Source organism: Poromitra crassiceps, assembly GCF_964638095.1.
Source record: "Poromitra crassiceps genome assembly, chromosome: 5".
In the NCBI taxonomy this organism is placed as follows: domain Eukaryota; kingdom Metazoa; phylum Chordata; class Actinopteri; order Beryciformes; family Melamphaidae; genus Poromitra; species Poromitra crassiceps.
Window position 1 is genome coordinate 62,240,540 of NC_139642.1, and position 72,089 is coordinate 62,312,628.

General features: G+C 44.7%; 1 protein-coding gene and 1 pseudogene across 2 annotated transcripts in view; both read right to left on the bottom strand.

Moving 5' to 3' along the window:
* Positions 1–2,239: 2,239 nt before the first annotated feature.
* Positions 2,240–47,200, bottom strand: LOC310776680 (signal-induced proliferation-associated 1-like protein 2; the record flags this gene model as incomplete). Its single annotated transcript, XM_083636840.1, has 17 exons — positions 2,240–2,524; positions 3,795–3,885; positions 4,787–4,954; positions 6,271–6,629; positions 8,202–8,284; positions 9,130–9,209; positions 13,720–13,866; positions 19,211–19,435; positions 20,183–20,457; positions 20,975–21,302; positions 22,455–22,694; positions 23,609–23,766; positions 27,312–27,415; positions 28,600–28,774; positions 36,484–36,672; positions 38,636–38,763; positions 46,036–47,200. 17 exons carry the CDS (start codon positions 47,198–47,200, stop codon positions 2,240–2,242), a joined length of 4,200 nt encoding a protein of 1,399 aa, XP_083492966.1.
* Positions 47,201–71,857: 24,657 nt separating this feature from the next.
* LOC310776681 (eukaryotic translation initiation factor 4E-1A pseudogene) overlaps positions 71,858–72,089 on the bottom strand; it is a 648-nt pseudogene continuing 416 nt past the window's right edge. The window contains exon 1 of the transcript in view: positions 71,858–72,089. This exon is cut by the window's right edge and continues 416 nt beyond it. The product of the transcript in view is annotated as a eukaryotic translation initiation factor 4E-1A pseudogene (transcript).

Below are 72,089 nucleotides of genomic sequence, written 5' to 3' on the forward strand. Positions count from 1 at the left end.
GATTTCAGTCTCCTGGATTAGAATGTGTTGTTGCTGTCGGGAAGCCACACCGCTGTTTGGAAACGCTTGCTTTCCATGTCAATTAGAGGAGGCGATGCACATATGACTTGATGTGAAGATCAGCCTCCACGCTCACGTCTGGTATACCTTCACTGAACATTGATCATCATAGGTTAGTGAGCGAAGCTGCTGAGAGCCCGCCGGTGCTTGGTGATGGTCGCCATGGAGACGGACAGAAAACTATGCTGCAACAAGCTTCACGGTGCTTTGGTGAACTTTGACTGTAAACTCTAAATACAGAGGAGCAAACAGAGACTGTTTTACCTGGAACGCTGTTACATCCAGCAGCCATTCAGCACTTGGTAAGTTCATCCACACAACGCCTTTGAAAACGGGTGTGATTTCCTGTGCAGCGATACTCGAGTATCACTGTGAGCGATCTTACATTTGCGAGAAAACCACTGGGGAGAGTTTTCCATGCAGCAGCTTAGCTGGCTAGCAAACCAGCTGCTTTGTCTCTGCTAACCTTTTCTTTGGGCCGTGAACATATCACAACACGCGCTCGCTCTACAGCGTTTTCTCGGGCCATGGAAATAATTGCACATTTCTACTACATACGTGACCTAGTTTTTTACTAAACCATCATTATCCACAGTGGCAAAATTATTCTTTAAGGTTAGAGAAATAGTTTGGTCATGGTTAAATAAGAAAAATGTTTGGTAATTTTTTTTTTTTTAATGTGGCTTATGGTTGAAATATACCGTACTTTGAAAACGCTGGGAATGGAACTCCAGTCATTGGCATCAAAGGCAAACAACGTATACGCCCATCCGCCATCCCGAACACGGCCTTATTGGCCACTAGGGGTGTCAAAAATAATCGATTATAAGATGCATCGCGATGCGGACGTGCACGATTCTGCATCGATTCAAAAATGTCAAAAATCGATTATTAAAATATATATATATATATATATATATATATATATATATATATATATATATATATATATATATATAATCAAATAAAATATAATGGAAGTACATGCAGTTGTTTATTTTAATTATGGATCATAATACAATGCAATTCTAAATGCACTTTTATTTTAAAAGTAGCCACACAGTGAGAAAAAAGAAAGTGAGAAAAAAAATCATGTATTCGGGAAAAAAAGTGATGCATCGATTTAAGATGCATCGAGATGCATCGATAATCGTTATCGAATCGAATCGTAGCCCTCTGAATCGTAATCGAATCGAATCGTGAGGCCAGTGAAGATTCACAGCCCTATTGGCCACCATTTTATTTCATTGTCACACTCCTGTGGCGTTGATTTCAGACATTGTGGCAGGTCTATTAGAAGTCTATTGGACTACCCTGCACATTGTGGGAGGTCTATAGAAGTCTATTGGACTACCCTGCACGTTGTGGGAGTTCTATAGAAGTCTATTGGACTAACCTGCACATTGTGGGAGTTCTATAGAATCTATTGGACTACCCTGCATGTTGTGGGAGTTCTATAGAAGTATATTGGACTACCCTGCACATTGTGGGAGTTCTATATAAGTCTATTGGACTACCCTGCACGTTGTGGGAGTTTTATAGAAGTCTATTGGACTACCGTGCACGTTGTGGGAGTTCTATAGACGTCTATTGGACTACCCTGCACATTGTGGGAGTTCTATAGAAGTCTATTGGACTACCCTGCACATTGTGGGAGTTCTATAGAAGTCTATTGGACTACCCTGCACGTTGTGGGAGTTCTATAGAAGTCTATTGGACTACCCTGCACGTTGTGGGAGTTCTATAGAAGTCTATTGGACTACCCTGCACGTTGTGGGAGTTCTATAGAAGTCTATTGGACTACCCTGCACATTGTGGGAGTTCTATAGAAGTCTATTGGACTACCCTGCACGTTGTGGGAGTTCTATAGAAGTCTATTGGACTACCCTGCATGTTGTGGGAGTTCTAGAGAAGTCTATTGGACGACCCTGCACATTGACTCCTCCCCCGTACCTTGGAGTGCCAGCGCCGTGGAGTCCAGCAGGCGGGACCAGTCCAGGTGGGACGAGGCACTGGGGAGCGACAGCAGCCCAGCGTCAGCCATCTTGGATCTCTCTGTCAGACAGCTGTCGGAGAGACTGAGCTTGTCTGTGGAGACAGAGGAAGTGGTCATATTATTATTATTTGTATTTTATTTGCAAATGTGTTGCTGCTGAGCTTTATTCATTTGGAGTCACAGTCAGTCACACTCACTCTTCTGCAGAGGAAGGCAGTGGCGGCTGATGCGCGGCGGCAGGGTGTTGTGGTACGGCAAGGTGTTGTGGTACGGCGCTGTGTCGCAGAGCGGGGAGTCGCCCGCCAGTGCCCACTCCAGCAGCGAGGTACGGGAGCTGACGAGGGACACGCTCCTTCTGCGGCTGCACAGGCTGCTGTCCGACAGTGTCCGGTACACAGGTCGCATCGGGGACAACGGGAAAATGCCAGGACCGACACTAAGACCGCTGCCAGGGATGCCACCTAGAGTCTGGACGGAAAGACGGAGAAGACATTGCTCTGTTAGGACTCAAGACAAAAGAATGGTGCAGGGATGATGTATGCCAAACAAGAAGTTAGCATCGCCCTGGGTTCCCTTGACCAAAAGAAAATAAGCTCTGTGGTAAAAACAAAAGTTTATGTTACTTAGAAATTTGTGTTCAGTAAAATAATCTTCACAAATCACTTTTATGTTTTTTTTTAAGTGCAAATGCAATAACCAGAAAACGCTTCAAAAACCATAAAAGTGGTGTTCAATTGTGAAGATGATCTTACTGGTCACAAAGATCAGAAATGTTTGTTCACCACAGACCTTTCAGGCATCGAACCGAAAAACCCATTCTAAAAGCCCATTGACTTCCAGATGAGGGAACCCATGCTAATGCATTTACTCTGTTTTCACACACAACGATAAAAACACACAAATTAAATATAAAAGTATGTGCGAGGGAGTGGTAGAAACCTAAATATAATTTAAAGGATTAACTGTTGTATATATTTTTGCAAGAAATAATTGAACCGACAAGCTATATGAAAAATATTAGTGAAAGTAGAACTTCCGTGTGTAAGGTTAAAGGAAATTGTTTATTTCTTTGAAGTAGCTGATTGTAAATTTTCCATGTAGCCTTGATCTTGCTCCATAAACTATCTATATTGTAAACTGGTCTTGATCTTTGCTCCGTAAACTATCTATATTGTAAACTGGTCACTGAAGAACCTTTTCTCCGCTGCTCTAAGCACACATGGGCAAAATGTGGCCCCAGGGCCTGACCCGGCCCCTGAACCATCTCAATCCACAAAATCTATAAAAGGCAGAATTATGTTAGTACATCTCATCTGCTAAAGCCATTGGCTTTGTATCACTATTATATTGGGAGTGTTGGCATGTATGATGTCTAATGTGGGTCCCTTCGCTTACTTTGTGTAAGTCAATATGGCCCTCTGGGAAAAACATGTTGCCCACCCCTTAGCAGCTAAGGTGATGAATGTATTTGTTTTTGTACACTTTGTAAGTACCGGTAGCTACATTTAAGGGTGTTAGCGATGAAATGTCTTTTCTATGGAGTTCTATCACTCAATCGTGCATAAAGGCAGAGAATAAGGAAAGCCGGGCGTGGATCAGGGACCGCCAGGGGTCGTTGAAGGTGATCCAGCAGTCCTTCTAGGGTTTTACAACAAAATTTGTTTTAATTTGTTTTAATTTGTTTTAATTTGTTTTAATTTAATTTAATTTAATTTAATTTAATTTAATTTAGACTCACCTTCCCTCCTTCTGCTTCAGCCAGCATCAATCTGAGGAGGGATTCTCTGACCGGACCGGATCGAAGATCTGACATCAGCAAGGACTGGAGTCTGTGGAGGGAGGGAGAGAGAGAGAGGGAGGGAGAGAGAGAGAGGGAGAGAGAGGGAGAGTGTGTGAGAGAGAGAGATGTGGTTTTAACAGGACAGTTTGAACGGGACACAGCAGTAAAGTTGGACCTGAAGGACAGAACAGAACATGTGTGAGGAAGAACTGTCGAGAAGAGTCGGCTGGTTGTAAAGCAGCCGATGTGTGCCTGCCGTGCACGATGACTCCGTCCCAGAACTGGCCTCTGGCGCCCTTCGATACACCACTGGCCCTCGATACTAATAATAGTAATATTTGCAGTGTAAATGATCAGTTTGGTCATTTCTAATTTAGATGTGGAGTTCATTCCCAAATGACTCTGGAGAATCGAGCATTTTAGCCCAAAACTTGGGTCAACCTCTCACAAATTGCAACAAAGCTCAATGGATGTTGTGTCCTCAATATGTTCTGAATGAGAGAGAGAAAAAAACAATCCTAAGCAATTGTATGATGGGAAAGTTTTGAAAATCACCCAATGATCCTACCAAAAATGCCTTTTTAGCCCGCCAGTCTACAGTGCGTGATGTCTGTGACAGTTCACAAAACGTTAACAAATCCATTGAGTTTGTTTTTTTGTTGCAATTTGTGGAAGGTCAAGTTACATTATGACGGGACCAAAAGGTTTCAGATTTATTGAACCAACGATTGAAGTTCCTTCATCATTTGGTTTCATGTTACAGCAGTTATTGTTTCTGTTATCTGACCTTAACCCGCTCACTGGACTTCTGGAAATATTCAGTCTCTCCTTTAGCGTCTGACCGGAACGCGATGATCAATAACATGCAGTGAAAACCCATCTGCTGCTCTGAGACATGGAAATAAATATGAACGTCTTAAGTTTGACTGACAGGTGAGCTGCTGTCTCACCTGATAGATTCCTCCAATAGGGAACAGTCCTCTGCTTTCTTCCAGCCAATCTGGTCCTCCGGTCCCAGCAGAGGGCGTGTCTCCTGGCGCCCTGCATTTTTGGAGGATTCGGCAGAGGTACAGCTCTTCAGTACACGCTCTGACGGGCTTTCTGACCGCCGAGAGCCACTGTGAAACAGGAAGTAGAGGAAATGTATAGAGTTTATTTGCTGACTGATTGTGTATACAGCATACAGTATAGAAATATGGACGGAGAATGGAAATAGAAAAGTTAGATACAATTTACACAATATCACAACATCACAATGCCACAAAGTATGAGATAAATATCATTTGTTCAATATATAATCAACCCCTTTACACTTGACAATCAAATGCATTTTGGGTGATCGGATAGTGTTTGACCACATTAAAGTACAGGTGTAAATGCACCCCAGACACATTGAGGACAGATTGTGATCTGATCTCTGCAGGTGGTCATTGTGACCGCATTGAACACTCACGTAAATGAAAATGCATCCTCAATAACATACAACAAGGGTCATCATCACGTGACTTTTTTCCCGCAGGACAACATAATATGTATGCTGCAATGATGTCACATAAATGTATCAATTGTTATAAAGACAAAAGAAAAAACAAAGCGGAAATTTAATCTCACAGAAATGCATTTAAATCACACAGAGAACAATAATAACGTAATTTGCACACATCAACAATTATTTACATTTTTCCACAAAGAAGTCCTTTAATTCTTTTCACCCACCGGAAGAGTTGTGCCAACCAGGTTTAGAGAATAAGAGTTCTTCCTCATGCTATAAGCCTCAAGACAGACAGCACCACTCATAATGTTCATGTCAAAGTTTAAGTCCACCCAAGTTCTACCTTGGTGAAGAAAAGGCAGACCGTGAATGTTACGTTATACATGACACACTGCGTGCCTCGTGGGCGATGGGGCCATGGGGGCTGGGGCCCGTCAGACCAGTAGTGACAGTATGGGGGACTGAGCGCCACTCAGACATGGCTGTGGACTAGATATGGGCACTGTGCAATTTTGACAACTAGTATTTTAGTATTTTAGTAACCGTGCAATTGTATCTTCTTAATCTTTTAACCAGAAACCTGCCTGTCATGTTACCGTCTTGTACTGTCTGCATTGTCCTGTATTGTCATGTTTGTTGGTTTGTGCTATGTCCTGTCTCATTTTGTCTTTGGCCTGGGAGCTGCTACACTGGATACCTGAATTTCCTCACGGATTAATAAAGTACTTACCTACCTACCTACGTTGTACGCACTGCTCGGCTTAACAACATCATTCGAGCACTATATTCAGCTAAAATCAAAATTTTAATTATGCACAAACCCTACCTACAGTGTGCCGTGGATAGTTTTTGCATTTTATTGCATTGCATTTTAATGTTTTTATTGAGACCATGCAAATGATGCAATGAGTCTTTCACAAGATGGTAAAATAGTCTGTTTACCTGGACAGAGACGAGATCTCACTCAGATCGCCCAGACTCCCGTCAGTCACGTTTCCGGCTGAGGTTGACGGGTCGATTCCCCGGGTCAGGCCCGCCTCCCTGCGCTGCGCCTGGCCGCCGGCCTCGGGCCGAGGGGAGAGCAGGGGCGGCACGCAGGGCGCCGTGTCGATGCCGCTGTCGGTCGACGCCCCGCTGATGTAGGTGAGGCCCAGTGCCTCAGTGTCCAGGGGCTCGGGGTCCGGGGGCTCAGGGGGGTCCGGGGTGTCGGAGGCCTGGAAGCGTTTGTCGTCGCTGCTGCTGCCGCTGCTGGACAGTGTGTTGCTGCTGCACGGGCTGGAGCAGCTCTTCTCTCCACACTGCTGCAAAACACAATTCTGTTCAGACCATGACTTTATGAAACAGAGGTGCTTTCTTTCCTATGATGGGCCAAAAATAAATGTTGATGTTATAAGAAATTACATTACATTAAAATGTATATTTTATAGACAATTTACATTCTCAATCTAAAATACATTTTCAAAAATAATAAAAATGTTATTAGAACTTAAACACTTTTATTAGATTTAGAGTTGATTAAAAAAAGCTTAAACACTTTCAAAGGGAAATACACCTTCCTGACAGAAAGTGCATGCAACTCAAGGTTCAAAACCCTAACCCTACCCATTCTCATTCAGATATCTTGAGGTGAAGGGACCCCTTTGAAAATGCCCACGCCAATTTTTCCCTCGCCAAAGTTTAGCCTAGATTTGGAGCGTTATTTAGCCCCCTTGCCGACATGCTAGTTTGACATGGTTGATACCACTCGATTCCTTAGGTCTTCTAGTATCATATGGTATGAGAAGCATCACGCGAAGACAAATCCATGGTGGGACAAAACAAACCGAGGTCAGGCCAAAGTTGGCCCGCGGGCCCCAGATTTGTCAGCCATGGTATACAAGATGGTGGCAGTGGTAGGAAGTGGAGATGCATCATCTCCACTTCCATGCAAAAGTGAAGCCAAAATATCTTGTTTCCGCGAGCTGCCATCTTGCTTGTGTGACGTCATTTGGAGGCAAAGTCTGTGCACTAGAGACGACTGGCGGGATGATGGTCCACGGGAAACGCCCCCTCAGCCGTTCCGCCGTCTGACGGAGGCTTGAGAGTGGCGGTCACAGCTGTCAATCATGATGTCATACCCCCTTTTTATATCATCAAATAGTGAATTAAAAACAAACATATCAAAATGTATTTGATGTGTACTTGTACGTGATTTTTGTTTAGTTTGGCTCATGTCCCATCAGCTAACATGGAGGGGGCGGGACTTATGACCTAATATGGAACCAGCCACCAGGGGGGCAATCGAGATGTTTTGGCTTCACTTTTGAGGAGCTGTAATGACGTCCATCTTGTAGCTTATACAGTCAATGGTTCAAACACAATGTCCACATTCTGATTCCTCCCCCACATGTGACTCACATCTGATGTTTGCTAATCAGCTAAACATGTATGGAGCTTCATTGTCTCAGTTCCCATCTGGACTATGTGGATGCATCGGATCTCACTTATCTGAACCTCCCAGAATCCTACAAGGATAGATATGAATAAGTAGATGGACTAAATTTAGTCAGTCTATAACCATTTTGCTCAACTAGAGACTGAGGACAATCTTCCAGCTTCCGTTGTTAAAGTTGGGTGGAAACAATCCGAGAGTAAAAAAAAACTTAATTGCAGAGCCAATCCAACATGTTTAGGGCAGCAGCCCTAATCCAACATGTTTAGGGCAGCAGCCCTAATGCACTATCTTGCATTTAGAAATCCCCAGACGATTGGTAGGCGGGGAGATCTCAGACTGTCTGACGCCGAGAGACTAGATCACCAGTCAGTCAGTCCAGACAGTCACCATAGAAACCTGAAGGTCCCTCAAAGTTCTTTTACTTCTTAGAGATACTCACTCGGAGTTGGCGGCTGGACTGCTTCTGCTGGCTCCTCTCCCTCATGTTTGAGATCTTGGTGGATGGGTGATGCCACTTCGCCTCTGCAGGAGAAGAGGAAGTCATTTTGGGTCTTGTTTGTTTTGGTTCAGATATCATATTCTCATTTTCTACATTCCTGTGGTTGAAGTGGATCACAAGGTCCAGCCCATCTGCAGCCGCTTCCAGTTCCACAGGAGAGCCCTGCATTCTGGCCCGAGCCCGAGGGGCCAGAGGCCAGGCCCACTTTCACATCACTAGCTAGCGCCCGGGTCGGGCCCGGGTTTGACCCCCCACCCCCCTTTTTTTTAAATAGCTCAGGACATACATGGTCTATAAGAATATCATAGCAATCAAATAAACTACCGGTACTAATTTGAGGAATTAACAGTAAAACGAAATAAAGATATAGAGCTGAACAGTCACGTGACATCTCTTGTCCCAGAAGAGTTCTCCATTCATTTTCTCCATAGACATTTAGAAAAAAAAATTAAATAAAACTTAGGACATCAACAGGGAATCTGCAGCTTTCAGAAAGCCAAATTAAGACCTTTAAAGACATTATAATGTCACCTGGAATTAAATTTGAGACCAATTTAAGAACCAACTGAAGACACAAAGCTGCTCTGACTGAACATCTGCAGAAAGTGAAGCTAGAAACAGTCAAGAGTAAAGAAGAGGACAGCAGGAAATGATCATTAAGAGACAGGAAGTCCTGCTGTGTTTGGTTTAGCAGACTCTGCCGTGTGTGTGTGTGTGTGCGTGTGTGTGTGTGTGTGTGTGTGTGTGTGTGTGTGTGTGTGTGTGTGTGCGCGTGTGTGCGTGTGTGTGCGTGTGTGTGCGTGCGTGCGTGCATGCGTGCGTGCATGTGTGTGTGTGTGTGTGCGCGTGTGTGCGTGCGTGTGTGTACCTGCAGAGTGGGTCCTCGCCAGTCTGGACTCTCTCCCTCCTTTAGTGCTGCTGGATGGATCTATGAGGCCAGGCTGACATCTGGACAGAGAAGACATAATAACAATGATGTCAACAACTTTTCACCACAAATACATTCTGTCACTAATTCAACACAAACAAGACATGGTGGAAACCTCGTATATGTGTGTGCTGGTCTGGGAGAAGCCTTCCTTCACATGTCGCTGATACTTATTGTTGGCAATGAGCCAAACTAGATTGAGTTTTGCAGGTATTTTGAGATCTTGAGTGAGTTGGTTACTGTAATCTCCGTAGTACATCATGGTGAATAATTATGTTCATAAAACAAAAGGGAAACGTACCGGTATTTATTTTTATGGTTTTGGTGCAATGCCACTGCAGAAAATGTAATCAAAATGTTTAAAGCCATTTTTCTCATGTTTTACTTTTAGACAAATAAGTAACTGATTAAAATACTCTGAGGGAGCTATCTCAATAATTTAAAAAGTTATATATAGTCAGAGTTTCTAATTTATGGAAATATCAAGATCATCCTTTTTAATGGCTAGCGATAGCTAGCAGTGCTTCATCACCCTATACGTCCGTTAAATAGAGGAGAGAGGAGACCGTGGTGTGTGCAGCCGGCTGCTACCTTTATGTTTCTTCCGTGACACTGTCCAACTAGCAGCACTAACAGTGTCGCGCATGCGCCAACTGACGCAAACGGAACACTGTGGTGGAGCCACGTGCCACAGCCAACCAATGGTGTAACTTCATCACTCACTCACTCACATTCACGTTAGGGGTCCAGCCAAAAAGAAGTTACAAATCCCTTACCAACTTATTATACAAGATATTCATCAGAATTAAACAGTGAAGTGCAGACAAACTTGATCCATGTGAGAAAATAAGTTATGCAAATTTGCACATTTGTTACAAAATGTTCTCATTAACAGTTAAACTAACAAGGCGTTTTCATTAACAGTTAAACTAACAAGATGTTTTCATTAACAGTTAAACTAACAAGGCGTTTTCATTAACAGAAAACTCTTGTCTGCTTTTAACTAAACGTCCCACAATGCTTTGCTGCTGGCAGGGTTAGAGGAATGTACAGAAGCTATTTCAGTCTCTGCATGGAGACTTTATCCACACTGCTGCCAGGCTGAGAAACCTGACACTGTGTGTGTGTGTGTGTGTGTGTGTGTGTGTGTGTGTGTGTGTGTGTCTGTTGTTTTCTGTGTGTGTGTGTGTGTGTGTGTTGTTTGTGTGTGTGTGTTGTTTGTGTGTGTGTGTATTGTTTGTGTGTTTGTGCATGTGTGTGTGTTTTGTGTTTGTGTGTGTGTGTGTGTGTGTGTGTGTGTGTGTGTGTGTGAAACAGTAGTAGTAGTAGAGAAGGTATCAGCACTTCCTCCTGAATAATCATTTACTAGAGATTCAAATATAATGCTAATAACAATGATACTATTCTTATAGTAATAATGGCAATAATAGATCATATCTTGTATTGATCAAATGTACACAGTCACCTCTATTGTACGTGCAAGAATGAAGGAAAAACATTGATGATTTGCAGAAGGCGTTTGATTGGATTGACTTCTTCAATATGTAAGGGTTAATGTACGACGAGGTGTCCATTATCACTTTTTAAGGGACGACGTGGAGGCGTGAACCGTCCGAGGCGAAGCCGAGGATGGTTTGCCTCCGCGAAGTCCCTTAAAAAGTGATAATGGACACCTCGAAGTGCATTAACCCGCTTTTATACCATGGTCTGAGTGAATACTCGATTCTGATTGGCTGCAAGGTGTCCATTAAAAAGTGATATTGTACAGTGATAATGGACACCTAGCTAAATGGTCTGTTCACCGTTCATATCAATGCGCCATAGTTTCATCAGTGTTATCAGGAGAGCAGTTTGAGCTCTATACCCCTGTTAAGGGTTAATATGACAATTTTGGATGTTGAGAAAAAAATTGACTCGGTCAAAGTAAGTATTTAAATCACCCCTGTGTGCTCAGTTTATCAAAAATAACTCTTATTTACTATTTTGATTTTCGTTTCGGAGATTTTTAACCTCGCGTCACCAGGCTCTTCTCGGCGACAAAGAGGATATTTCCCTCGCTCGTGCACGAGCCCGGCCTTTGACACAGAGAGAGAGAGAGAGAGAGAGAGAGAGAGAGAGAGAGAGAGAGAGAGAGAGAGAGAGAGAGAGAGAGAGAGAGAGAGAGAGAATTTTCGTTTCGGAGATTCCCTCTCCTGAGAGAAGCCGGCTCTGTTCTGGTCAGCTGACAGAAACCGGGCTCTCAGCTGTCAACTGTCAAACCTCCTGTTTACAACTTGCAGCAACCAGCAGCCAGGCGCTCTGGGAGAGCGCGCGCTGCCTCTTATCACTGATACAAATCAAGGGGTCCACCCGCTATGCACAAATCAAGTCAAAGAGGAAAAAGACGAGATCAACAAAAAGAAAACAACGCAATGGGCAGTTAACAGCAACACACTGAGAGACGTCCTTGTACAAAACATACCTGGACTCCAACATACTGAAAGCAGATAGTTTTCACTCTACTCCTGCCTCGCGCCATTTACGTCTTATAAGACCCGCAGACGTTAACGCAGAGAGTTCTCTCTGCATGTCACCACATACAGCCCCCGCTGCTCTGTGTTACTTCCTGAAACTCGATCGCTCTTAAATGTTAATATACTTGGCCAATACGTATCTATCATACAAAATAAAGCAAGCTGCCAAACGGTAATGTCTTCATTTAATGTAGAACGCAAAACATCGTTAAACCTGCATTCCTGTGATAAAGTTAACGTTTGAGTCGGCTTTAAAACGGAGCGGGTGGTGGAGGTGGGAGGGACTATTTTATTTCGTGGAAGACTGATTTACAGTATGAATAACAGACATTTAGCCATTTAGATTGCTTTATTTATTACACATGGAAATATAAATGACTGGTCTTATTGTTTTGTTGGCAAGTGACCATGGTATAAGTTGTTAAACTCTGGGGTCAATGGAAATTCTATTATGTCTCCTTATCAAGCACCTGTTGCTCGTGTCCAGGTTAATGAATATTCTACTGGATGGTTCCTCCAACAATTCAGCGTGAAACAAGGAGATGTTTTGCCCCAACTTTATTTTCCATTTTTGTTAATGATTTAGCTTTTCAAATTAAGGCACTCAACATGGGAGTTAAAGTTGATGACCAGACTGTGGGCATATTATTGTACACAGATGACAGTCTTACTTGCTGAGCGCGAAAATTACCTGCAGATCATGTTGAACATTGTTGTGGAATGGTGCTGGAAATGGAGACTTATGGTAAATCGAGACAAAACACAAATAGTACATTTTAGACAGAAATCAAAGGAGAAAAGTTATTTTGTATTTAATTTTGGTCCAGTAGTACTATCATATACGGATCAGTATAAATATCTTGGCTTGACGCTGGACGAGCATGACTTTTAAGGAGGGAGTCAGTGTTCTAGCTCAGTCAGCGGGCCGGGCAGAGCACTGGTCGTTGTTGTTCTGTATTCAGAGTTGGCAAAGTCCACATAATATTGTGTCAGAAAGCAAGTCAGGTTCAGCAAAGCACTGTGAAGTTTGTTCCAGCGTCTCCCTGACAATCATCACAGGGTAGTCTCTGTTGTGTGATTCAACAGCACGATGCCTCGCATGAAACTAGTTTTCTTCCAAATATACTACAAATCTTTTAAACCTGCCGCCAGCGTAGTGACAGGAGTGTGAACACGCAACGTCAAACGTATTCGCCTGGTTCCGCTTCGTCTTCATCATTAGGGTGGGAACGGTAAAAACAAAACAAAGACAAAAAAATATCTATATATACCGATTGCAGCACCGAACGTCAAGGAAACGTATCGATACAGGTACCAATTAATCACTATAAATAATAATAATAATAATAGTAAATAAAACCTGATTCTAACTACAATAATTAAACAGTAAATAACGGTTACAATATTGTTAGTGAAAGGGTGTGGTGGTTTCGGAGCACCTAAGACAGGCATGTCCAAAGTCCGGCCCTGGGGCCAATTGTGGCCCGTGGACAGATTTTAAATGGCCCTCGGCTTGTCTCTCAAAATATACTATGTGTGGCCCTCCACACGGTATTGGTTAATCAAGCAAGTTCAATTTGCATTTTCTCCCTTCACCTAACAATGACAGCACTATCATACAGTTTGTACAAGCACCAAGTAGGAACAGCACAGGCAGAACTAATGTTTTCAGATGGTAAACAAAATACTTACACTTGTATGTGATTTTTTATTTTATTTTTTCTATAACCCATATGATGGGAGAAGCACCTGGCCCCCCGGCATTTTCACATGATCTAATCTGGCCCCCATTCAAAAAAGTTTGGACACCCCTGACCTAGGGCAGATATTTCAATCAGTAGCTCAGGCATGGCAGCTAAATGAGGTACCAAAATCGGTGTTGCAATTCGGTACCGGTAGTACCAGTTGTAGTGGTACCGGGTTTCTTTCACCCAAACCGAGTCTGAACTGGTCTGGATCGGTCTGAAGTTCTCTGGACTGGTCTGAACTGGTCTGGACCAGTTCTGAAGTGGCTCACCCTGTGCCGTAGGTGTGGCTCTGCCAGGTGCCGTTGGGTCCCGGGTCACTGGAGGTGGACTGGTTGCTGGGCGAGTTGCAGAACAGCTGACTGAGATCGCCACGACAACGTAGGCCCGAGGGAGACACGTCGTAGTCCTGATGCATTCTGGAGAGGAAAACAGACTATTGGTTTGTGGACTTTTTGAAGCCTTGAGTTTGGCACCATCTTGGTTATCTGGAGCCAGAAGCAGCTAGCGTGAGACCAGGGCTTTCCCACAGAGCCGCTATTCGTCCGTGATCGGTGAGCTGCGAGATCACTGGAGAGGCAACCTGTCAATCACGCCCCAAAGCATAGTCTGCTTTATCATCTATTTGACTCTAAATGGGGCCATAGCTGTGTGCTAACCAATTTTTTTTCCTTGCCGCATGTTTTAAGGAAGAAGCAATTGTGGCGACCAATCAAAGGAGTTCAGGGGCGGGGTTTCCCCAGCCCATACTAGGAAGAAATGTTGGTCCAGGAACAACTGTTGGTGAAATCAGATCGTGTGCTGCTGCCTTGCTCTTCCCACTGAGCCACACAGGGAAGTGAACTCCCAACCTCCACAGTGAACTGCTCAGGACCCTATAAGCCACACAGCAATATCAATGTGGGAATCCATAAGTCAAAACAAAGCACACACAAAAACTCTGGGGGGGGGGGGCTCGTTTCAATACCTGAATATCCAGAACTCAATGCTGAGGCTCTCGGCCACGCCCCTTCATGCTAATTTTGCCAACCGCCAATATCTGGTTCTTCCTGTATATACAGTCTGAGCAGCATCAATCAGCACTACAAAAGCAATGTGGAGCTAACAGATGAGCTATTTGACAGCGTTCTTACGCAAGTTGCTAGAAGCGCTATTATCCAGGTTTTCTTCAACCATGCCGACAGATTTTCATGCAAATAGAAAATCTGTCTTGAGAGATTACAGTAGTATTAACAACCGCTTATCATTTTCTACCTGATTCTGTTAATTATTTGTACAAACAGAAACATTATTTGTAGAAACAGAAACAAGAGAAAACTGTGCAGGTGAGATTAAAAAATAAATAAATACTCAGTTTGTGCAGGCCGGGTACTGACTTTTTCCTAGTGTATCGCCAGCCAGCCTTTGTGCACAAACACACGGCCATGAGGTTCTGAAAGATGAACCAAGAGGCTTTGAAGCACATTTCTAACAATCACATCGCATGTAGCAGTGATCTGATGTGCATGTAGCAGTGATCTGATGTGCATGTAGCAGTGATCTGATGTGCATGTAGCAGTGATCTGATGTGCATGTAGCAGTGATCTGATGTGCATGTAGCAGTGATCTGATGTGTATGTAGCAGTGATCTGATGTGCATGTAGCAGTGATCTGATGTGCATGTAGCAGTGATCTGATGTGCATGTAGCAGTGATCTGATGTGCATGTAGCAGTGATCTGATGTGCATGTAGCAGTGATCTGATGTGTATGTAGCAGTGATCTGATGTGTATGTAGCAGTGATCTGATGTGCATGTAGCAGTGATCTGATGTGTATGTAGCAGTGATCTGATGTGCATGTAGCAGTGATCTGATGTGTATGTAGCAGTGATCTGATGTGTATGTAGCAGTGATCTGATGTGCATGTAGCAGTGATCTGATGTGTATGTAGCAGTGATCTGATGTGTATGTAGCAGTGATCTGATGTGCATGTAGCAGTGATCTGATGTGTATGTAGCAGTGATCTGATGTGTATGTAGCAGTGATCTGATGTGCATGTAGCAGTGATCTGATGTGTATGTAGCAGTGATCTGATGTGTATGTAGCAGTGTATGTAGCAGTGATCTGATGTGCATGTAGCAGTGTATGTAGCAGTGATCTGATGTGCATGTAGCAGTGATCTGATGTGTATGTAGTAGGGGTGTCACAATATATCGTCCCACGAAATTTCGCGATAGTAAAACGTCACGATATGTATCGTTGAGATGAAATCTCATATCGTGAATTTTTTTTTTTTTTTTTTTTTTTTTTTTTTTTCAAAAGTAGACAAAGAAACGTCTTTGTTTGTTGAAGTTCAATGTGTGGAAAGTAGTTCAGTTGAACAAGTCTCTGAAGAGACACATGAGAAGTTATACAGGAGAGAAACCATTCAATTGAGTTTCTGGCAAAACTGTTTACTTGACAGGAAAAACTGAAGATGCATAAAAAATAGACTAAGAAAAGTCTTGTTGTTTGAGTTTGAAGAAAAACTGAAGATGCATAATGAGAATTTATACTGCTGAGAAACCTTTTAGTTCAAAGTAAATCTAAGTGACGGTGTAACTCATTCTATTTCAAGATAAGCCTTATCTCCAATCTCATGTTTTTTCTAGTTGTTATTGTAATAACAATTTCCCACAACAGCATGTTTTGTATTTGTGCATTTCAAATAAAATACTACTTTTCCAGTCATATATTGTCATTATTCAAGTTTAAAAAAATATTGTTAAAATCGTATCGTATCGTATCGTTATCGTGAACCCAGTATCGTGATACGTATCGTATCGTGAACTGAGTGTATCGTGACACCCCTAGTATGTAGCAGTGATCTGATGTGCATGTAGCAGTGATCTGATGTGTATGTAGCAGTGATCTGATGTGCATGTAGCAGTGATCTGATGTGCATGTAGCAGTGATCTGATGTGCATGTAGCAGTGATCTGATGTGCATGTAGCAGTGATCTGATGTGCATGTAGCAGTGATCTGATGTGCATGTAGCAGTGATCTGATGTGCATGTAGCAGTGATCTGATGTGCATGTAGCAGTGATCTGATGTGCATGTAGCAGTGATCTGATGTGCATGTAGCAGTGATCTGATGTGCATGTAGCAGTGATCTGATGTGCATGTAGCAGTGATCTGATGTGTATGTAGCAGTGATCTGATGTGCATGTAGCAGTGATCTGATGTGCATGTAGCAGTGATCTGATGTGTATGTAGCAGTGATCTGACTGCAGGTTGGCACTGAGGTAAGATAAGCAAGAGAACCTATTCTGTGGCTTAGATTGGTTTAAAGTAGATTTAGGAAAAAGAGAGAATTTAATATAACACAATAAGAAAATTCATTCACATAGCGTATCATTTAAGATCTAAGTATGCATATGAATTTACTCACAAAGTAAAAAAATATATGCTAAAAATTTTGCACTTGGACCTTTTGTATCTTATATTTGACTATAACACTCTCCTATTTTCTTTTTATGCATTGTATTTAAGCACTTTAAATTGCCTCTGTGTATGAAATGTGCTATACTGCCTAAACCTGCACAGGCTTAAAAAACATCCCACTTAAGAGAAACAAAGGCACCATCTGAATGCAGCTCAGTGAAGATGAGTGTAAAGGTTGTTACAGATGTGTGATCCAGTCACACCTTTAATTGGAGCTGCAGCGGTGTGAAAACAACGGCAGAACAGCTGGAATGTCAAATGTGAGACTGAGGTTTGAAGTCTGGGAATTATTTTCACCTATCTTGAAGCCTGTGTATTTTTAAGCAGTGCAGCTGCTTCTATAAGTGACTTTGTGTGTTTGTGGGGGAGATGTGTGCGTGGAGATGTGTGTGTGGAGATGTGTGTGTGTGGAGATGTGTGTGTGTGGAGATGTGTGTGTGTGGAGATGTGTGTGTGTGGAGATGTGTGTGTGTGGAGATGTATGTGTGTGGAGATGTGTGTGTGTGTGGAGATGTGTGTGCGTGGAGATGTGTGTGTGTGGAGAGTGTGTAGATGTGTGGTGAGCGTTCTGGCGCAAACTGGCTGCCGTGCATCACCCAGGTGGGTGCTACACATCACCCAGGTGGGTGCTACACATCACCCAGGTGGGTGCTACACATCACCCAGGTGGGTGCTACACATCACCCAGGTGGGTGCTGCACATCACCCAGGTGGGTGCTACACATCACCCAGGTGGGTGCTACACATCACCCAGGTGGGTGCTACACATCACCCAGGTGGGTGCTGCACATCACCCAGGTGGGTGCTACACATCACCCAGGTGGGTGCTGCACATCACCCAGGTGGGTGCTACACATCACCCAGGTGGGTGCTACACATCACCCAGGTGGGTGCTACACATCACCCAGGTGGGTGCTACACATCACCCAGGTGGGTGCTGCACATCACCCAGGTGGGTGCTACACATCACCCAGGTGGGTGCTACACATCACCCAGGTGGGTGCTACACATCGGTGGTGGATGAGTTGAGTTCCCTCCCCCTCTCTCCCCTGATATGTGAAGTGCTTTGAGTGTCTAGAAAGGCGCTATATAAATCCAATCAATTATTATTATTATTCTTATTACATGTACACCTGCTTTACTTCCTGCTTTACCGCATTAACTCATTGAGTGCCAGCCACTTTTGGAGAACGGACGCTCCCAGTGCCAGTTTCAGAGCATTTTCAGTGATTTCTCGAGGCCCACAGAATATTGTGTGATATTACTATGTAAACACCGAACACGCACAAAGAACAAGGAGACTCTCTTCTATCATCAGCAAAAAAAAGTTTATTGATATCATTTTCCGTTCTTTAGTTATCAGCCGGAGAAGATAGGTGGATTTCAGCAAAAACACACATTTCAATTTAGAAGCTGAGATATTCAGCCTTTTGTGAAATGAAGCATTTCAAGCACATCACTGACTCTGAAACGAATATTTTCTGATGTAATGACACCTCAAAAATAATTTCCTTCAATAAAACAGTGAAAACAAAGGAATTTTGTTTGGCCAAATAATATTTTTTAGCTGCAACCAGCAGCGCTGGCCCCTGCGTGCGCAGACCCTACACCTTCTTGCTGGTCTTGATTTACTGCTGGTGGGCATCAGATATTCTAGCTTGTTTGCCTGTCTCTGTCCATCGAGCCTGCTGTCTGGGTCTGTGTTTACTGTCAATGGTTGTATGCTGCCCTGCGTGCCCCACCCCACCCCCTCCTCCTCCGTGGGAGTGTCTCTGGTGGCTCTGCTGCGTTTGCTCAGCGTTTGCTCTGCACTGAAAAGTGCGCTGCACCCCGCTTTTTCACAGCGTGTCGCCGGCTCCCAGCTGAGAATAATGTAACTTTTCAGAAAGATGCTGGTGTCGGCAACTAAATCATATGGAGGGGCTATCGCAGCAGAGACGGAGGGGCTCAATTGTGGCAGCAGATTGACTGCTGTTCACAGGCACAGCTAACGTTATGCTTCATGCATATCGATGCATACCGATGCCGTTTCCGTTTCCATAACGACTTCTGTTTTTTACTCAACTTTCTCTAATCTGGAGAGCACTGTTGCCACCTAATGGGTCCGTAAAATAGGTTATACACATTCAACATGCCCCAAAATTTTACAGGAGATGGATCTGGCTTTGATCCACGTCCCACCATCAAAAAACGCAATTGACAACTTTAGTCGTCATTGGCACTCTACGTTACTATCCGAATTGACGACTATATTCGTCATTGGCACTCAATGAGTTAAAAGGGTTGCTGTGAGGAGAGTACCTGGTTCCTTCCGTCCTGTCGAAGGAGGCGCTCTGTGAGATCGAAGCCATAGTGTAATGGAACATGTGCTGCCCGGGGCTGAGGCCCTGATTGGGCGAGGCTCTGGAGAGGGGCGGGGCTATGGGCACGGCGGCGACTTGATGGCAAGCGGGGGGCGGTGGCCTGAAAGGCCCAGAGGCCACGCCCCCCTCCAACATCGGCACCCAGTGCAACTCCGACCAGCTCCTGCACACATGACAAGACAGTGCTTCTTCATATAAAATACTATAACCACATATTGTATAGTATATATAACTATATAACATACTATACTGTGTACATACAAGTATACACACACACATATATGTGTATGTATATATATATATACACACACACACACACACACACATATATGTACATATATATACATATATATACACATATATATATATATATACATACCTACATATACACACACACATATATATACACACACATATATATACGGTGTATATATATATACAGTATATATATATATATATATATATATATATATATATATATATATATGTGTGTGTGTATATGTATGTATGTACATACACACACATACACACATATCTATATCTATATCTATCTATATCTATATATATCTATATAAACATACATATATATATATATATATACAGTATATACATACAATCAATTGTAACAAATGATAAATAATCATGCATTAAGCAGTTAGGCATCTCAGGGCTTGTGGAGACTTGGATGCCAGTAAACAAGTAGTATGGAAGCTTTTTTTGGTTACATTTGAAAGTTGGTCACATTCACTGAAGTAATGAAGTTATGGTGAATGTATCTGGTCGCCTGGAAAACTCCACAAATGTTTTGTGGACTAAAAAACGTCACCTGACCTTCCTCCGGCACGGGGACGAGTAAATGAGTGAATTTTCATGTTTGGGTGAACGTATCTGTATAAGAGAGGCTGCTGACCTCCGTGGCGTTCCGTCCTCGTGCGGGTGGACCACGACCACGCTGACCACGGCCGACATGCGCAGGAGGTCCACCATCTGTTGGTGTGACAGCGTCGCCACGGCGACCTGGCAGATCTCCAGCAGCCTGGAGCCGGGGCGCAGGCCGGCCTGCCAGGCCGCGCCGCAGGGCTCCACCTCCCCCACCACGCCCTGCATGTTGACGTGGAAGCCCAGCTGGCCCTGCCCACCCCTCCGCAGTGTGCACTCCACTGCTGCACCACCAGCACCTACAGCCTGCACCGCACACACACAGACGTGCACACACACACACACACACACACACACACGCATACACACACACACACACATGCACGCGCACACACACACACACACCACACACACACACGTGCACACACACACATGCACGTGCACACACACACACGCGCGCGCACACACACACACAAAACTTTATCACTCAATAGTAATAGCCTTACAGCCTTAGACTGATGACATCATAATTGGCACTTGTGCGCATACTGACAGACATGCAGACATACTGACTGACACATTCTAGATAGATGATGTTTGTGGATGAAATGATGGACCTCATTACAAAGCAGAAAATCAAGCTCTCTGTTTGGTCTGACCTCTGAACTTTGATGACCAATCAAAATGTTACCTGAAGTCTGACCTCTGAACTTTGATGACCAATCAAAATGTTACCTGAAGTCTGACCTCTGAACTTTGATGACCAATCACAATGTTACCTGAAGTCTGACCTCTGAACTTTGATGACCAATCAAAATGTTACCTGAAGCCTCCTAGTGATTTCCCGCACGTCGTCCCAGCATCCCTCCCGGGCAGAGAAGGTGACGCACTCGCCGCGCTCGTAGAACAGCTTGATGGCGCCGGGCGTGGCGCTGCAGCCGATGACATCACTACAGGAGCAGTTGAACAGCACCTGTTTGGAAGCCTCCTCTATCAGCAGCACTACCTGCCTGGAGACAGCCAGCAGGCAGGCGGTGCCACGGGCGAGCAGCACGGACCAGGCCAGCGCCCCGGCGCTCTGCAGGTGAGCGTCTCTCCGCGGCGTGCTGCGCTCCTTCTTCTTGCCTCCCAGCATGATGAAGCTGAACCTGCTGCACAGATGGGAGGGAAAGGTGCTTTACTTCAAGGGACTTGAAGTAGTGATTCAACTTATTTACTGCACCGCGGTTTATGCCTCCGCCATTAGTTAATTCTTGAGTCCAATTGGAAGAAGTTCCGTCAAGGCGCTCCTGAGATGTTGCGTTACAGAGCTTGGAAATTGGGTGTGTGAGGTCACAGTGACCTTGAACTTTGAACTTTGCCCTTTAACCATCAAAGTCCCTTGTTTATCCTTGAGTGCAAGTTAATGTTTGAGACAAATTTGATGAAATTCTGTCAAGGCATTCCTGAGATATCGCGTTAACAAGCTTGAAAATGGCGTTTGAGAGGTCACAGTGACCTTGGACTTTGACCTTTGACCATCAAAATCTAATCAGATCATGCTTGAGTCCAAGTCGATGTTTGAGGCAAATTTGATTAAATTCCGTCATGCCATTCCTGAGATATCACGTTAACAAGCTTGAAAATGGCGTTCAAGAGGTCACAGTGACCTTGACCTTCGACCACCAAAATCTAATCAAATCATCCTTGAGTCTAAATCGATGTTTGAGGCAAATTTGATGAAATTCCGTCAAGGCATTCCTCAGATATCGCGTTAACGAACATCGGACGGACGTACGGACGGACAACCCGGATCCATAATGCCGCCGGCCTGGCTATCGCCGGCGGAGGCATAAAAAGTACAGGCTCTGAAATGTAATCACATATTTAAGTAAAAAGTATTTCTACCAGCTGTTTCTGTGCAAAGCTAACTGAAACTCACATCATATTTATAATTGATAATTGAAATTTTAATTTGAAAACTATTAAACTTGAAAGACCCCTGCAAACATGAACAAAGACTATATTTTGATTGCTAATCATTTCTGTGATATGGTTTCCCCACAACAAAGGTGCAAATAATATGTGAAAGCTGGAAGAGTGTGAGAGGAGAGAGACAGATGAACCACGTTACATCGTTTTTGTCTGTCGGACATTACAACTAAAGTAACTAGCCTGTTTTGAAAATGTAAGGAGGAGTAGAAAGTAGAGATGTTTGTGTTAAAATGTAGGGAGTAAAAGTAAAGTTGTCAGAAAAATAGAGTACAGATACCTGAAAAACCTGTTTAAGCACAGTAACAATGTAATTTGTAGCCATCTCTGACCTGGTGGCTGAGCAGTCCACCGGCGTGGCTGTGGAGAACGTCTCCACCAGGTCCTTGAGGTGCCGGTGTCTGGTGCGCGCTGCCACGGCGCGGGACGCGTGGGACTTGCGCGCGGCGTGCTCAGCGTTGATGATCTTGGTCAGGAGGAAGTCTCGGAAGGCGGGCGAGCTGGGGAACGTCAGGCCCACTGGGATGGGAGGCCCGAAGGGAGGGACGCCCTTCGATCTGCTCACAGCAACACTGCACAGCAAGGAGCAGAAGATGATCTGGTATTACTGTTTATATCTTCTTACAACACACACATACAACACACATACAACACACACATACAACACACATACAACACACACATACAACACACATACAACACACACATACAACACACATACAACACACACATACAACACACATACAACACACACATACAACACACATACAACCAGTGTTGGGAGTAACTCATTACAAAAGTAACATATTACATGTAATATATTACTTTTAGCAGTAACTCAGTAATATAACTTATTACTTATAGGATTTCAGTAATATTATACCAGTTACGTTGTCAAGTAACTCAAGTCACAAATTGAGTTACATTTTATTAACTCAAAGCACATATTTAAAAAAGATACAATCATTTCCTAATCAAACTGTGTTTTTATGCAAATAACCACTATAGATGACAATAACAAAGGAAAAGAATAACATTTAGAATTTTGGATTGTTTACACTGACTTCAAGGCGGTTGAAATAATTTTTCGGGATGGTTCGGCTGCTGCTGTTGTTTTGGTAAAAGTAATGCAAAAGTAGTGTAATAAGTAACGAGTTACTCTACACAGAAAGTAATATTGTAAAGTAACTTATTACTTTCAAATTAAAGTAACTAGTAATATGTAGTATATTACATTTTGAAATTAACTTGCCCAACACTGCATACAACACACACATACAACACACACATACAACACACATACAACACACACATACAACACACATACGACACACATACGACACAGGGGACAACTGTTGCCAAGAAACTTATCCTGAAGGAATGGAAATCCCCCTCTTCACCTCTAACATTGACACCAAATAAGGAAAAGCATAATAGGGCCCCTTTGAAAGACAGACACACAGTGTTGGAGCTGTGTCCTCCTCACCTGTAGCAGGCGCTGTCGGTGCAGGGGCTGTGGACGCGGACGATGATGAAGACGTGTTGGGAGTGGGAGCGGGTGTTTGTGGGCGTGAAGGGCAGAGCTCCGGGCTCCTGGAAGATCACTGTCACCGTGTCGCTGTCGATGTGTCGTCTCCGCAGAGGCTGGAGGACAGAAACACACAGAGAATCAAGACAAGAAGACATTCTGCCTGCAGGACTGAATCCTGCATATATACTGAGCACATGTCCTCCTCAAACTGACGGTGAAAAATGTTTGCCGTCACAAAATAAAAATTGTTTGACGACTTATTTGAGGGAGTGTAATTATGTTATCGATCACATTTGCTACCTGTTGCTCTTTGAAGTTGCGATGTTTGTCAGTTTGGTCAGCTCCCGTCCCCAGTTCGCCTCCGCACTTTTAAACATTGTTTACAGACGGGCTATGTAGTGTCCATCCCTGTCAGCAACGTAACGTAAGCAAAATAGCTCCATATTTCGCTCTCTAGACCGGAGAAGACCGCATGCGCTCACAACAGCCATGTTTGTTGTGTTGAAGCAAGCACTGAATGAGTGAAGGAGAGGAGGGGAGGGGGGGGACGCCCACGACACACCCACACGGACACACTGTCACATGCATGTAACGTTACATATTATTTATTTTAAAAGCACGCACATTATTTTTAACTCAGTGTAAATGAATGTCATGAAAACACATCTATTCACATCGAAAAAATAACACATTTAAAGGGTCTTGAATTTGAAATCCACCTAAGACTTTTCAATACTTTCAAGGGTCTTGATTTTCCCTAAATTGAATTCCCAACTTTCAAGACTTTTCAAGACCCTGCGGATACCCTGATATATGTAGAGTGATATGTCAAGTAGGGGTGCACCGATCACCGATTGCCGATCGCCTATGGGAAATATCTGCCCAACCGATCATCGACCGATCACAGATTACCGATCACCGATATATAAACTCCTCAAAAAAAGTTTGGAAACGTTATTTCGGTCGATTATTTCTCCCCTTTAATAATACCAATTGGCATTGTATTTTATATCGTTGGAAAGCCAGATTAGTGATAGGGCTTAAAAAAAAAAAAAAAATTGTTTAATATAAAAAAATATCGGCAATCAGCCGAAATATCGGCAATCAGCCGATCGCATATTTGAGGTCAAAATTGGCCGATACAGATTGCTTGCCGATCGATCGGTGCACCCCTAATGTCAAGCCTATACTGTCCATTATTCTCAACCTTTTACATATCAAGGTCTGAAGGAATCTGAACGTAAATTAAAACGGCTCCCATGATTTCATGTTAATTCACAAAACCATGATGACACCCCATTATTATGCCTCCGCCGGCGATAGGCGTGGCCGGAGGAGGCATTATGTTTTCGGGTTGTCCGTCCGTCCGTATGTCCATACGTACGTCCATATGTCCATACGTACGTCCATATGTCCGTCCGATGCTCGTTAACGGAATATCTCAGGAACGCCTTGAGGCAATTTCTTCAAATCTGGCTCAAACGTCCACTTGGACTCAAGGATGAACTGATTAGATTTTGGTGGTCAAAGGTCAAAGTTCAAGGTCACTGTGACCTCACGTCCGCCCATTCCATCAAGGAAGGCGGCGGTAAGTAAAAGGGGCCATAGCCAGGGATAGGAAGGTCATAGAGAGATGGGAAACGAGGGGCGGGTAGGGGGAGTGGCTAGGGGGATGTGGGTGGTGGGAGGGGGTGGGGGGGTCAGGGAAGGGGTGAGAGGCTAGGGAAAAGGGGCCGTAGCTAGGGATGGGAAGGTCATAGAGAGGGATGGGAAGGTCGTAGAGAGTCAGGATTGGGGTTAGGGGCATGTGGGTGGTGGGCCTGATCAGTAAGGATTTAAAGGGTTGTGGGAGTGGTTAGGGGGATGTGGGTGGGGGGAGGGGGGCGTGATCAGTATGGGGGTGGGGCTATCTGAAATGGGCTGTAGCGAGGGATAGGGCGGTTGTAGGGAGTCAGGGTTCGAGGGGGAGTGGCTAGGGGGATGTGGGTGGTGCGAGGGGGCATGGTGAGGGAAGGGGGTGGGGCTAGGGAAAAGGGGCCATCGCTAGGGATAGGAAGGTCACAGAAAGTCGGGGTTCGACGGGTGGGTAGGGGGACTGGCTGCGGGAATGTGGGGATTTTCCATGTTGAAAACGATCAGCCATGTTGCTGTGGTGCGGATCTAAGATCTGTTTAGTTTCCTGTAGCGTTTCTGGCCACGACACAAATAAATACTCAGTTACTTGTTGGTGGAGAGAGAGAGACAGCAGCGTCTGGAGACGCTGTGTTCACCCGTCTCATTAACACCCCCCTCTCTCATAACAACACCCTCTCACACATGGTGTTAACTGACGGCAGCCCGTGGAATGGTTACCGTGGCAACGTCACCAGCAATAGAAATTCCAATTAACAAACATCTGTCTCTGTGACAGAAACACATCTGCTGTGAAACGAGAGATGCCAGTTCTAATGAACTGTAGAGATGGAGACTTGAACTTAGACTCAAGTCACACTTAAGTCGCACACGCAGTGACTAGAGATTTGACTTGAGACTCGTCCTCAAAAGAGTTGAGACTCGACTCAGATTTGGCAAATGGGCTGCATTTATATAGCGCTTTACAATCAATAGGTACAGTCACCCATTCATTCACACACCGATGGCAGCAAGCTACCACGCAGGGTGCTGGCACAACATCGGGAGCAATTTGGGGTTCAGTGTCTTGCCCAAGGACACTTCAACATGCAGACTGGAGGAGTCGGGGATCGAACCACCGACCTCTTTTATACAAAGTGATTAGTGGATGACACGCTCTACATCCTGACTGACTGACCTGTTGTGTGTTGCTGGGTGTGTGTTGTGGTGTGACTGACCTGTTGTGTGTTGCTGGGTGTGTGTTGTTGTGTGACTGACCTGTTGTGTGTTGTGGTGTGACTGACCTGTTGTGTGTTGTGGTGTGACTGACCTGTTGTGTGTTGCTGGGTGTGTGTTGTTGTGTGACTGACCTGTTGTGTGTTGTGGTGTGACTGACCTGTTGTGTGTTGCTGGGTGTGTGTTGTTGTGTGACTGACCTGTTGTGTGTTGTGGTGTGACTGACCTGTTGTATGTTGCTGGGTGTGTGTTGTGGTGTGACTGACCTGTTGTGTGTTGTGGTGTGACTGACCTGTTGTGTGTTGCTGGGTGTGTGTTGTGGTGTGACTCACCTGTTGTGTGTTGCTGGGTGTGTGTTGTGGTGTGACTGACCTGTTGTGTGTTGCTGGGTGTGTGTTGTGGTGTGACTCACCTGTTGTGTGTTGCTGGGTGTGTGTTTGGTGTGACTCACCTGTTGTGTGTTGCTGGGTGTGTGTTGTGGTGTGACTGACCTGTTGTGTGTTGCTGGGTGTGTGTTGTGGTGTGACTGACCTGTTGTGTGTTGCTGGGTGTGTGTTGTGGTGTGACTGACCTGTTGTGTGTTGCTGGGTGTGTGTTGTGGTGTGACTGACCTGTTGTGTGTTGCTGGGTGTGTGTTGTGGTGTGACTCACCTGTTGTGTGTTGCTGGGTGTGTGTTGTGGTGTGACTGACCTGTTGTGTGTTGCTGGGTGTGTGTTGTGGTGTGACTCACCTGTTGTGTGTTGCTGGGTGTGTGTTGTGGTGTGACTGACCTGTTGTGTGTTGCTGGGTGTGTGTTGTGGTGTGACTGACCTGTTGTGTGTTGCTGGGTGTGTATGGCAGCAGCGTGGAGACGTGGAACATCAGCTCTGTGTCTCTGAAGGTGGTGTAGAGGGAGTGGCTTCCCGTAGAGTCCACTGTGAGGAAACCAAAACCTGCCATCAGACCAGCTTCAAGACCAAGGGGCAACATCCGCCTCTGAGAAGTGAAGCCTGAAACCAGCACTCTTTCTAATGGCCAGCAGGGGGAACGACTCCACTGGCTGCAAAGAGAAGTCTGATTGTATGGGGAAATGACCCTACTTCTCACCTGATTTATGACACTTTCCTAATGAGTTTTTGGTCTCAAACACGAGTTTCAAGTCTTCTTCAAAACAGCAGGATGTTCATTTTCTAAATTATGCTCCCATTTAGAGTGAAACAGATGATGAGGCCGTGGCCACACTGATCCGTCAGAAAATGGACATAATTATAAAACGGATAGATTGATGTCCGTTGTGTTGTTTTTCTACAGTATTGGCAGCATTAGCTACAGCTGTTAGCTGTGAGCTACGTTTGCTAACTAAGTGTTCGCCAGGCTCAAAACGCCGCCCATAATAACTTTTAACCAGTTGGAGTCACACTCTTTCCATAAGCCCACCAGCTTTGATACTAGTCGTTGATATTGGAACAATATCGTGGCTGTAAAATAACGTTTTTACGACGATGCGGGCAACGGTCGGTCACTCTGTTTCCAGTATTTCCGCTGACGGTGACCAATCTGTCCATCCCATACGTCCATCCAGACAAAAGTTCAGCCCCCCCTGAAATGTCTGGAGACGTACAGGTTATCAGTGCTCCACGGACAGACGCACGGCTGTCTGTGAAAAGGAAGTGAAGTGAACAGAGAAATGAATGCACGGACGGACACCATGCATCAGTGTGGCCACGGCCTAAAGCAGACTATGCTGGCTTTGGGGTGTGATTGACAGGTCAGCTGTCCAGTGATCGTGACGCTGGGAACTGGCAGGCGGAGCTGAAACCCTCTGGTCTCACGCTCGCTGCTTCTGCCTCCAAATAACCAAGATGGCGACGCTCACAATGACAAACTCCAGGCCTCAGAATGGGAGTCCACAAAACAATGGGTGATGTCACAGAGGCTACCTCCACTATGCAGTCTATGCTCACTACACACACTGCACACACACTGAGACTGCACACACACTGCACAGACCCCACACACACACACACACACACAGACACACACACACACAGACACACACACACACACACACACACACACACACACACACACACACACACACAGAGAGAGTGTTTCTTACTGCTGGTGTCCAGCTGTGCTGCGTACTTGTTGAACCCTCGGAGGCGGACCTTGTGTGCGAGCAGCTCCAGGAAGTGGTCCAGAGCAGGGCTGGAGCTCTGGTTGTTGTACATGTCGTCCTCACTGCTCTGCCCGGCGCTGCAGTACAACACGCCCACCTTCTGCTGCAGGCTCAGCTGCAACACAGAGAGACACATCTTACTCCCAGGGCCAGGGCCAGGGCCAGGGCAAGGGCCAGGGCCAGGGCCAGGGCAAGGGCCAGGGCCAGGGCCAGGGCCAGGGCAAGGGCCAGGGCAAGGGCCAGGGCAAGGGCCAGGGCCAGGGCAAGGGCCAGGGCCAGGGCAAGGGCCAGGGCCAGGGCAAGGGCCAGGGCAAGGGCCAGGGCCAGGGCCAGGGCCAGGGCCAGGGCAAGGGCCAGGGCAAGGGCAAGGACAAGGACAAGGGCAAGGGCAAGGGCCAGGGCAAGGGCAAGGACCAGGGCAAGGGCCAGGGCAAGGACAAGCCTTATCTTTTCTAGTTTCTAGCACTCAGTCTCCCATAACTCAAAGGGACATCAGTGATGTCAAAAGAGCACTTGTGATGTCATCAGTGATGCGAAGTTGTGATATGATCAGTGATGTCATAAGAGTAGACTCTCAAGTACCCCCTGAGTGCTATTCTTACATTTTTCCATTTTACCCTTTCTCTCAAGTTGAGAGAAAGGGTAAAATGGAAAAATGTAAGAATAAATCATGAAAATAAATGAAATGTTAAAATAAATCTGCTCAGGGGGCATTAATTGCAACTCTTTCACTCCATTTCTTATTTTGTTTGTAGAACTCACCAGTTTAAATTTGATTAAGGCTTAAAGTTACGCATCATTAACACTTTGAGTGCCACGGCCCTTGGGCAAAAGGTTGCTTGCTGTGCCACATAGGCCGCAATGCATTTTAAAACAGTCATATAATTTTTTTAATAATTACTATGTAAACACTGAACACGCACAAATAACGATGAGACTCTCTTCTATCACCTGCAAAAAAAAGTTTATTGATCCCATTTTCCGTTCTTTAGTTATGAGCCGGAGAAGATAGCTTGATTGAAGCAAAAACATCCCTTTTTTTCTACGAGCTGAGATAATGAGCCTTTTGTGAAATTAAACATTTCAAGCACATCACTGACTCTGAAGCTAATTTTCTGATGTCTGGGTCTGTCTGGGTGAAGTGTATGCTGCTCTGCTGCTCTGCGTGCTCCCCCCCCCCCCCCCCTCAACTGCACACGCCTCCTGGGTGTGTCTTATGTGTCTGGTGGCTCTCAGTCTCTGCTGAGTTTGCTGCGCACACACAGTGAATGGTGCGCGACATTCAGCTTTTTGGTTCCGCGTGTGTTTGTCACGGGCTGGCATGCTTCCAGTTCGGAATAATAGGCTGATTATGTATATGTGCTGTTGCAGCGTACATGGAGGTGCTCAGTTGTGACAGCGGATGCTGCTGCTGGGGGCACAGCTGGCGTTGTGCTCGTTTATGGAGGCACGTCGATGCATACGGACGGATGCGATGCGATTTCCTCATTTTCCCCAGTGACTATTTCTGTGTGTTTGGCTCCTTTTTCTCTGATCAGGAGAGTGCTGTCGCCACCTAATGGGTTTGTAAAATAGGTTATCGACCTCCAATAGCTACAATATTGTTAGAGGCGACGTAAGAAGCTTAGATCGACACCCCCCCGTCAAAAAAACAATTTGGAGTTATGACGCCATTTGGCGTCGCTGGCACTGTACGGTAAATTTCTAATGACGCCATATGGCGTCGCTGGCACTGAACGTGTTAAAGGCATGGCCGCTTTGAGTGACAGGTGGGTAGCCGCTAGGTGGCGCTGCAGCAAGCTGTGAGGTGTGAAGCCTGAAAGGCTCCGTAAGCAGACACAGACTGTTATCTCCACTATCAGTTTGACTCTATGAGCCTGCAGTCTCACTCACACACACACACACACACACACACACACACACACACACACACACACACACACACGGCTGAGTGTGACATCCGTCTCAACAGACTCAGCAACACAGACAGAAAGTGATTTCTACTGAATTATTCATGATGGAGACAAGGTGCAGGTGAAAAGTAGAAGGAACGCACCGTGGCTATATGCCTCTATATATTTAAGCAATATAGCATGAGAGCCAGTGTGTTGTGCCAAATATATCCCCCTGATCAGCAGTTATCCCACTCGGCCTGCGGCCTCGTATATTCCACAACACGTATATTCCACAACACACGCAGCTCGAGTGCTATATTGCTTTTATAAAACGGTTTCCAAGTATGATAATATAATAATAATAATAATACTATAAGTCCGACTCCGACTGGCATGTCATTCTGATAGAGTCAGTTGAAACACTACTGTAAGGCGGGACCGCAAGAACGTGCGGGTGATTTGATTGGATCGTTCTGGAGACTGAAGTTGACATTGGCCAATCCTGGCGCTTGCTGAGAAGCTGAGAGCTTTCTGGAAACCCCGACAGGCAGCTCGAGCGCAGCGTTGCATTCTCAGCGCTTGCTGAGAAGCTGAATGCTTTCTGCAAAGCCCGACACCAACTAACGTTACGGGGTTAAATGCGGGGTTAAATGCGGGGTTAACAGCCTTTCTTTTGCAAAGAAGACATTAGCCCGCATCTATTCTTGTACAAAACATCATTTTCTGCGAAGTATTAGTAAAGTTATAAGCGAAGATCGATTCACAAGGATCTGACAGCTGTCTCCGCCATTTGTTTTTTTTTAAACCAAAGGCTTTTAGTAAGAGAGTTGCCATGGCAACCAATAAGCCATGGCCATGGGTTATTGGACTCGGTTATTGGATTTATACAATGGCTGTGAACCAATCAGATTGCTTGATTTGAGAGAGCCGTTTTATAAATATATATATATATATATCTATATATAGATATATCTATATATAGATATATCTATATATATCTATATATATATATATCTCTATCTATCTATCTATCTATCTATCTATCTATCTATCTATCTATCTATCTATCTATATATATATATATGCCTCCACCAACAAGTAGAGCCAAGACACCTTTGTATGGATTTGATCTTTTGAACTTTATTTTTTAAATCACACCTATTTGTATTGCTTTATGAGCATTATATGAGGTGAAAAAATGTTTAAAAAAGTTTTACTTCACCATAATGTGGCTTCAGTTATCCTCTCCCTAGGCCCAAAATTCTTCTCCCACCCCCCCTTTTTTTTTAATCGTACCGTCAAAACGCCTGGTTCGATCACTGTGTATCCCCAGGGGTGGACTCGACACAAATATGTCAGTTTAAAAAAAATAGTACCGTCAAAACGCCTGGTTCGATCACTGTGTATCCCCAGGGGTGGACTCGACACAAATATGTCAGTTTAAAAAAAATCGTACCGTCAAAACGCCTGGTTCGATCACTGTGTATCCCCAGGGGTGGACTCGACACAAATATGTCAGTTTTTAAAAAATCGTACCGTCAAAACCCCTGGTTCGATCACTGTGTATCCCCAGGGGTGGACTCGACACAAATATGTCAGTTTAAAAAAAATGGTACCGTCAAAACGCCTGGTTCGATCACTGTGTATCCCCAGGGGTGGACTCGACACAAATATGTCAGTTTAAAAAAAATGGTACCGTCAAAACGCCTGGTTCGATCACTGTGTATCCCCAGGGGTGGACTCGACACAAATATGTCAGTTTAAAAAAAATCGTACCGTCAAAACGCCAGATGCCTCGAGTCAGAGCCGGCGCAACTCACCCTGCTCTCCCCTACTGAATGAGAAGCATTCCAAAATGGAAAATGGATCCGTGGCAGCCTCTGACTGTGACAAAGCATCTTCAGAGCCTCCTTCAGGTTTATCTGATCCACTTTCAGCCTCAAAGGCCAAATCCATTTGTGGAGCCAAATGTCCAATTTCATGCTCGCCTTTCCTCCTCTCCGAGATGCTGCTGTCACCGTGGCGATCAGCCTGGATACGTTACGTGAGATGCTGCTGTCACCGTGGCGATCAGCCTGGATACGTTACGTGAGATGCTGCTGTCACCGTGGCGATCAGCCTGGATACGTTACGTGAGATGCTGCTGTCACCGTGGCGATCAGCCTGGATACTTTACGTGAGATGCTGCCGTCGCCGTGGCGATCAGCCTGGATACGTTACGTGAGATGCTGCTGTCACCGTGGCGATCAGCCTGGATACGTTAGGTGAGATGCTGTTGTCACCGTGGCGATCAGCCTGGATACTTTACGTGAGATGCTGCTGTCACCGTGGCGATCAGCCTGGATACGTTACGTGAGATGCTGCTGTCACCGTGGCGATCAGCCTGGATACGTTACGTGAGATGCTGCTGTCACCGTGGCGATCAGCCTGGATACTTTACGTGAGATGCTGCTGTCACCGTGGTGATCAGCCTGGATACGTTACGTGAGATGCTGTTGTCACCGTGGCGATCAGCCTGGATACGTTACGTGAGATGCTGCTGTCACCGTGGCGATCAGCCTGGATACATTAGGTGAGATGCTGTTGTCACCGTGGCGATCAGCCTGGATACGTTACGTGAGATGCTGCTGTCACCGTGGCGATCAGCCTGGATACGTTACGTGAGATGCTGTTGTCACCGTGGCGATCAGCCTGGATACGTTACGTGAGATGCTGCTGTCACCGTGGCGATCAGCCTGGATACATTAGGTGAGATGCTGTTGTCACCGTGGCGATCAGCCTGGATACGTTACGTGAGATGCTGCTGTCACCGTGGCGATCAGCCTGGATACGTTACGTGAGATGCTGTTGTCACCGTGGCGATTAGCCTGGATACATTACGTGAGATGCTGCTGTCACCGTGGCGATCAGCCTGGATACGTTACGTGACAAATAGTCACTCACGGATGTGAGGGCCGAATAATTGATGGACCTGCGGCCTTCAGAGCAGAATTCAAAGGGGAAAAAGTGCAGCTATAGAAACGTACAGCTGTCAGGAGCGCTGAAAATACCTGGAGAGACCAAAACGCTTTTCTTTTCTTTTTTTTAACCAGGCTATACACATGTTTGTGTCTGCTGTAAAATTGGGCATTTTAACCCATTGATACCTGATGCAGCATTTGCATGTATATCCCTCATTTGCGTGTGTATCCCTTTAAGGCTGCGAACCGCGTCACGCGGTTCGTGAGATGCTTCTTTACATTACGCCATTTGGCAGACGCTTTTTATCCAACGCGACTGAGGGGACATTCAGACCCAAAAGCGTTTTTGGAGCTGCCAGCGTCTTTCTGCAATTCATTCTCTATGTCAGGACGCGCTAGACGTGCTCCTCTTTTAATGAACGAGCCTGGCGTTTAAACGCTGGTGGCGTCTGTTGTTTTTGGAGGATCGCTGTGGGCGTTTTTAAGCTGAAAAAAGTTGAACATTAGAGGAAAAGCGCACTGATCGTCTTTTTCACTCTTCCTACCTTTTCTCGTCCAGAGGGATTTTCAACCTCCGCTGCTGCCAGAATTGGCAATAATCTGGCTTTCATGTTGACAGTGAACAACATCAAACAGACAAAACCAGCTGGCTACCGTCCATGTGGTCGTTGTGTTCTGATCTGTACTGCACGCGACTGCAGGGGAAAACAAACGGAGCACAAAAAAAACGCTCAGTGCGCTGAGTTTTGTGCACAATGGAAGTGCTCTCAACATGATTTTCATAGCGTTCTGACTGAAAAAAACGATTTTGGTGTGAATGTCCCTTTACAATATCACATTTTGTCAACAGTAGAGAAATCTATATGATGCCCTGATGAAGGCACATGCTGAAACGCGTTAGCCTTGAATAAAAAAATATAAATTTGAGCAAAGTCTTGCATTTTAATGGAGCGCTGCTATTTCCACTCATGGAGTGATTTCTTTCTACAAGTAGAGAAATCTACTTTGCAAACACAATCTATGATAGCTATAACTTTTGAAGGAATAGAGTAGCACCTGTAGAAAGTAGATTGAGAAGAATTTTACGTTTTGTTTTTTTAAAGCATATTAGAAACAATTGGTTTAATGGAGACCTCCTAAAAAGTGTAAAAGTCCTGCTTCATCCAGGGATGCTTTCAAGGTGAAGACCTTTGACTGTCTGCCCACTTCGTTGTTTGATTCCCTCTGAGAAGCTGTGGCGTGCATTTTCTTCCTCTCTGCCTCATGTGCCTGCCTACAAAAGGCTTAATCCAAACAGTCATTCTCAGTAATGTACTGAGGTTACTGTACATATTCACTGTCCACCTTGAGCGTTCCACAAAAAGATGCTTTCAAATGAGCCGTTTGATAAAACTATTATCAACGTATTAATAAAAATGCTTACAAAATTTGCCATTTATTAACAAAACAGTTAATTAAATGGACAAATGAAAGACTGATGAGTGAATGCTGATGATTTGCAAAATGCTATTTAAAAAGACCTAACTTTACTATTGGACTTTCTTTTTCTTTTTTTTACTTAAAGCACAAGCGTGCCACACTATACAGTAGCCTAGCTGCTGCAGAGCTCTCTTTGAAGTATTTTAATATCACTTAATAATTAAGTAGTAAAATTACACAATTTAAATAAATCATTTGCTATAAGCTACATGATGTCACGTGTTTCTAATTTCTACATGCAGGTGTTAAAATGCTTGAAGCTGGGGAAGGGAATGATATGATGAAGGTTGGGGTAGTATTATAGTACCGGCTTCCAAACGGAGCAAATCACTAATCAGGTCCAGCTTGGCAAAAATCTCGTCGATAAATATCCCTTTAAGAGCGCAGTGCATTCATGGGTAATTGCCTACTGTGGCTAATATTAGCCGCTAGTTAGTTATGTTACATGGCAGTAAAACGCCACTGAATGACCAAATTCATATAACTTTTAACCATTTCGGGCAAAACCGTTTCCATATGTACCCATCAGCGTTGGTTAGTTGTTTATAACGTGGCTGGTTATATTTCGTCAGACGAAGAGCTGCTTTGGCTCGAAACGTTATCACTTGGTGCAATAAAGCATTCAAAAAGGAGTCCTGCTAGTGTGCGAGCGTTTTTTGCATTTATTTCACTGTTACAGTTTTCGTCTCAGCACCTACCCGAAGTCTCGGTTCATGGATGTGCATGTTTTCATATATTTCAATACTGGGAGGCGGGCCATAGCATCTCTGTCGATGATTTGATTCGACAGTTCTGGGCAGTGGCGTTGGCGTTGGTCAATCCTGGCGTGTTCCACCCCCAAATCGATTGTCTTCTGGCGCAAAGCGAGTGGCTTCTAGGACGAACAGGCTCTCTGAGCCGCACGCCACTAACATTATTTTAGAGCAGCGCAGTAAATACAATATTCCTGGAACGCGAGTTTAACGAAACAGTTACATGTCCTCTGCATTCTACATCAAATAAAGACATTACTGTTTGTTTTATTTGCTATGTCACATACTTATTGGCCAAGTTATGTTCAATTCAAGGGAGTGTAGGCGGCCATCTTTTCAAATCAAGTAGAATACCGTTTTAGGAAATGGCAAGCTGCAACAATAAGTCATGTTAAACCGGAACTTGTACCCACAATTATTTTTTACAGTGGGGCATTCAAAAATAAGGTGGATAGAATTCCATGATGACCCTATTTTCCTTGATTGATGACCTCAGTAAACACTTTGCTAATGAGTTTATGGTCTTCTTCCATACAGCACGATGATCATGTGTTGTGTTTGGAGTCAAATAGACGATAGAGCAGACTATGCTTTGGGGTAGGGATGGGAATTTCATGTATTTTCCTTAACCGTTAGTTGCGCACCTTAACAATCAGTTACTCGGTTATTGTTAATGTCGTTTCTCTCCCCCAACCCCCGCCCCCCCAGGTTGGGGGGGGGACAGGCTGGGTAACTCACCTCTTGCTGGTCCAGTTTGAGCAGCTGCTCGGGCACGTTGTGCGAGCCGCTGGCCAGGCGGAGGCAGCGGACGTTGAGCTGGGGGACGGCGAGCTCCAGCACGTCCCTGAGAGGCAGGCCGCGTGCCGAGCCGTGCTTCCCCTCCGACGGCACCGCGTCTTCCAGCACACCGCCTCGCAGCGTGCTGAGCTGCAGAGAGGGGAAGAGTACACACATTCTTTACTTAAGAAGAGGTACAGGTACTTGTGTAAAAAAAGACTTAGTAGAACTACTGATTCAACTTGTTTACTCAATTAAAAGTAAAGAGGTTCAGGCTCTGAAATGTACTCAAAAGTATCAAAGTAAAAAAGTATGTCTACACCGGCTGTTTCTGTGCAAAGCTGAACCTCACATCATATTAATATAATACTTGGATTAATAATTGGTGTGTTATGGATTTTCCACACAAAAAAGGTGCACATAATGTGTGAAAGCTGGGAGAGAGACAGACAACATCACATTGTTTTTGTCGGTCGTGCATTAAAACTAAAGTAACGAGCCTGTTTTTTTTAATGTAAGGAGTAGAAAGTACAGATATTTGTGTTAAAATGTAGGGAGTACCAGAATAAACTCACAGAGAATCTGATGAAGGTCTCACGACCGAAACGTTATTCTGATTAAACTTTTTATTGCATGTGGAGACAGTGTGCGGGAGTTTATTCTGGTACTGTATCGGGTTTTGCCCTTCTCCGACGCACCTGTTGAGCCTAGGTGTGCAAAAGCTTTTTTCCTTCAAAATGTAGGGAGTAAAAGTAAAAAGATGGCAGAAAAATAAAGACTTAGTGAAGTAGGCCTACAGATAGAGACACTGCATGGAACAGGCCGCGCCCATCACGGGGGAAAAGCTCCGTTCACTTCCACACACCAGCGTCATTTTCCTTGAATTAAACATAGCTAAAAGCTGTTGTGTGGTGGGGCTGCACAGACAACACATGTAAAAAATCGCCAGTTTACGTTTTTTTGTACTCCCGAGCAAAACAAGGAAGCTATTGAGAATTGGCGAGAAGAAAAATGTGGATGTTGCTGTCAATGAAGTAAGTTGGAGTGTTTATCTTCCATATATATGATCTTTGTGTGCAACACCCAACCATGCACGCGACATATTTATCATCCACAAAACACTTCACCACTCATGTACATATTGTATATATTTACTCGATTTGATTGCACTTGCAACTTTGTGATTGTCTTTAGTTATCTTCCTACTTCTTATCTCTGTATATTGATGTGACCGCTACGCTGCATACCGACACTAAGACAAATTCCTTGTATGTAACTTGCATACTGTGGCAATGAAAGTGATTCTGATTCTGACATAGGAGAACACCAGGATTGGACGGGAGTTTGTGTTTTCCCCCGTTTTGGGCGTGGTTTCTGAATGATGACGCGCTCTGCAGTGTCTCTATAGCTGAACATCTGAAGTCTGAGGAGTGGTGAGAGACAGCAGAATCTCTGGGGTTAAAAACCAAAGAGGGGCCAAGGCTCTCACGTTAGAAACAAAGTCTAAAGGGACAGTTCACCCCCAAATCAAAGACTTTTTCCTCTGTACCTGTAGACCCACCGTCTCACCACACAGCTGGAAGCGTGCATCTCACGTTCGCTTAGCTGTATCGTTAGCTTAGCTTACCTTCGCTGTAAAATCAGCACTCTCAAAAAAGAAAAAGTACATCAAAAAGCTACTCATTCACAGTAACATGAGTACAGTAAATGGAATGAGTTAGTTCCACCCTTGTTCCTCAGTTCCTCCCATGGTGAGATGAAAGAAGATCTTCCATTAACTTGTGATCAATATTTCAACATTCCTCCTGGCAGAGCAGATTTATCTCTACTAATATCATAAGGCGGATTCCGCACAATTGCTCAACTGAGCATGCTCAGAACGGTGCATACGAGAGAGAGAGAGAGCGAGGGAGAGACCGAGATGTTAACGGGAAGGGAGAGAGCGATATACTCGCGCACACACACACACACACACACACACACACACACACACACACACACACCTTTGAAATCTAAATTCTGTCCCTGCACAAGCAAGATGCCAGCTCGCAGACACAATATATTTGTAGATATATTTAGACAGACACAGAGGTGTGTTTGTTTCGTTAGTTACCTCGCTGGTCCTGAAGATGAGCCGGTAGTTGAACTGCGCCCCGTCCTTCCGGTCTTCCAGCTTCTCCCGCCGGAGGCTCAGCGCCACCGGACCCAGGTTCTCATCAGTACCCAGGTAGTTCTGATGATCTAAACACAGTAAGAGAGACCCAGGTAGTTTTGAAGATCTAAACACACAGTAGGGGTGTCAAAAATAATCGATTATAAGATGCATCGCGATGCGGACGTGCACGATTCTGCATTGATTAACAAATATCAAAAATCGATTATTAAAAAAAAAAAAAAATGATTTTTTTTTTTTTTTTTTTATCAAATAAAATAGAATGTAAGTACATGCAGTTGTTTATTTTAATTATGGATCATAATACAATGCAATTCCAAATGCACTTTTATTTTAAAAGTAGCCACACAGTGAGAAAAAAGAAAGTGAGAAAAAATAAATCATGTATTGCGGAAAAAGTGATGCATCGATTTAAGATGCATCGCGATGCATCGTGATGCATCGTTTAATCGAATCGAATCGAATCGTTGACAGATGAATCGTAATCGAATCGAATCGTGAGGCCAGTGAAGATTCACAGCCCTAACACACAGTAAGAGAGACCCAGGTTCTCATCAGTACCCAGGTAGTTCTGATGATCTAAACACAATAAGAGAGACCCAGGTAGTTTTGAAGATCTAAACACACAGTAAGAGAGACCCAGGTTCTCATCGGTACCCAGGTAGTTCTGATGATCTAAAGTTTAGATCATCATCACATCTTACTGTTTAGATTCTAAACAGTAAGAGGGACCCTGGGAGTGCTGATGATCTAAACAGTTTTTCAAACATTTTAGTGCAAAATATTTGAATTCTACATAGCCTACTTTATTATTTGTATGCACAGAGACTGCCCTGTATGTAGTGGTGTAGTCTCTGAATTTTCCAAACAGCTTATCTTGGTAATGTTGACATTCGCCGCAGAAGTCTCCTCGGAATCTTCAATGACATAATGCTTTCTACTGTATGACATCACAATGCCTGCTGATGGCATAAAAGACCAAACAGCTAGCAGTTTAGCTAACTGCTACACAAACAAACAGCTCATTCTTGTCTGCCCTCCGCACCTCTCCTCTCCTCTCCTCCCTTCTCTTCTCTTCTCTTCTCTTCTCTTCCTCTGTATTTTTTAACCATGAACTTTTGCGTGCTTCACGCACTCATTTCTAGGGTGGAGACTCTGGAGACTCTGCACACTTTTTTGGGCTGTGACCAAACTCCTGCACTTTTCTAGTCTTGTCTAGTTTTTCTTTTCTTGAGGTGGTCTGGAAGTGACACTCTGGAGCCACTTACAGATGGGGGGATGAGGATCGTAGATTTTTATTCTATTTTATTTTATCGATACCATTTTCGTCCTTATCGATACACTATCGATACTTTTCTATTATTTAGTGGAAAGACGAGAATATTTTTTTAACAGAACCGGTGCTTTCATTGCTTAACTGTGAGTCTGTGACTGTTTGACTTCTGAACATAATGATTAACCTCGCCTTCAATAAACACACTGCTGATGCTGGGCATTTATTTGAAAGAAAATTAATGGTTGTATTTTAATTTAAATATTTGCTTTGATTAAACAAATCCTGGCATTAGTAGTTTTAAATTTGAATTACCAGCTGTTTAGTCATATTCCCTCTCTAATTATATTGCTGTGAAAACACACACATTTATCATGCATTGCAAACTGTATTTATTCAAGTTTTCGCCAAAAACTACAGTTTGCATAACATTTATTTAAACGCATCTGTTATTTAACTTCGCCAATGCATCTTTTTTAAACTGAATAGACATTGAACCCATCATGAATACATGTTGATGCCTTTTACTCTAAGGTCTGAGGATGTCCTAATATGGACACGCTATACATCATCATCGTCATGTGCTGTCTATAGCCACTTGTAAACATGAAGTCAGGACGACCATCGGGAAGAAAAAACATTCAAGCCGTTTGCAGCACTTGAGGAAACAGTGAGTTTGCTTGTTTAATTCATTCAGTGGATGGATAAATCTGGGAGGCGGTAATGCAACTTGCCAACTGCCATAAAACACTACAGAAGAAGAAGAAGATGACAACACAATTGGCTGGGCTGTGAGCAAGTCATAATTGTATGTGTCCTCTTGTTGATTAATATTTCAGTAATGTCAATAAGAGCATGTCTATACTGTCCAAGAAGCCAGCTGGCAGACTCAATGACCTTCTGCTATTCTGCATGCAGATTGATAATGAGCCAGACCTCTAATAAAGCTAAACACTCTATCATCTGATAATAAGCTCCACACAGCTGCAGTCATGCACAACCAACAAAGCTCTGGGCAGACGCAAAGTAGTGGAAAGCATCCCTGCTCCATCAATCTGGGGATGTGCACTGCCTGGTGGAATCCTACAAGCATAGTATACGAATGGTATCTCTTCTCCATTGTGACATCATCAATGATGTCATAAATCCCTCTACTGTGACATCATCGAAGTACGAACCAGGGAACCAGAGCTCTTCCCTTGGGAAAACCAGAACCTGCGCACTATTAATGCGCATCCCCCTCACATATCTCCCATCTTAGCTAAGTTGTTGCTATGACCTAAGAGCCACAGCCAGGGATTTGTGAGTGTGTGTACCCTCAAAGCAGTACTACACTATTGACTGTGAGCCTTTCCACAGCACCTGGTCAGGAGACTGAGGGATTGTGAGATCTGGAGATCTGGATCTAGATCTGGAGAACAAGTCCATCGACCTCCAGGACTGTGAAATGGTGAATGAGGACCTGAAAGGAGTGATGCAGAGAGACTGGGAGGAGTTTGCCCACCTGCTTAAGGCAGAGCAGGAGGGCAAACAGCTCCTACGTAAACAGAATGAGGAACTCTGCAAACAGCTGAAGGAGCAGGCGACAAAACTCAATGATTTGCTGCGCCGTGAGAACGCGCGCCTCCACAAAGAGTCCAATGAAGCTTTCGAAAAACTCAAGGCAGAGTTCGAAAAGCTCGATGCAGAGGTGGGAGGCTCCGGAGAGGAAGAGGTCCCCAAAAAGATCAAGAAGACTTCCATGTTCAGCAGATTTGCTCGGCGCTTGCTCACCTCAAATAAGAGGAAGGAGAAGACAAAATAAGAAAAGGGAGAAGATCGAGTCCACTTGAGTTGCTTCAAACCAAGGCGAGCCAAACAAAGGATCCCGTCTCTAAGGCGGCTGACCAAGAGACCAAGAGACCCAGAGACCAAGAGACCAAGAGACCCAGAGACCAAGAGACCCAGAGACCCAGAGACCAAGAGACCTAGAGACCCAGAGACCCAGAGACCTAGAGACCAAGAGACCCAGAGACCAAGAGACCCAGAGACCCAGAGACCAAGAGACCCAGAGACCCAGAGACCAAGAGACCCAGAGATCCAGAGACCCAGAGACCCAGAGACCCAGAGACCAAGAGATCCAGAGACCCAGAGACCAAGAGATCCAGAGACCAAGAGACCCAGAGACCAAGAGACCCAGAGACCAAGAGATCCAGGGCAGAGGGACAACAAGGTCTTGTGAATATGCATAATGAACACGGTGCTTGAAGTGACTCCAAGCACAGCACACAACAGCTGTTCTGAGTAACAGATATATCGGTATCGGCCGATATGTTGGCCGATATGCCGATATTTTTTTATTTTTTATTTTTTAAGTTATAGACAGCATGTTGTGTATATTGGATATTTTTTCTTAATTCAAGTTATATTTTATATTTGTTATATTTGTGTTTTTGTATTTCTAGTTATTTATAATTATTAAATCCCCAGTGAAGTTGACTTTCATTGCATTGATGTCAATTTGGACAATAAGGTTTATTGATAAGCTGTACAATATCCTGCCTATATTACATATCTCAAGTCATGTCAAGTCATATCTTTGTCAAGTGTTTGATATTTGAGGGATCATTGCAAAAACATTGTGTAATAATATAATGTGTATATTATTTATAAGAATATCAGCCGATATATCGATATCGGAATTTTTTTACTCCCTAATATCGGTATCGGTATCGGCCTCAAAAATCCAGTATCGGTCGGGCTCTAGTTGTGAGCACCTCACCAATCCTGCATGTCCCACACAACGTGCCAGCACGCATACGCTGCACAGATAGTGTACCACTTCCTCCTCACCACCACGGAGAGGAGGAAGAAGGTGCCCACTCGACCCAACAAACTAGGTCCTACGAACTAGGTAACGTTCTAGGTCCGACTGACGGATTCTGCATGAATGTGGCGCAACCCAGGTCCCAAAGACACAGCAACACTCAAGCTCCGAGCCGAGGTCAGATCAAGCAGACTGACGAGCCCTAAGAAACATCTGTCCAACGGGTTTGAATGGCGCCTAACCAGGGCCTCCAAAACCGGGACAGACCCACTTGAAGGACAGAGGAACACATTGCAGTGTGCAGCCTCTTAGCTCCCAGCAGGGAAGAAACCTCCGGAGAAGATGGTGGAAGACCGACGTGTCGTCCACACAACAGAGGGGAAGGGAACGTAGACGCAAACACCTCGTCTGGAGATTACGTCAGCCCACCGGAGGAAAGAGAGAACGGAGCTACTTGAACAGTTTGAGATCCATGTTCCTCTCACGATACCGCCTGAGATAGTATTTGAACGGTTTACACTGACTTCAAGACAGTTTCAATTATTTTTCGGGATGGTTCCGGGGCAGCGATGTCATTCTGCTGCTGCTGTTGTTTTGGTAAAAGGAATGCAAAAGTAGTGTAATAAGTAACGAGTTACTCTATACAGACAGTAATATTGTAAAGTAACGTATTACTTTCAAATGAAAGTAACTAGTAATATGTAGTATATTACATTTTGAAAGTGACTTGCCCAACACTGCCCCTCTCCCCCTCCCCTCCACTGTCCATCTCTCACCATGCATGTTTCTAAATGAATGAGTGAGCAGAGCTAAGCTCAGACCTGGGGCTTGAGCTGCTCTTTAACTGTTTCTGCAGGGTGGACTCAGGCAAGTCTTGCCTGCAATGCACGAGTGAACACTGTGTGTGTGTGTGTGTGTGTGTGTGTGTGTGTGTGTGTGTGTGTGTGTGTGTGTGTGTGTGTGTGTGTGTGTGTGTGGTGGGGGGGTCTGGGTAATGCTTACTTGCACGAGTGAACACTATGTGTGTGTGTGTGGGGTGGGGGGGACACTATGTGTGTGTGTGTGTGTGTGTGTGTGTGTGTGTGTGTGTGTGTGGGGTGGGGAGGACACAGCTTATCCATCTGTGGACCAAGAGGAGAAGCTCTGCTTCTTGTCAGACGTCAGGACAGGAGACTCACAATGTGCATCTAAAGCAGGACTATTTGTTGTGTTCTTTAATCTTATTATTTCACTTGATATGATTCTTTATCCGTCTTTGATCTGCCTTCTATTGATGTAAAACACTTTGAGCTGCATGCTGTGTATGAAAGGTGCTCTACATGTACCAATAAAGCTGATTATTATTATTATCAGTTATTACACCACTTTGTTGAATACTCAATGCTGATTGTTCAATTCCGGTATTCTGCGTTCTGTTATTTCTGCTATGAATAACCGTTCATATCGTTCACGACACCCTGTGGAAAACCTGACATTACAACATCAGAAAACACCATGGATGGTTTTTCTAATATTTGAATATATTTGGAGAGCACATACGTTGTGATTCAAGTAAGTCTAATTTTAAGAAGGCTGCAGAGTTCACGTTTAGAATCTAATGGACAATTTTTTTCAGCAGAGACAATAAAATCATTTGTATATCAATAAATAATTTTTGAAGACACTTTTTGTCAAATGTTTTGAGAAAAAAAGGAAAGGAAACAATCAAAATTACAATTAGAAAAAAAAAAAGGATAGTTTTACCAGGCTACAGCAAGTCATCATTATTGCAAAAATAAGCGTGGGGGTCTTGAAACAGCCTGAATTGGTTCATTTGTTACCTGATCTATTACATCTCAAAGCATCTGTGTGAACAGAAAGCAGACCAATCAATCAATGTGTGGCTGGATAAGATATATCTGCATGTGGTTCCGGTCCTGTATTGATGGATGAACATACTGGACCTGGTGTCACATGACTCTGAAACAGCATCAGAATCCCCACGAGTCACATCTGATACCAGAGCATGTGGACAGACAGACACCAGATACCACAGCATGGCACATCTCTCTAAAGGCCACTATGGATTATATTGATATTTTGTCAGGTGACCTAAAAAGCTAAAGTGTGCGTCCAGACTGTTCAGTAGAGAAAAAAAAATACGTATTTAATTTAATTTAATTAACTCGACAACATAAACATTTAGATTGCCCCTAGCTTACTTCCTGCTGCCGTGTTTGCTAATACAAAAGCTGACAGGAAATAAACTAGGTTTCAAATTAAGCAATAATAAGCCCCAAGAGGCCGTGGCATGCCATGACACCTCTTAGCTGTTGAACACCTCTTAACTGTTGTAAACTCAGTTAACTCACTGTAAAGCACAGCCTCCCCCGCCCCCCAAAGGGCATTTCTTGTGTCTGACTTTATGGCATTTCTGTGTTTTCAGAGCTCATTTGATTCCACTGTGAAAAATCACATTTGCATTTTATGAATCTAGCGATGGAATTAAAGTTCTTGAGGTAGAAATCAAATGAATTCAAAGTCTTTTCCCATAAGCTGATATATATATATATATACTGATATATCACATATCACTGACATCCTTCTCTGCATTATTGATGCCGTGCAAATCAGCTCCAGCACAGTGAGCAGTCAGAGAGCCTTCAGAGAAAAGCCCCCACCTCAGTTTGACATGCTGTCTGTGTGTGTGTGTGTGTGTGTGTGTGTGTGTGTGTGTGTGTGTGTGTGTGTGTGTGCGCGCGCGCGCGTGTGTTCATACTGTAATAACACTTGAGACTGAACTGAACACAGTGGCGAGAGGAAGCATCTGGGCACGTTGACATGAAACATGAAAGACATCTGAGCACCGTAATAATCGTACAATGATACATGATAGAGCAATTAACACTTAAACGTTTTCTGAAAATCATGTAAACAAAAACACATTCATGCTTCAAAAGTCATAAGGTCCAGGTTTGTGAAGATGATCCTGCTGAACACTCATTTCCACTTTTGTTAACCACAGCCTTTATTTCCTGCATTTAACCCAAATCCCCGATAACTAAAAGCCCATTCACTTTCCCCTTATGAACTGAAGTGCTGCTTCTGGACTCATTCCTGCGATACTTTCTTTAATAAGTAGCCATGTAATAAGTGGGGTCATGTACAGCGAGCCACTCATGATTGCAAAGTAAACCCTGACGCGTTAGCTTCTTGTTTATGTTGACTCAACAAAAGCACCTGTACCCCTTTCTTTCAAACCCAGATGGGAGCGCTTCTTACCTTTGTTGTAGAAGTACTTGTGGTAGTAGCAGGCTCCCTGGTCCGCGTGTTCGATGGCGTAGCGCTGCGTCACGTCCTGAGGGAATGCTTGGCTGTCCTCCAGAACACAAACTCCTGCGTTGGTGCAGCGGCTGCCGATCGGCGACTCGACGACGGAGGAGCCGTGGATCCCTGCGTTCGGCGCGGTCAAAGCCACGCCCCCCTCCCCCTCCCCTCCGGTCTCGTTGCGGTAGAAAGGGCAGCTGAGCACCAGGCCGTTGCTCTTCCCGTCTCCGGCGTCCGCGTCGGCTCCGTCCTCGCAGCTTCCGGCCGGCGGCTCCGAGGTGGCATGCGTCCTGCTGCGGCCCGCGGCCTCGCTGATTCTGAAGAGGACGCTCTGGACGTCGTAGTGCGAGAAGCACTTCTGATAGGGCGCGCAGCCGGCGCCGTAGCGGGCGTCGTGCCGCTCCGTGTCGCACTTTGCGCTCCTCAGTCTGCGGAAGATGGAGGTTTCCGTTTTTTCCGACTTCCCCCGCTGCACCTGAGAGCGCTCTCTGTCGCGGCTGTAGAAGAGAGAGCTGTCCACGCAGTCGTAGCCCGGCGACGTGCAGACGATGTCGCCGCGGGCGATCTGTGCAGCGGTCTGGAGGCTCGGGGAGAGCGAGGCGTTGAATCGGAGAGGCTCCGGGAAGCTGTGCGGGGGCGCGCTGGGCTTCTCCGCACGCTCTGCCCTCAGCGTGGCCTCAAAACCTTCACCGGACGACGAACCCTGCCGCTCCAGAGACGACGTGCTGCCGTACTCTCGTCGCAAAGTGGCGCCCGTGTTGGGATTGATGGAGGTGCAGTCCATGTCTTCAGCTCCCAGGTCACTGACGGTGACCTCACTGTTGCTCCTCTTCATCCTGGACAGACTCCTCATCGGCGTGTGTCTCAGAAGGTCACACAGCAGCACAGGGTGTCTGCCCTCTGGGAACTCCGAGCCGGACTCTTCCTGGCTCTTCTTCAGCAGCGCTCCGGGACGTACTGCGGGCGGTCCGGTCTGGAAGGTGGGCACCAGGCTGTCGTACCGCGGGGGCGGGCCCGCCTCCCACACGTTGCTCCGCTGAGGCCGCTCGGACACCCGAGCTCGGACGCCCATCTTGGGCATGGCGGGTGCTCCCGGTACGGTAGAGACGGGCGGACCCATGCTCTTCGGACCTTTAAAGTTCTTGCTAAACAAATTCTCTGACTGCATCCAGTTGATGTTCCGGTTACTCCACTAAAATCCGGGCTGTCTTCTGGTTTGAGGACCAAATCCTGCAGGAAGACGACGTCCGGCCCTGAAGTTCATGTCTCCAGTTTCCTCCAGCTGCTGAGAGACACACAGCCAGAAGGTTTGAAATTCCATTGGATGCCAGCTGATAAAGCAGATGCTAGGCAGCGGGGCATCCTGTTAGATGAAGCTCAGTACATCCACACTGGACTCTTCTGTGGAACCAGATCTGAAAAACACAAAGCAAAACAGATTTCAACCATTTTGATGAAATGGTGTACATCTGTACATCAAGGTGTAGATCTTAATACAAACTTTAAAAAGGTGCTGATAAAAGAATGCAGACCGTTGCAAAGTCCAATGACTGTTTGCATCCTTTAACAGACAAATGTACTGCTGCTAGGGTTGTCAAAAGTATCGATACTGAAAATTGTAATCGGATACAATACTCATTTGCAACAGGTATCGATAGTATCGAAAATATCAATACTAAAACATTTAAATGGATACAATACTCATTTGCAACAGTTTTGATACAATCAGTGCTTTATTGTAATGAAAAATCACTGATTTTCCCCTCCCTATCATTGGGTATCTGTTGCTTCAACAAGCTAAACGTGTTCTGATGGCTAGAGCTGGGTTAATCTGCTGTCTAAGTTTAAAGTTTGAGTCTAGATTATGGAGAAGTGTGCGTCTGTCCGTCCATCTGTCTAACTTTATTTGTATGCCTCTTGATGTGTCATCATCCCCCCTTCCCGTGGTATCAAAAATGGTATCGAGTATCGATATTTTCCTGGGTATCGGTATCGAAGTAGAAATTCTAGTATCGTGAAATCCCTAACTGCTGCTTTTCAATATATTTTTCAAGCCATGCTTTTGTTAATATTTACATTTACATTCATTTGAAGTGTTACTGTGAAGCAGAAGTTCCACCTCAGATTTGAGCCTGCAGCTTCTGTGTGTGTGTGTGTGTGTCTGTGCATGCGTGTGTATGTGTGTCCGTGCATGTGTGTGTGTGCGTGTGCGTGTGTGTGTGTGTGTGTGTGTGTGTGTGTCGTGTGTGTGTGTGTGTGTGTGTGTGTATGTGTGTGTGGTGTGTGCGTGTGCGTGTGCGTGTGTGTGTGTGTGTGTGTGTCGCGTGTGTGTGCGTGTGTGTGTGTGTGTGTGTGTTGGCTGTGGTCCAAACAGGCGCCCTGCACCTCCTTACATGGCTACAATCTCCAACCTGCCAACTGCTCTATGCTGGGCACTTAATTAATCATGAGTTTACAGAGAGGTCTGTTAAAATGTGTTGAGAAACGACTTAAAAATGTTGTTTACCAAACTACGAGTTACATCACAATGAAAAGATTGTTTTCACAAACGAGGACCACAATGGAAATAAGTCTCCTGGACTTCGTTGTGTGTGAATTCCTCGACAATATTATACTGGTGTATCTGGGCTTCTATTCCTAATATGTATTTTAACATTATGTCAAATACAATTCATTCACTCCTTCATTCAACTAAAACTTCAAAGATTAGTCATACAGGAAGTTATCACAATGTGAGTCTGGAAGGGAATCTCATATTGCTACACGGAGGTACAACCGACCTCACACTGAGTAAAGTGTGGACGGTGTGTTTGATTTGGGGGGCGAGGGCAGGCCAATCCTCACTTATAGGCAGCCTGGGGATGTATTTTGGAGAGGAGATGGAGAAATTGTTGAGGTGGAATGAGGAAAATGCTAAATTTGTAGGGAAATTCTTCGTATTCGATCGCACACATCTTGATCGCAAAACCACAGGTGATTATAATCAAATAGCAGGTGATTTATTGTCAATGTCATTAAATGACAACATTGGCCAATGACAATACACAATACTTACTGGCCAATGACAATACACAATACTTACTGGCCAATGACAATACACAATACTTACTGGCCAATGACAATACACAATACTATGACATAACCCTAACCCAACGGATGACTCGTGAGGGCTCAGAGTGTCTAATCTGTCTGAACTAGGGCTGCCACGATTAGTCGACTAGTCGCGATGACGTCGATGACCAAAATCATCGCCGATCATTGGTTCCATTTCCATTCCACGTAGTAGTGCCCTAATTTTATTTTGCATTATTCATTCAATGGATAGTACATATTTCATTGCACTATATGTTTTCAATTTCAATGTGTACGATTTTGTTATATATATTACATTTATTACATGCAAGTACATTGATGCCAGAAATAAATATGCTGCTACATGCTCTAAACTTTAAAGTTAATTAAAAGATGATTTTTGAGTGAATTATCATCTTAATTATTAATTAATTAATTCTTTATTTTTAGTTGGCACATGCTTAAAACAACTTGAAGCTAAATTTAGAAGCTGATGATAGCTAAATCAGAGCGATTGAGTAATTGTGCGATAAGCTGCAATTTATGATCCAATTAGTCGACTAATCGTTAAAATAATCGGTGACTAGTCGACTATCAAAATAATAATTTGTGGCAGCCCTAATCTGAACCAATCTCACTCTCCTCATGCCTAACCTAACCAATGGAGGCTCACGCCAGCAGCCGAGCATGGGCGCCTGCCTGGCCAATCCCGGCCGAGCATGGGCGCCTGCCTGACCAATCGTAGCACTTGAATCCTGGCTGTGCAGGGCGGGTCCTGTCAAGAAAAGCAGCGGGATCCATCAAAGCGCCTTGCAGACTGTTTGTGTGAGTGAGCAGCTGTAGGGGGCGGCCATGCTAAACCCTGTCGACTCATATCAGCTGTTCAGAGAAATCACAGCCAAGACACACACACACGCGTGCGCACACACACACACACGAGCACGCGCGCGCACGCGCACACACACACACACACACGCGCGCACGCACACACACACACGAGCACGCGCACGCACGCACGCACACACACACACAGTGAAACACATCACGAACAAAATGTCACGTGTCATTTTCAGTCAGTGTATAATCAAATTTGTGTTCAAATACATCTGTGCAGCGTGTTGTCTGTGTGTGTGTGTACACGCGCATTTGTGCATGTTTGTGTGTGTGTTTGTGTGTGTGTGTGTGTGTGTGTGTGTCTGTGTGGAATGTCAGTAGTTAAAATGAGGAGTGTCAACCCCCCGCCGCACAACACACACACACACACACACACACACACACACACACACACACACACACACACCTCCCCCGCAACACACACACACACACCCAAACCACAGTCACAAACACACACAGTGTTCCCACAGTCATCTGCCAAATGGTGCACAGCAACATCAACATTCTGCTGTGTGCTTTGACGGGGGGGGGGGGGGGGGGAGGGGCATTGTGATCACTGTTCTTCACACCAGGAGACAAAAATGGCCGTCACACATGCCCCCACCCCCACCCCACACACTCACACACACACACACACACACACACACACACACACACACACACACACACACACACACACACACACACACACACACACACACACACACCATCAATGGGGTCACAGCAATATTGTTCATGCATTTTCAGGGTGCTGTGACCTCTGACCTCTCACTCAGAATGTGTGCTGTCTGTTTAAAACCCCTTTTAGATTGGATTGTGGTATCCACATGGCCCAAAACCCCAGTGGGATCCACATGGCCCAAAACCCCAGTGGGATCCACCAACTAGCGGCTTTTTCTTTGTTCTAAAAGTGACAAAGGCGTTAGTGACAGACAGCCGATTAGACACACCTCCAAATGAGATGAGCCGTGTATATAGAAGAGTGGAGTTGCAGCAAAATGGACAGTTTGTGTTGTCCTTTGAAACTTATGACACTTTCTAAATGTTTTTTAAAGTATTATTGGTAGAAAGACCCGTCTATAATGTCCAATGATGCACTGAGAATACCAGCAGCACGCTCTCATATTATGGCAGCAAGTGGGCAGATGTGCAGAGTAACAGGACTTGGACACGCCTCTAAAGTGCACTAACGTCAGGCGCTAATTGCCGAGTGCAACCGATATGTTCCCAGCTCACTCCTTTTAATTATCACCAACGACTTCCTGCTACAGTCATCACACCCATGATTATATCTCACTTGATGAGAACACTTCCTGTGTGTGTGTGTGTGTGTGTGTGTGTGTGTGTGTGTGTGTGTGTGTGCGTGCGTGCGTGCGTGTGTGTGTGTGTGTGTGGGGGGGGGGGGGGGGGCGGTGGTGACTCAGACATGTCTGGTCGTTATCTGCTGGATGATCTGAGGCCAGTGAGGTCAATGTGACTCCCTCTTCAACTCCCATTGCTTTTTTATTACGGTACCAGTATTATAACTCACACTGCTGTAAATAATATCACATAACATTATCTCACGTCTTACTCAATAGTACTTCTGACAAATATCATAGGCTATGGCACATATTCTGTCTGCTCTGTATCAACACAGATCCCTGCTAGAGCACGACCTATATATCGGTCCACCGATATTATCGGCCGATAACGATATATCGGTATCGGCCGATATTTTTTTATTTTGTATTTTTTAAGTTACAGACAGCATGTTGTGTAGATTTGATCTTTTTTTCTTAACTCAAAGTTATATTTTATATTTGTTGTTGTTGTTGTTTTTTGTATTTCTAGTTATTTATCATTATTAAATTCCCAGTGAAGTTTACTGTTTCATTGCATTGATGTCAATTTGGACAATAAAGTGTATTGATAAACTGCAAAATATCCTGCCTACATTACATATCTCAAGTCATGTCAACTCATATCTTTGTCAAGTGTTTGATATTTGAGGGATCATTACAAAGAAATTGTGTAATATAATGTGTATACCGTATATAATATAAGAATATCAGATGATATATCGATATCGGAATTTTTTTACTCTCCAATATCTAATCCCTGCTGTCTGCTCTATATCAACACAGAAGTCTACCGTCGGCCATGTTGCTCAATCTTCAACACGTTGCTACAATGACGCATCATGATCCTGCTGTGAAGTGATGCAGAAACATCCAGAGGATCCAGTCTGTTGACACATCAGAGCGACCTGACACACCTTCACAAAGCAACAAGTAACAGCATGTTTACCTCAGTCACTTTGTCACATTGTCATCATGTGACAATATTTTGATCATGTGCTGCTGTCACTCAAAGGGCAGCAGGGACCTTGTTGGTCCACCCGCTCTCCCTCCCAACTCGTCAGACACTGATGTTTGGTCAGGAGGACTAGGGGGGCATTTCTCTCAAAAATGCTATTTGAAATCCGCTGGGAACTATTCCACCATTCTCCTCCCCCGCCTGCCTGAAACAACAGCTAGCTAGCTAGCATGTTGTGGGAGTTCTATAGAAGTCTATTGGACTACCCTGCATGTTGTGGTAGTTCTATAGAAGTCTATTGGACTACCCTGCATGTTGTGGGAGTTATATAGAAGTCTATTGGACTACCCTGCACGTTGTGGGAGTTCTATAGAAGTCTATTGGACTACCCTGCATGTTGTGGGAGTTCTATAGAAGTCTATTGGACTACCCTGCATCTTGTGGGAGTTCTATAGAAGTCTATTGGACTACCCTGCACATTGTGGGAGTTCTATAGAAGTCTATTGGACTACCCTGCATGTTGTGGGAGTTCTATAGAAGTCTATTGGACTACCCTGCACATTGTGGGAGTTCTATAGAAGTCTATTGGACTACCCTGCATGTTGTAGGAGTTCTATAAAAGTCTATTGGACTACCCTGCATGTTGTGGGAGTTCTATTGAAGTCTATTGGACTACCCTGCATGTTGTGGGAGTTCTATAGAAGTCTATTGGACTACCCTGCATGTTGTGGGAGTTCTATAAAAGTCTATTGGACTACCCTGCATGTTGTGGGAGTTATATAGAAGTCTATTGGACTACCCTGCATGTTGTGGGAGTTCTATAGAAGTCTATTGGACTACCCTGCATGTTGTGGGAGTTCTATAAAAGTCTATTGGACTACCCTGCATGTTGTGGGAGTTCTATAGAAGTCTATTGGACTACCCTGCATGTTGTGGGAGTTCTATAGAAGTCTATTGGACTACCCTGCATGTTGTGGGAGTTCTATAGAAGTCTATTGGACTACCCTGCATGTTGTGGGAGTTATATAGAAGTCTATTGGACTACCCTGCATGTTGTGGGAGTTCTATAGAAGTCTATTGGACTACCCTGCATGTTGTGGGAGTTCTATAGAAGTCTATTGGACTACCCTGCACATTGTGGGAGTTCTATAGAAGTCTATTGGACTACCCTGCACGTTGTGGGAGTTCTATAGAAGTCTATTGGACTACCCTGCACGTTGTGGGAGTTCTATAGAAGTCTATTGGACTACCCTGCATGTTGTGGGAGTTCTATAGAAGTCTATTGGACTACCCTGCATGTTGTGGGAGTTCTATAGAAGTCTATTGGACTACCCTGCATGTTGTGGGAGTTCTATAGAAGTCTATTGGACTACCCTGCACATTGTGGGAGTTCTATACAGTAGAAGTCTATTGGACTACCCTGCATGTTGTGGGAGTTCTATAGAAGTCTATTGGACTACCCTGCATGTTGTGGGAGTTCTATAGAAGTCTATTGGACTACCCTGCATGTTGTGGGAGTTCTAGAGAAGTATATTGGACTACCCTGCACATTGTGGGAGTTCTATAGAAGTCTATTGGACTACCCTGCATGTTGGAAAATGATGATAAAGGGGTAGCCAGTGTGTTAATAAGCGACACCAAGGGGTCCTGACCAAACGTCAGTATTTGACGAGTCGGGGGGGGGGCGGGTTGTTTTGGAATGAAATGCTGATGTCAGCGTTGTCATGACGACTTTGGCGTCTTGGCAACCGACTGGCGGCTCGACAGCTCTAATAACACGGCTGTGTTTGTTTGGCCGGCTGTGTTCACTGACTGCAGCATCCTCACTTTGTTCACATGCAGATTAATAGCTTTTGCACACCAAGTCCGTATTTTCGTCCGAAATTGACGCACACACAAAAAAGAATACGACATAATTTGTGTCAAACAACATTGACACACTGAGTCCGACAATTACGTCCGTCATTTAAGTTTTCGGACGAGCTTCGATTTTCTGCGTTTTTCGCATCAGTCAATAGATTTTTGCGAGCTGGGACCCGTCTGTGTTTTCAGATGACGGATTAAAAAACACGCATACGAAAACAATCGGACTGTGTGTGCAAAGACCTTAAGAGTTATGGCTATAGTATAGATTTGCCCCTCCCGAGAATCGGGGGAGATATCTGGACCCGAGTCTTGGTCAGAACTGAAGTTCGGCACAAAGTATCTGCTAATGTGAGCTGTGTACAGATCAAATCTGGACCCTCCAGAACCGTTCGAAGACGCATCAGAGCCGACCCGTACATTTCTAACCTGTCTGATATTTGCGAGTACCTGCATGGCGACATCACGTCATTATGCCTTTCAACCTTGGATAATACAACATTAACGTCCCAGCTGGGGCAGCTGACAGTAACTAGCCATTGCTAGTCACCGTAAACCTTCTTTAGCACTGGCTAGTATTAGCTACTACTAACATTATATTAACTAACAGATAGCCCAGTGGATCCCAACCCTTTTTGGCTTGTGAACCCACTTTGATGTCACAAAACTCTACTCTTTTTGCTAAAAATGTATTTGTTTGCGATCACATAATAGTTTGCATAATAAATGTTGAATTAGGCTATTTCATGTATATTATTGTGGATGGCAGCCAGAGGCAGAATAGCCAGGACGAGCCACAGATTAGTGCACAAAGCAAAGATTTTATTTTCCCAGGTCAGGATATGTACGGGTGAGCTTGTATTTACAAGGCTGCAAATTAATCATGAAGAAAAAAATACTCAAATTAAACAATGAATGATGAAAATAACAAGAGATAAGCTCAGTTCAGTTCAGCAGCATATCTCTGAACAGGCCACCTCCCTACTGAAGACTTTTCTATTAGGGTCACACATTATGGCTCTATCATGACAATTATGTATATTTATATTTTGTCATTTGGCTCAGTGATTGCTAACCTTTTTGTCTTGTGTACCCCCTCACTCATGATGATTCTCCTACATTTGTTCTATTAAAGGAGAATTTCGTTTTTTTACATCACGGTCCTCATTTCCAGCTTAAAATATGATGTTTTCTACCCCAAAATAGTTTTGGGTTCATTCGGATCCCCACAGAAGATTTGTCGCACCGAGTACACTCCTCAAACACTCAAACAGGCTAGAACGGGAGCCTGCGGGGCATGCTGCACGCGCTCTGTAAATGACACTTTTTCGGTCACATCGCGGTTCATTCTGGTTGTAAATATAATTATTTAGCTAATAGCTAAAAGCTAAGCTAACACCAACACAACAGTCAACGTTGATCTGCCCCGGATGGGTGGTTACAGTGCTCATCTTCTTCTGTGGTTTCTCTTCTTACCACACTTCTTCAGAGAAACCAGAAGAAGAAGATGAGCACTGTAACCGCATCCGGGGCAGATCGGAGCCGACTCTTTCGTTGTTGTTAGCTTAGCTTATAGCTATTAGCTAAATAATTATATTTACAACCAGAATGAACCGCGATGTGACCGAAAAAGTGTAATTTACAGAGCGCGTGCAGCATGCCCCGCAGGCTCCCGTTCTAGCCTGTTTGAGTGTTTGAGGAGTGTACTCGGTGCGACAAATCTTCTGTGGGGATCCGAATGAACCCAAAAGTATTTTGGGGTAGAAAACATCATATTTTAAGCTGGAAATGAGGACCGTGGTGTAAAAAACCGAAATTCTCCTTTAAACTCATATTAAACTTGTAGTAACTAACACAACTTTAATACAATTCTGACAGTTTACATGAAATGTAAACATAATGCCAAACATGGAAATGGTGGAAAATATTAAAAACAGTAAAAACTACAAATTTGAAGCCTTAACTCCAGGATGAATGCTTAACATTAGATCATTAATGATTGACGAGGCCTTTTCATTATGCTTTTATAATGGGGATTTTTGTTAAGTATGACACTGCACAAAAAATAAATCAAAATGAATGTTGCTGCCAATCTTTGACATATCGCCCCAAAACCCAACAACAACAAACAAACAAACAAAATGCAGGTTGCATTTATGGGATGGAAAATCATTCACTTTTGGTGTTTTTACACCATAAAAAACTGTCATGATGATGTAAACAAACTGACATTTAAAGGGCTTAAATTTTAATGAGGCCTTAAGTTACTATAAAATACACCCTCTCGCCACGCTATATCTATCTATCTATCTATTCACAGACAGACAGACAGACAGAGAGACAGACAGACAGACAGACAGAGACACACACACACACACATACACACACACACACACACACACACACACGCACACACACGAGCATTTACTCTCAAGTACTGTAGGCTACTCGAGTACAATTTAGATGCTACTTGTACAGTACTTATTTCCATTTCATGCTACTTTAAACTTCCACTCCACTAGCCTACATTTCACTCCACTAGCCTACATTTCACTCCACTAGCCTACATTTCAGAGGGAAATATTATACGTTCTACTCCACTACTGACAGCTACAGTACAGTAGTTAGTCAGTCTTCTTTGCAGATTTACATTATTAATACAACTTGTAAATCCAATTCAACTAATAAATGATGGTACATTTGAGGTTAAGCTACCCAGCAGTAGCTAATAACATGTGATTCTGAAATGGGTTATTCTTTTGCATAATGACTAGGCCTACTTTTACTCTTGCTATTTTAAATAGGCTATATTTTGATCATGCTAGCTTTGACTTAATTCATCACGTAGGACTTCTAGCCTAGCCGTGCACTTGTAACAGAGTAGTTCAACGGCGTTGGAAGCACGGTGCGGTGGGCGCTGCAGCACCCCCTGGTGGCAAGAGATGTAAAAAAAAAAAAAAAAAAAAAAAAAATTTTTTTTTTTTTTTTTTACAGTGCACCTGAACGCAACATGCAAAATACCCGCTGAATAAGTGTCCAAATGTTCATGTAATTCTGGCCAATACTCCACTTCTGTTATAACATTTCAGTCTGGAAGATATAATCTTTATGACTACCTTAAAAGGCTAAATGAATAGCTTAGAAAATGAATAGCACCGGGGGCCCATGGTACTATTAATCCGGCCCTGGATATATCGGAGGAATAGCAGGTAGGCTATCACTGTCCCTGAGTCCTGAGGGTAAATTGAGTAATGCTGCAGAGAAGAGGAGAAGACACTGAATAATGACATCACAACAGTAAAATCCTAATGTTAATTTAAAATGCAATATTCCTCTAAATATGGCTAAAAGTCCAAAAAGGGTGGGAGAGAGAATGAGGATTCCAACACAGCAGTGGGAGCAAGTGGTGACATGGAGGTGAGTGAGAAAAGGTGACTGAATAATGACACAACAGTCTAATCTTAATATTAATATTCCTCCTTCGCAGTGGCGGCCCCGAAACTTTGGAACGACCTGCCTTTGCACGTCAGGGAAGCCCCCACTCTGCTAGTGTTCAAAGCACGCCTCAAAACTCATTTTTATTCATTGGCTTTTTCAGCCTGAGTGTGTTAATCATTTTATGTGACACTTTGTTCTTTGTTCGTTGTTTTTGTACTGTATGATTGTGGTAGGCCTATGCTATTCGTTTTTGACTTGTACAGCACTTTGTTTTCAACCTTGTTGTTTTTAAACGTGCTTTATAAATAAAGTGGATTGGATTGGATTGGATAATCTGGCGACAAAGTGGCCAAATTTTTTGGCGCCCTGCGGGCGCCGTCAGCCGTCCCCCCCAATGTTGAATCCGTGACAGCACCCCCTACCTAAAAGTACTTCCAACGCCCCTGGAGTAGTTTCACACTGTGGTATGTAGGCTATCTATGGCTGCTGCTACTTCTACTCAAGTCTAAATCTGAATAGCCTACTTCTTCCACCACTGTGACTGCACTGCACAAACACGCACACACACACACACAGTTGAAGTTGAGTCTGTCCTACCTGACTTATATACTGATCCACGTCGAGTCGCTCGGTAGAACTCTCTGTAAACTCTCTGTCGGGAACTTTAAACGCTGCTTTCTGTTGTGTTGTTTCTCTCCTTGTGTGTTTCCTCGCTCCCAACCTCGCTCTCTCCGCCTTTGGCTCGGCTCGTGCTGCATTCAGGTGCTCCTCGTAAACTCTGCCTTCACACAGTCAGTCAGTGATAGGTAACCAGTGATAGGTGGACGGAGCAGAAATTCAACTACACATAAATAGCCTATTTGAATATCCAGTGTTGCTTCAAATCCCTTCACCTGCAGTGCCAGCTCTTGTATATTTAAATGTTTTATAACAAAATGTCTGGTAGAACGTGCACTTGAGAAAATGTGCATCACACACTTGATGTTTTAAACACTTTATTAACTTTTATGGCAGCTACAGTGGAAACACACACAGTAGGCTAATAGGCCTACATGTTTAGCCTAGCCTAGTACATAGCAAGCAGTCATAGTGTATGATATCAAATGCATCAGTTGTCGAACAAACATCATCTGACAACTTTGTCATTATTTTTCAGTGTGAGCGAAGTCATGATATTTCCCGCAGCCCATGAAGGCAGCGGTGATAGACAGCTCCGCCCCTTCAGCTCGAAACCATAAAGTCAATAAACAAGCAATAAACCTATATTAATATCCATAAGTTGACTACAGAGTATTCCTATGGGGACTTTATAATTATCAAAGTTTATTTGACATCATATGGTTTCTCTAGTATTCCTACAGTGAGAGTGTGGTGTTTGATTTTTGTTTGATTTCCTTCTGCAAAGCATGGCTTCTTCTTTGGTAGTTGGAGTTTTTTAATTAATGAAATAATGAATTAATGAATTAATGATCTTTTGAAACCAATTAAGGTCAGTTCGACATTTGAGCATGCGCAGTCTGCAGACTTTTCATCAGGAAGCCTGAAGTGATCAGGATCGATCTGGAGGAAAAGATCAATTGAAATGTTTGAGTTTTCTGCCATCTAGCGGCAGCTGGCGGGAGCGTTGCCTATTTTCTATCCACACATCATATATCTCACTATCAAGAACTATATAAACAGCTGGGGAAAAAAACTCTACGTTACTGTGAAACCATAGAGGCGATATAAAATTGTCTTATTGTTTGAAAGGCTTTTCAGCCCTGACGAGAATCAAACTGGAGAAGAAAAATGAAACTCTAGCAGCAACTGTTAATGTAATAAACTGATAAGAAATGTGACATAAAGCAATGCATTTTCAATTGTAATAAAATGTCTAAATGGGTCAAACGTAATAAAACCTAGTAGCTAATGTGATGAATTGCTAGATAAGGTAAACTATCTTCATATGGCAAAAGTTACAAACCTCATAATATATTAATCACCAGTTGATGTGTAATAACCTATTACATTATTGTTACAATAATATCAGTCTGCATGTGTAACATAGGCTAATTAAAATTTCAACCCACGTAAAGGGATTTATTTCTTCATTTTGACAAATTATTATATTAATATCCATTTATTACAATCCATCACTACAAACATTATTGACAAAAAGGCAATTGTCACTGGAAACAAGATAAGTTATCAAACCCCACAGCCGGATAGTTTTAATTCTAATTGTATTATAATGAAGATACCCCTCCTTCATGCAGTGAGTCGGCTTGTTTCATTTCTCTATTTATCCACCAGGTGGTAGCCAAGCTCCAGCGTCTGCTGTTTTGACTGGCTGCTGAGGACATTTACTGTATTTATTTAGGGTATATTAAGGTTAAGGTTTATTAGGAGACAGAGCAGAAATCTCAAAACTAGAGAAGTAGAGAAATAGTTAAAACAACAATAATGAATTTACAAAACAATACAAGAAATCAGGAAAAACAAAATTAATCCAGGGGGAATGTGTTCAGACAGAACACATGCCTTGCTCAAAGACACTCAGGAATCACTCAGGGCTTTTCGCTTCATCTGTAAACATGGACTAAATAGATTTTTACTCAAATGTGTTGAACTGGTGAGTTAGTACTCTCTACTGTAAAGTGATATTTATTTCATGTTTAGTCCTTAAATGCTCAGACAGTAACTGAAAATGTTGGGATAGATACCTTTGACTAAAGTGGTTTTATTAGACTAATATAGGTGACAAAGGGTTATATAAATAAACACACGTGTGTGATTTGAACTATGAGTGCTATATGATATAATATCCTTTCGATGGCAGAGTAACCTGAAGCTCACAGTTAGAGCAGAACATGTGAAGAAACAAATCCCCAAACAGTGTGTCACACAGAATTAAACATCTACTGTAGTTTTGTTACAGGTGGACTAAGTTTCCCAGCATGCATCTGACAGACGGCGACAGGCATAACAGCACAGTGAAAATATAAACAGCTTTAGAAACGGTTTGAACTGAACCTTCAGGTGATTTTTGGACGACTGCAGAGTTCAATTCAACTTTTCTCTGTTAGCAGCAGAGATTGCATTACTGTGTGTTTGCACCGGATGGGGGGGGGGGGGGGGGGTAAACTCATTCCTCAGTATAAAGGCACATTAAGCTCCGCTGAGGGAGCTTAGCTCTCTTGGGTTTGCGGTTAGTGCCCACTCCACCCCTGAGCAGTTGACAGTATGATGCAAAATTCTCAACTGTCCGTAGATATATCTGTTATAATCTCCCTCCTTTCTGCCCAGACAGGAATAAGCTGCTAAAGAAAATGAAAGAAAGCATGAGTGAATATTTGGCTGCAGGTCATGGTGCTCTCTCCCTGCAGGTCACGGTGCTCTCTCCCTGCAGGTCATGGTGCTCTCTCCCTGTCTGCGGCGCTCCAGATATCCTCCAGTTCGTCTTCCACCTCCTCAAACTGCCAGCGATCAGGACCAAGAGCATCTGACTTCTTCTCTGACGCTGTGCGAGTTTCCTCTCCTGCCATAGTCTCAGGCCTGAAACCGTGAGAGCAGATGCTGCAGTTGTCCTCTGAGCAGACGACCACTCGACCGGATCGGCTCACTCGACCGGATCGGCTCATAGGGGGATTTAAGGAGTTTGCCGTTGCGGTGGAAAGCCGGTTTGAGCTAGAGCGGCTGGTGAACGGCTGCTGGTTAGCCGAGAAATAAATGTGGCCTTTGAGGTCACAAATCTTGGTGTGAACACTTAAACATTCATGATGGTGGAACGGTTCGGTGTTTTGAGCTGCAGTCAGACAGCAGGGCGCAGAGCTCTTCTCCTGCACGTCTGAAATACCTTCTCGTCCAGTAAGTCTGGCTTGCTCCTCTGGAATCAGAGCGGAGGTCGACTCTGAGAAAACAGCCTGAAGTTCTGCCTGGCCTTCAGACTCTGAGGTCAAAGTGAAGGTGTTTCTGGTAGCTTTGGTTGAGAGGTCAGCCTGTTTGGTCTGGCCTACAGCACTGTACAGATTAGATGAGAGAGTTTTCTCTGAAGGATTAGGGCTTGGACCACCAGAGTTCGTGGTCTTCTCTGAAGACTTGCCTGTCACAGTGAAGCCTCTGGAGCTGAAGCTGGAGATGTCTTCCCAGTTTGTGGGCAGGTCGAACCTCAGCATAGATCCTAGAGGGATGCTGTAGCGGCTCTTCTCCCGATGCATGCTCATCTCTCTGGACTTCTCCTGATCCGTGCTGGTCTCTCTGGACTGATCTGTGCTGGTCTCTCTGGACTGACCTGTGCTGGTCTCTCTGAACTGACCTGTGCTGGTCTCTCTGGACTGACCTGTGCTGGTCTCTCTGAACTGACCTGTGCTGGTCTCTCTGGACTGATCTGTGCTGGTCTCTCTGGACTGATCTATGCTGGTCTCTCTGGACTGATCTGTGCTGGTCTCTCTGGACTGATCTGTGCTGGTCTCTCTGAACTGATCTGTGCTGGTCTCTCTGGACTGATCTGTGCTGGTCTCTCTGGACTGATCTGTGCTGGTCTCTCTGGACTGATCTGTGCTGGTCTCTCTGGACTGATCTGTGCTGGTCTCTCTGGACTGATCTGTGCTGGTCTCTCTGAACTGATCTGTCCTGGTCTCTCTGGACTGATCTGTGCTGGTCTCTCTGGACTGATCTGTGCTGGTCTCTCTGAACTGATCTGTGCTGGTCTCTCTGGACTGATCTGTGCTGGTCTCTCTGGACTTGTTGTAATCTGGAATGATCGGAGCATCGGGGCCGCCTGCAGTGTCTTCTGGTGAAACATTGACAACCGAGATATGTTTAACGTACAGCTGTAGCTCTATGTTGCCTGGACTCCCAGGTGAGATCCGCCTGCTGGTTTCTCCTTCCTGAGGCCAGGTGTTGGCTCTGCAGCATGTCACTTCCCTTCCAGTCCGCCCGACAGACAGACGAGTCAGACTGCTCACTGTGTGTCTGTGGGCGGGTCGCTTCCTCCTCCGGCCTGCTGGCTTCATTTTCAGGGTGGAGACTGAAGCGATGGAGGGAGATGGAGGCACAATGGCAGCGCTGGCTTTAGCAGCGGTGGGGAAGCCGAGATTTGTGGCCAAGTCTTTACAGACAGGACTGTTTCCATCAGTGACTTGTAAATATGTGCTGACCTACAGGGGGGAGTAAAGAGCAGGTGTCAGGAGGAGAGATGATTTAAACTCCAGTGAAGTCTTCATACAGGTCTATACATTCATACTGAGAGCTGCCCAGTACTGCCATTCAATTTGACCACTAAGCTCACTTGTACTCCAAAAACCTGTGGTCCTTTGGCAAAGTTGAACTCAACCAATGTAATCATTTCTGCCTCTGCAACTTCCAATCATGGAAGTTGGAAACTCTCATTAATGTTTTGCTTGCCTTGCGCCTGTGTTTACACTGTCCTTTCAACACAAAATGACCGCTGTGAAAAAGGCCCATTGGTTGTTAGATGGATACTGACCCGATGTACCGGCTCTGGGGACAGCTCATGGGGAGCCGGGCCACAGCTTTGCTTGTCCTCTGTCTGAGGGTCAAAGGTCAGGATGAGGTTAATGCTGCCACCTACTGGGGAAAGTGCAACACGGGAATCCTCCACAAACACACCGGGAGGCATGGCCGTCTCTTCAGACGAGCACCAGACGCTTTCTGCCTGGAATCCTGAACGCTCCTGTCGCTCTAAACACTCATGTGACTCTGATGATGGAGACGGAAGCTGCAAAGGACAAAAAACATTCTTAGCAATAACTTACAGTCAAAGTTTAATTGAACTAAAACTGGGTGCTGTGTGCTTATAAGACAAAAACGATAAGAAATGTGAAATGTAGTTTACACCTTCTTCATTTATGTGAAGAATAAAAAGAGATGAGAAATTTTAGGAAAGGAATTTGTCTCTCTTTTTTGCAATGTAAACAACAACAAAAACACTAAACCAGAAAAAAGAGAGGAAGAAAACTATATAAACAAATGAAAAACTGTAATAATACAATAAGAATCCAACAACATTCTGGCCAGCAAGGACACAAGCTAAATTATCCTCAATGGCACACACGCACGCAAACACACACACACATACACACACGCACACGCACACACACACACACACACACACACACACACACACACACACACACACACACACACACACACACACCTACACGCATGTGTAGAGGTGTATGTACAGCACAGTGTGTAGTGTATATGGGCATTTCACTACTGTAATAGGGTGGCCGGCGGCGGTCCCACGGCGCACAACTGCACATGCACGAAGTTTCTTTAAAAGTTTCAAAAACTTTAGTTAACCACAGACCTTATTTCAGGCATCTAATCAAAATCCCCATTCAAACCCATTGACTTGAGACAAGGGAAGCAGGCAATGCTAACTTCCGGCTTTTAGGGCTCCTTCCTCCTTCCTCAAAACCCTGGAACTCCCTCACCAGGGCTCCCACTAAACCCTGGAACTCCCTCACCAGGGCTCCCACTAAACCCTGGAACTCCCTCACCAGGGCTCCCACTAAACCCTGGAACTCCCTCACCAGGGCTCCCACTAAACCCTGGAACTCCCTCACCAGGGCTCTCACTAAACCCTGGAACTCCCTCACCAGGGCTCCCACTAAACCCTGGAACTCCCTCACCAGGGCTCCCACTAAACCCTGGAACTCCCTCACCAGGGCTCTCACTAAACCCTGGAACTCCCTCACCACGGCTCCCACTAAACCCTGGAACTCCCTCACCAGGGCTCCCACTAAACCCTGGAACTCCCTCACCAGGGCTCCCACTAAACCCTGGAACTCCCTCACCAGGGCTCTCACTAAACCCTGGAACTCCCTCACCAGGGCTCCCACTAAACCCTGGAACTCCCTCACCACGGCTCCGCCCACTGCCGGATGCACTTTAATGTCATAAGGCTCGTTTGAGATGATCAAGTTCTGCGCAGATTTGACCAGCACCTTGTTGCCCCGTTGCATGATGGTTAGAAAGTTGTCCGACTTGCTCCGCCTGCCCGACTGCGTGAGCCACGGGACTCTGGTGAGAGCGAGGCGGGCGCAGATTTGGAGCGAGGCGCCGCAGTTGCTCCCCACCAACTGCGCCCGACTGCACAGCTCAGAGGATGATGAGAAACGCATCGAGCTGATCGCCCATTGGTTCAACACAGGTGCATCACAAACCCACAGTGAAGTGTAGAAACTATAATTTCATATCTATTCCAAGCTGCCACTCTATATTTTACATAAATACCACCTGTAATGCCTACATTAACAATAAAATAAGTAATCTGAAGGGCTGGGTCATTTGAGCAGTGAGTGTGGGTGGCGCTAATGCATGTTTTAATTGGTTTACAAACCGCTGTTAAACACAGTAGCCATTTTGTGTCTAAAAGGCAGGAAGTAACAGAGGTGCAAGCAGAACATGAACATGAAGCTCAGATCATAAGAACCTGGGTGTGTTGATGGAGAGTCTCCTGGGTTGAATCTGACTCTCGGCCCAGCTGCTCTTTCTGTGCCTTCCAGTGGACCAAAATCCATCCCAGCATGCTTTGCAGCTCCTCAGTCCTTTCCTTTATCTGTGGATGAAGACAGTGAAAGACAAAACAGATGATGTTTCATTTCAGGAGCCATCTTGGATCAGCAATAGAGACAGTCTGCATGTCTGGGAACGCCCTCAAAATGTTAAACGGCTGGCGCGCGAGTGGGGTAAAACCACCCATATGTCTCATGGGCTGACTCACCAAAAGACGGTGCTGCGGCTCTAAACTACAGGTTTGGGGATTCTAGAGCAGAACACAAGACACAAGATGTGCGTTTACTGCGGTGGTTAAATCCCCGATCGTGTCTGCCTGGGCTGGGCTATCAACTAAATTCTAACTTTGCTGAATGGATAGAACGGGGGTTTTTACCCCACCCTGACCACGCCCCCAGCCAGGCTGAGCCAGCTAAACCAGCGTCTATGACGAGACGTGGCCTCAACCTATAAGATAAGATGGCACTTTATGAATGGCCTTGGGGAGGGACAGGGGGCACTGGGGTGTAGCTGTGTCTGTAATCTTGCGGCTGTAGAGTGGATGATGTCACTAGCGTGCGCCACCACTGCCGACTGTGGGATACATCAGATCAGCAATTAGGCCCCGCCCCCTTTTAGGGGGAAAACACAAGTCTCTCTCCGTTCACTTCATTGTAAAATAGCACTACCCCAAAAAATTATAGAAAAATAACAGAATCAATCTCGTTTATTAATGACCCCAAAACACCATGACATGACGATTACAACTCGTCTGGCCATAGAATGAGCAAGATACACCGGAAATATGACTTTGACCCATCTAAAATCATGTAACTCATGTCACATATTTACATTACAGCCCTGAGCCAAGTAGCCTACAACGACGCTGGTCTTCACTACAACAGCATTTAATGTAGGAACTGGAAGACTAAATTAGCAACAGGCGGACGATGTGCCGTCGAGAGCGTGCTGACATACTGTCTGTCAGTGTGGTTCTCCAGCTGCACCAAAGCAGACCAGCACGCTCTGCAGCGTGTCATCAAAACGGCAGTCAAAATCATTGGGACTTCGCTCCCAGACATCCACTCCCTCTACTCCTCCCGCTGCCTGTGCCGTGCCCACAGCATCATCAAGGACTCATCTCACCCGGCTCATCATCTGTTTGTCCTCCTGCCCTCAGGTAGGAGATACAGATCCATCTGCTCTAAAACTTCCAGGATGCTTAACAGCTTTCCCCCCCCCCCCCCGAACAATGAACTCTGACCAACTCTGACTGTTTCACACTCATTGCTCACGAACTCTGTACAACATTCTGGACTCACTGTTTACATGCACTACTGAACAGTCACTAACTCTGATGCCTTTATAGAATAATGTATTTATTTATTGTATGTATTTATTATTTGGGCCGATGCACTTTACCTTGGTGTTGCACTGTACGTCTCAGGGAGATGCTTGTCTATATCTCGTTGTTGGAGCAATTTAACAATGACAATAAATATACTTGAACTTGAACTTGAACACAGGAACTAGGTCAGAGACGGGTCATGAGTCACATGATTTTAGATGGGGCAAAGTCATATTTCCCATGTATCTTGTGCATTGTGTGGCCGGCTGAGTTGTAATATATTGTCATGTCATGGTGTTTTGGGGTCATTAATAGATGAGATTGATTCTGTTATTTTTCTATAACTTCTTTGGTAGTGCTAATTTACATTGAGGTCAACAGGGAGAGGCTTGTGTTTCCCCCCTAAAAGGGGGCGGGGACATGTGCCGCCAGCAGCCGCCTACAAAATGACGTATTGCCGATCTGGTGTATGTAAACAACAGCAACAATGTTGCCCTGAGAAAACTCTCGGGGCTGATATTGTCGCCTCAAACCCACAGTCAACAGCTCGATATCTGGCATACAGATGCATGTCTTCACAGTAATGTGTCCTGGGTTAAAATTAACTCATGGTTACTGCAGTGTGACCGGTGTTTGCGGTGCGGGGGTAATAAAGCAATAATAAAGACCTGCTACTGCTGCTGCAAGAACTAATAATATTGATGATGATCATAATAATAATAATAATAATAATAATAATAATAATAATAGCAATACATCATATTTATATAGCACTTTTCTAGAACTCAAAGTCGCTTACTTCTACTAGTAATAAGTGGGTAGCTGTTTTCTGTCACAAAGAAACAAATAAATAACCCTAAAAAACTTGAATAAAAACAAGAAGGAAGGAAGGAAAGAAACTGAACTGAAATCTCTGAATGAACTTACTCTGTCTGCCAGGTGATGTCTGTGTTTGACGAGCCTTTGGCCCGATTCAACCAGATCATCAAAATCTTCAAACTTCTGCTGGATTCTGTGGTCCAGGTCGGAGAGCTCGGCTGACTGCCCTCGTGTCGACTTTTGCATCAACACCTCAGAGAAAATGTGAGTTTGGGTTTCTTCAGCCCAAGAACTGTTGACAGATAGCAGACACATGTACTGTAGTCTCATGTGAAGAAGTTACGAACATATTTTTCACGGGGTGGACTCGTACAAGTGTGCCACCTCAGATTCACCGTCGTAAATGACCTCCGAAAACATTGTTATAAATGAACAAGAATTGTCATTTAGCATAATTGACACCCCCGTAATGCTACAGGGTTAGGCGTGTGGGGAAGGGGGGGGGTTGCCATTTTTTGTTAGTGGAATGCATTACCGATAATTATGGTAATTGTTGTCTCATCTTGTGTCATACTGCCATCTTGTTGCACTTGTATGTTACTACAAACTACAGTTACATTATTAGGGTAAATGCGGATGAAGAGCACTCACATCATGGCCAGGTAGGAAGTGAGGAAGGCCTGGAGCTGCTGGAGCTGCAGCAGAGCGTTACGGTTGTCGGCCAAACTCCAGCCCAGCTCCTCCCAGGCCTGCAGCGCCTCCTCAGCCCGGGGGTCAGAAGTCAACCTCTCCACCTCCTCTCTGACCAGCTGCCGCTCCATCTAGTAGACAGGAGACAACAGGAGAGCTGCAGTGTCCACCGAACAAAGCAAGATCTATTAAGATCTACAAAGATATGCTGACCAATTCCATCTCTCTCTCTCTCTCTATCTTTCTCTCTCTCTCTCTCCATTTTACCTTGAGAGGTCCAAGATTTTGGAATATTTACTGTTGTATTTTGAACACATTTTGTAGCTCATAGAAATGTGTAAAAGGTCAGTTGGGCTCAAATGTTTTATATCCACTGGACGTATAAAAAGAAATAAAAAGAAAGACAAAAATCCTATAGAAACAGGTTTCAACATGTGAGGAAGGTGACTCAGTGTTCTTTCTGATAGATAACGATGTGTTTTGTTATCATGGCGACCATGACAGATGTCGGCATGGTTTCACCACATGATGTCATGTTTTCAGAAAGGAGAGTTGGAACAGAAAACATTAAAGGAATAGTTTGGATAGGGGGGTAAATATAACACTCCAAACTTAAGTTTGGCTAAATTTTGGCATTCGAAAACTCCCCCCCCCATTTTCTCCCCAATTGTACTTGGCCAATTCCCCCTGCTGCCCCGATCGCTACCCCCTCTGCCGATCTGGGGAGAGCCGTAGACACACGTGCTTCCTCCGATTCATGTGCAGTTGCCAGCCGCTTCTTTTCACCTGTGGGCAGGGGAGCTTCCCCGGCAGGACGTAGCACGTGGGAGGATCGCGCTATTCCCACCAGTTCCCTTCCGCCCCAAACAGGAAAACACTTTTTCAAAGCGGCCCCTTGACCTGTCAGCTCAAGATATCTGAATGAAAAAGTATTTTTTCCGATAGGGTAGCGTGAGCATTTTCCGGCAAGGCGTGTATCTGCAGATACCCCAGAAAACCTCCCTCTTTTTCAAAGCCTGTTGGCAGGATAGAGTCCAGCTCCAGGACGGCGTCTGTCTGACCTCCAGCCTGCAGCTCCCGCAGGTCTCTGGGTCACTGACCTCCAGTCTGTGCTGCTGCTCCGTCAGTGCATGCAGCTCCCAGCTCTCTGGGTCACAGCGCCTCACAGCGTCCGTCTCTGCATCCAGGACGTCCATGCTGAGCTCAGCACACCTGGACAGCAGGCCACTGATCCGTAGAGTCACACTCGACTGCAAGAGACCCAAGAGGCTTTATTTATTAATTGTATTTATTTGCATCATCACTCCCCATGCCTAAACCCAACCAATCATCACTCCCCATGCCTAAACCCAACCAATCATCACTCGCCATGCCTAAACCCAACCCAATCAGAGTAGGGCAGGTCCTGCCTTCGCTGTCCTGTGAAAATAAATGTCACGTACCTAACCGTAACCCTGATGCTGAAGTAACGTGGGGCTGAGGCAGTGGCACCTGCAGGATCCTATTCAGCTCTACCTGATGACTTGCTCACAGCCACCCGAAGGGCTTCATCTAACAAGAACTTCATGGATCTTCACTACTACTGCTCTCAGTATGGGCTCCAGCACGCCACCTGGCGCCGTCGAGGACCCTCCCAGGACTGTCAGGTCCTGGTCATCCTCTGGTCATCCGAGGTGTCCTACACTCTCAGGCTCCCCGGAGCACTTCTGAGCCACTGTCAGCAGGGGCGGACTGGGATTATAATTCAGGCCGGGCATTAGATACCACGCAGGCCAGGCCGATACGGCTGTTTGAAGCCCAATTTGGGCCGTTTGAAGCCAGATTTGGGCCGTTTGAAGCCCAATTTGGGCCTTTTGAAGCCCAATTTGGGCCGAATCCAATTTTACAATGAGATGCACCCACTTTAACCCTGAATAAAGTAATAAAACCACTAGTAAACCAGTAGGCGGCGCCTGGCCTGCTGTTCAGTGAGTGGCCTGACGGGGCACCAAATTTTTTTTTTTTTTTTTTTGCAGGCCAGGCCAGGCCAGGCCAGGCCACCGGGCATTTGCCCGACGTGCCCGATTATGCAGTCCGCGCCTGACTGTCAGTGTCTCCTTGATGCCAGAGCCCTCAGGCTCTCCCCCGGCCCTGGCAAGATCAGAGGGGCTCTGATTCTCTGCTGGCGGTGGGGCGATAGACCCTTTTCACGGGGGCCATCCAACATCACAGTCACCCTGATAACTCAGAAGGACTGAGCACATCTAACTCACTCTAACTTAACCCCAACCCATAAGTAGGCTACTACTCGCTTGTGCACTTATCATTTTTATTATTTTGTTCTGTATTTTGTTCAAATTCTAAACACCTTTGGTCAGTATTGATAGCATTTCACATTTATGGAGAGCATTGATGCACAGCTGGCTATTAGTTGTATCAATGGGAATGGGTTCTACTCTATTTGTCTATTGTTTCAATACAATCTGTAAGATACATACTGTTGTTTCAACCAGTCTGATGGTAACTTATTCTTACAACTCTACACTTAATCTGGGTTAAATCAGTGTATGTAAAAAAAAAAGCGGCCATCTAAGTGTTTCAGTGTGTCAACTAGCTGGTAGCGCAGTAGCTGTGAGCGCTCACCCCTAGAGGCAGGGGCGGAGCAACCCTATCAGCCCAGAGGGGGCGAAGCTTTCAGGGGGGGCCACTGAAGAAAAATTTGCCTTTTTTGCATGTTTGAATCTGTTTTAGCCATATTTAGTGGAATATCTAATTTTAAACACACCAATGTTATTGTCTATTGATTGAATTCCTCTCACACTCATTTTAAGTCACAACTGTAAAATAGCTGATAGCCCCTATATCCGAAAACACAATTTGTCACTCATTGAGCCAAGTAATATTATGTCCAAGAAAGCCTACAGTGATCACAATAGAGAGCCGCAGGGATGACGTATTTTTATAGTCTGAAAGCGGGAGTCCCGGACTTCATGGTTCTTCACTGTTTCTGCCTATGGGATTTTGGAATGGGTTTTTGGCCCAATGCTTCAAATAAGGTCTGTGGTTAATGCAAGCTTATTCAAACGCGAACCAGTGTTCAGCAGGATAAGCTTCACACATGAGGACCACTTTTATGAGTTTTTAAGCTTTTACGTGCCGTTAAAAGGGCGGCTAGCTAGCAAACGGCTAAATGAGACTACACTGTTGAGTCGACGGGGATATTATACGTCAATAACGTCATCACTTCAAAGGACGAACACAGAAATTCTCTTTCCCTCACCTGGTTCAGCCCCGTTCAGCCCAGGGTAATCAGTGCACAGCAGCGCACACATCAACAACACTCCAGGTTGAGTGGTGACATGACGGGGAAGCCTATGCGACACTGTGTGTAGTTCTGGATTAGCTTAACACGAGCTTTTTACTTCTAGGGCTCGCATTTACGCTTCAAAACTCATGAAAGTGGTCCTCATGTGTGAAGGTTATCCCGCTGAACACTGGTTCGTGTTTGATTAAGCTTGCATTGCCCACAGACCTTATTTGAAGCATCGTGCCAAAAACCCATTCCAAAATCCCATAGACAGAAACAGTGAAGAACCATGAAGTCCGGGACTTCCGTGTTCAGACTACAAAAATACGTCATCCCTGCGGCTCTCTATTGTGATCACTGAACCTCTTGAGGTTATAAATTGGACGACTCTTGCTCAATAAAGCCTGAACCTGTAGCAAAAACAAAGCATCGACCAACCCAAAGCCGCCGAGTCCAATATCTTTTTTCTTTTCTTAAAAAAAAAGATCTCTGCTTCAAATCCCATTTTAGTTTGTTAGTTTGTCAATTACAATTCCTCGTGTTCGATGAGTCTGGGTAAATGCTCTTCAGGCAACAAACTTGTTCTTAGTGGTTGAGCCGCTCTTTGCGGCCGTGTCTGCATGTGACTGGTATCCGATGATGACTTTTGCTGGAACACCTAGTCTGTCTTTATACACACGCCCTATGTGTGTGATGGCCTCTTTGTTGTCATCGTCTGTGGTCCATATTGCTATTTTGTCTCCTTTGGCTCGGACGTTAATGACGGCCCCACACACGTCGTCACTATGGTCATCAAAA